This window comes from Petaurus breviceps, unplaced genomic scaffold, assembly GCF_028583685.1.
Source record: "Petaurus breviceps papuanus isolate PSGF00001 unplaced genomic scaffold, PetGlider_PUasm1.0 176, whole genome shotgun sequence".
Lineage (NCBI taxonomy): Eukaryota > Metazoa > Chordata > Mammalia > Diprotodontia > Petauridae > Petaurus > Petaurus breviceps.
The window spans coordinates 32,398,685-32,470,773 of NW_027185771.1; the positions used below are offsets into that span (position 1 = coordinate 32,398,685).

The 72,089-nt window shown below is 38.3% G+C and overlaps 1 non-coding gene and 1 pseudogene across 1 annotated transcript; one reads left to right on the forward strand and one right to left on the reverse strand.

Annotated features, from left to right (window-relative positions):
- Window positions 1-1,229: 1,229 nt before the first annotated feature.
- LOC138159658 (small nucleolar RNA ACA64) lies at window positions 1,230-1,358 on the reverse strand. Its single transcript, XR_011167941.1, has one exon. It is a non-coding gene; the product is annotated as a small nucleolar RNA ACA64 (small nucleolar RNA).
- Window positions 1,359-23,530: 22,172 nt separating this feature from the next.
- On the forward strand, window positions 23,531-46,652 carry LOC138159492 (zinc finger protein ZFP2-like; annotated as a pseudogene).
- Window positions 46,653-72,089: the final 25,437 nt, after the last annotated feature.

The window sequence follows — 72,089 nt, forward strand, 5'->3', positions numbered from 1 at the left end:
AATAGGAGATAAAACCAGATAATAACCCCTTGCCTCTCAGGGTTGTTGTGAGGATCAAATGAAATAATATCTGTAAAGTGCTTAGCACAGTGCAGACACTGTAATAGGCTCTATATAAATGCCCCCTTTTAAGAAATGAAAAACAAATCGCTGGAGAACTCTTAGTACTTATGAGTGGACAGTTCTATCTATGTTGTATGACTGGACGATATGGAATACTAGTCTCCAAAAAGTAAAAAATTACTATTAACCAGAGGCAGTGGAGAAATGTAATATAGATGTGAGCAGGCTGCAACATATAATCAATCAGGAGTTTTGAAAAAGAACTGGAGTAAAGGTTATGATTAGAGAAATATATGATTGAAAAAGAACATGGGCTGTTCACATGGCAAAAATGAGACATAACTGTTGAATAGTCCTAATAACCTCAAGATGTCAAGAGGAAGTTAGATATAGGTCCCCAAGTACTTTGGGTGGTCCCTATGTGATAAACTTATGGGAGGAGGTGAACAAGAGTCATACAGGATAGGTAAGAATGAATGGGTTGCAATCTGTTTAGTTGGAGGGAAGAACCTCTGATGAGATTAGAGATCCATTTAAATATTTGAGTATGAATCAATTCATCAATCTATCTAAAATTTTCTTGATCTCAATTCAGTTCTCATCAAAATTAGCTCTCAGGCATATGGCATTTTAAAAGTTAGCTACTTCGTATAAGAAAGTAGAATATCTTTTCATTTATACTCAAGAGACTGGGATGTATATGCAATAGCCAGGGGTTGAGATATTGCTGAAGTGCTCAGTGAGCAACTGGCCATAAAGAAGAGTAGAGCAGTTTTGAAAGGCATCCCTCCCATTCCACGGCAGTGTGAATTCTCCCCTCTGCAGCTTTAAACATTTATTTTTCGGTATATCTTTAGTATATGTATGAAAGGACGTGTCTCATTTGGGGCTTCATAAGTCTCCCAATAGAATGACACCTTTGAAAAGATCTCCATTCTCAAGTTGAGGTAGAACATTTTGTTCCCAAATAGATGAAGCAGACGTTGGGCAATTGGTAGTGGTGGAATATGCATATTGGGGGTAAGACCTTTTTCCTTCAGAGATGTTGGACAGGGACCAATGGTGAAACCTTCACCTACTCACAAAAGAAATCAAGAACATTTTAAAATTTATTTTTTATTGCCCTCCTTTCCTCCCTTACTCTCCTTCTTGAATAATGTCGTGATGTTTGTCAAGGTCTGGGTTTTATCCCCCATACTCAGTCTATGGGTGGTAAGCTTAAAGACTCCTGGTCACAGAAGGTACCATGATCTCACCTTAGCCACAGAGCAAGCCTTGAGTGATTTTTAGACAATTCTAGAAATGAAATTGAGAGGTATCCCGACTGGGTTTCAAGCCTACATTTAAATCTTAGTCTTTCTTCCTTACAAAGAAGGCTACCTAACTTAAGTTGCCATCTCTGTTGCTGGAAATTGGGGGCAAAGGACGTCTAAGCATCCCTATTCCAATGATGCTGTCAACAAAGCCTTTGAAATAGAAGGCATAATTTCTCAAGTGAGGCAGTAAAGGGCTATTGTTTTTTGTATCCATAATGCCTTGTGCCTAATAGCTGCTTGAGTAATATTTGTTGAACTACTGAATTGCTTACTCACTTGCTCTGCCCAGGTCTACTCATTGATGATGCATTGAAGACAGGACCCTTTAGTTATGAGAAAAATGATTATTTTCTTATTAATAACCAATTTTTTAAAAAATGCACCCATCTAGAAATTTAATATATCAGTCACAAGTAATTTAGATACCAGGGTCAGAATAATTTCTTTTGTGTTTAGGTGCTAAAGCATGGAGAAAGGGCCATTCTTGAAGCTAAGAAGTTGTTGTTCAGTTGTGTTTTCCTCTTTGTGATGCCGTTTGGGGTTTCCTTGGAAAAAATACATTTCCTTCTCCAGCTCATTTTATAGAGGAGGAACTTAGGCAAACAGGGTTGAGTGATTTGCCCAGGGTCACACAGCTAGTCTGTCTGAGACCAGATTTGAACTCAGGAAGATAAGTCTTCTTGACTCAAGGTCCAGCGCTGTATCTGCTGTGCCACCTATCTGCACCATTTTTCAAAGCCCAGTTCTTATGAAGGACAGGGCTGACCATGAAACATTTTCCTTAATCTTGGGCAAGATCCCACCCAACTGGGAGAACTTAGTTCTGATTAAAGAGTAAAGAGAATCTTATCTAGGTGGAATTCTTGCCACCACTGTTCTACTCTCATAATTTTGGTTGGAGAATAACGCCTTTTTTATAGATTGCCTGAGGCAGGAGTGGTCTGGCTTTTATTTTTTCAGTCCTTTGACTTTGGTTTAACTTTCTTCTTCTCTTATGGCATCATCATCTCAGGGAGTGTTTTCCTTGGGTAAGGTTTTGAACCTGTTATGCCAGGTAGCTATTGTCTTTCCAATTCTTTGTTCTATAGTTCTCATTTCTTTCCTTTTTTTTCTTTTGGTTAGCCCTCTTATTTAATTTTTCAAGTCTTTTTTAAACTAATGCCTTCAGACATGGCCAATGTATTTAATTGTTTTACTTGACTATACTCAAATTGTTATAAGGAAGTACTTTTATTTAGGGGTGGGGAGTGAGTTAGTGCATAATAATAGAGGTGTGAAAAGGAATATAAAAATAAAAATATTTTATATAATACACAAAATATAAGAACTTCAGAAAGTGATACAAACAGATACAAACAAAAATTTTATTTTTGCTATGTCAAATTTAATATACACTTAAAAACTTTACGTAACAGAACTTCATGGTTTCACATACAGTCCTATTTTTCTAATACTGAAATATTCATGTTTATTGATAATTACATTTATAATAATATCTAACTACATTTGTACTAATTACATTGATAATACTATTTATAAAAAATTACAAAATTTAAATTAAAAGGTCATCTTGTCCAACTCTCCATTTTACCAGTGAGGAAACCAAAGCCCAGATAATGCAATAAAAATACAAGCAAAAAAGAGTTTCTGCCCTCAAAGAGATTTCATTCTTATGGGGGAAGACAACATATAAAAGGATGCTGAAAGGGGTGGAAAAGGTGGATGGTGTTGAAGTCCAGAGAATCAGAAAGAAAGTTTTGGCACAAATTCAGCTACAATTCCTGGAAGCTTTAGTATAAAAAAGACCTTAAAAATGAAGTTAGAGGGCTAACAAAAGGAAAAGAAATAAGAGCTATAGAATGAAGAATTGGAAAGAGAAATAGCTACTTGACAATAGGTTCAAAACCTTACCCATGAGAAAAACTCCCTGAGATAATGATTCAATGACACAAGAAGAATGTTAAATCAAAGTCAAAGGACTGAAAAAATAGAAGAAAATGAAAAGGATCTCATAGCAAAAACAACTGATCTGGAAAATAGATCGAGGGATAGTTTAAGACTCATAGGACTACCTAAAAGCCAAGACTGAAAAACAGAGCCTAGCTATATTTCAAGAAATCAAAAAAAGAAAAATGTTCAGATCTCTCATAACCAAAGGTAAAGTAGAAACATAAAGTATCTACCTCCTAAAAAAAATTAAAACTCTCAGGGACATTATAGCTAAAATCCAGAGCTTCCAGGTCAAAGGTAATATTGCAAGCAACCAGAAAGGAAGAATTCAGGTACCAAGGAACCATGGTCAGGATTCCAGAAGATTTAGCAGCTACCACTAAAGCTTTGATTTTCAGAAGGCAAAGTATATAGGTTTGCAACAAAGAATAACTTGCCCACAAAAACTAAGTATAATCCTACAGGGGCAAAAATGGAATTTTAATGAAAAAGAGAACTCTGAAGCAATTCTTATGAAAATACTAGAACTGTACAGAGATTTTGAAGTACAAATATAAGAATCAAGAGAAACAAACAGGACCAAATAAAGATAATGTTTAATTTCTTTTTTTTTTGTTTTGTTTTTTTGTAGGTCAATTAGGGTTAAGTGAATTGCCCAAAATCACATGGCTAATAAGTGTGTCAAGTGTCTGAGGCCAAATTTGAACTCAGGTCCTCCTGACTCCAGGGCCGGTGATCTATTCACTGCACCACCTAGCCACCGCCCTAATTTCTTTTTTTTTTTTTTCTAAGTAATTGGGGTTAGGTAACTTGCTCAAGGTTACATGGCCAGTTATTTCTGGGTGTGGTGGTAAGTATCTGAGCCCAGATTTGATCCCAGATCATCCCGACTCTGGGGCCAGTGCTCTTACTCATTGAGCCACCTGGCCACCCCTCACCCCCCGAATTTCTAATATGGGGAGATGATGTGTATGTCATTTCATAACCCAATTCTTATCAGGGGCCATAAAGGAAGTCTAATTAGAGTGATTGTTTTGTTTTGATGATCTTAGGAGAATGGAAAGAGAGATGAAGAAGAATATATAGAGGACAGAGAAGAAGGAGGAGGAAAATTATCTAACATGATTGGTGTCCACAAGTAAGAGTTTATACACATAAGGAAGAAGGAGTGGTGGGAGTGGTTAATACTTGAACCTCCTTCTGATCTGAACTGGTCAAAGGAGGGAAAAATACACAGAGTTGAGTACAGATATACATGTCACTCAACAGGGAAATAGAAGGGGAAAAAGAGAAGGAAGAATAAGAAAAAAAATTAAAGGATGGATTAATCATAATCAAAACAAAGTCTAAATATGTATAAAAAGTCTTGTAACAGCTCTTTCTCAATGGTGGCAAATAACTGGAAACTCAGGGAATGCGCATTTATTGGGGAATTGTTGAATGAGTTATGATATATAAATCACTACTGTACTATGCAATGATGAAGGGGGTGGTTTTAGAGAAACTTGGGAAGTTTCAGCTATAGACATAGGTAAGCAGAAATAGGAGACCAGTTTATACAGTAACAACCTATTGTAAAGACAAACAATTTTGAAAGATGTAGGAGTCATCATTAACACAGTGACCAACTGTGATGCCAGAGGACTCATGATGAAACATTGCACCCATTTCCTGATAGAGAGGTGATGATTATTCATAAAACTATAAAAAGCTGATGCAATTTTAACTTTTTAAAAATTTCACCTGTGTGTTTTTATGGTATTCTTTACTGTAGATTCAAATATGCTAACATTGGGGTGGCTAGGTGGCACCGGCCCCGGAGTCAGAAAGACCCGAGTTCGGTTCCAGCCTCAGACACTTAACACCCACTCACCCACACACCCACACCCACACACACACCCACACACACCCACACACACACACACACACACACACACAAAACTAGCCATGCAACCTTGGGCAACTTATGTAACCCCAATTGCCCTCCAAAAGGCAAAAAAAAAAAATACTAACATTTTGTCTTATTTTAGAGTTACTCTGACCACATTGATGTCATTCAATTAACATCAAATTTTTGTTCTAATATAATAACAAGTTTATTTTTTGTGTGTATTGGCTTTGTTTCCATCTAAAGGATTTTGCTTTTTCTCCATTTGTTAAGAGCATAAAATAAATTAACACAACTGTTGGTAATATGGTATGTAGTAGCATATCAGATCTTTGTGCAGTGATAGGTAAGTGCAACATCCAGCAGTAATTGAATTTTGGCTTCCATTAAATGTGACCTGCTATCATTTTAATTAATACCGAATTGAATTTTTCATTATTTGAACTTGCATTAGTCAGAATGAAGCAGTAATAAAATTGAAAGAAAAGGACCATTGGATTGATAAATAAAATTAGAAACTTTTAAAAGGAGTTAATAAACACTGAGCATAATTTTTTTAAATGAGGTGAAAACTAAATTGTTTCTATCAAAAATTAAAAGGGAGAATTTACAATGAGTTTCTGATTACTTCCTTTATTTTTTCTTTGGTTATTGGGAATTCTCCCTTTTCATGCTGACAAAACTGAGGAAGCAGATGAATACTTACAAAAATATAAAATACCTAAATTAACAAAAGAAATAAATTATTTAAATCACCTAATATCAGAAAAAAATTTGCAAAAGCAATAAATGAGCTTCCAAAGGGAAAAAAAATCCAAGACCAGATGGATTCACAAGTGAATTCTATCAAACATTAATTTCAATTATAATTACAGGGGTGGCTAGGTGGCTCAGTGACTAGATCACCATCCCTGGAGTCAGGAGGACCTGGGTTCACATCCAGACACAGACACTTAACACTCACTAGCTGTGTGACCTTGGGCAAGTCACTTAACCCCAATTGCCCTGCCTTCTCCCCTCCAAAAAAAGTTATAATCGAAAACTATGTAAATTGTTTGTAATAAGAAAGGAATGACTCTTTCAATCTTTCTCTGTGATATAAATATGTTTTTAATATCCAAACTAAAGAGAGACAAAGCAGAGAAATAAAGCTACACACTACTATTCCTAATGAATACTCATACAAAAAAATTTTAAATAAAATACTGGCAAATAAGCTATAATAGTTTATTAGAAAGATTATATAATATGACCAGATTATGTTAATACCAGGAATACAGAGTTGGTTCAACATAAGGAAGATATAAATATGCTATAATAGACAATGTTAGAAATATGGATAAACACCATGAGATCATATAAATAGGTGTGGAAAAGTATAATAACAAAATTCACTTGTTTCTATGAAAATCTCTACAAACCATAGGAATAAATTGATCTTTGCTTATAATAAATGATATAATTCTAAATCTGTGAGCTAACACTATATATGTGGTATATATGTGTATGTGTGTATAGATATAGATAGATAATGGAGAAAAGTTAAAGAGTTTTCCAGTAAGATCAAGGGGAAAACAAGGATGACATTATCAATAGGACTACCTAATAATGTACCAGAAATTCTGCCTCCATCAATAATAGAAGAAAAAGAAATTTAAGGACTAAGCATAGGCAAAAAGGAAATAAAATGATCAATTTTTGCATATGATAGGATGGTATACCTAGAGAATCCTAGAAAGTCAACTAAAACTGAATTCCAACAGTTGATAAATTCAGCAAAGATGTGGGATATAAGATAGACACAAATCATCAGCATTCCTATATATAACCAACAAAACTTAAATAGAAGAGATAGAAAGGAATTCTATTCAAAATAACTACAGAAGCTATAAAACGTCTAGGAGTATGTCCATCAAGATTCATCCAGGGACTATATGAATTTAACTGTAAAACACTGCAGAAATAAAGACAGAACTAGATAACTGGAGAAATGTTAATTACTCATGGATAGTCAATGTAAATAATTATTATAATGCTACTTAAGTTGTTTTACTTATTTAGTGCTGTACCAATCTTATTTTGTGTTTTAACAAACAACCCAAAATATTTTAAGGAGCTATAAAAAATAATGATGAATTCATAGAGAGGAACAAAAGGTCAAGAATCTCAAGGGTGATAAAGGACAAAAAAAGGTGGAAAAGAAGTAAGTGTATCAGTATTAGAGCTCAAACTGTAGTATAAAACAGTAATTTTTTTTTTCTAATTGAGAAGCATTTACATTTGCCTAGTTCCAGTCCCCTTCTCCACAGTTCCTGAAAGATCTACAGAGTTGGGGCCAGCTAAGTGGCACAGTGAATAGAGCATTGGCCCTGGAGTCAGGAGGATCTGAGTCCAAATCCGGCCTCAGACACTTGACACACTTACTAGCTGTGTGACCTTGGGCAAGTCATTTAACCCCAATTGCCTTGCCTTCCAGTAAAAAAAAAAAGATTTACAGAGTTCCATAAGTACCAACTTGGATGGCTCTATGATCTTATCAAAGTGCATAGTACATTCAACAATACAGTACAATTAATAAAAGTCTGATCCCATCCATCTATATCATAGTAGGCAGTACTCATACCAGAAATATCAGAAATTATTTAAATGTTGAAATAGTATCTTTAGGATTATAGGATTTAGAACTAGAAGGGACACACAGGATAACACATTTAGAACTTTACAGATCATTTCTTCCAACTTTACAGATGAGTAACTGAGGCCCAGACAAATTGAACGATTTGTTCATGGTTAGGTGGTCATTTCTGACTTTTTTTTTTTCAAAAAAAGCAATCATTAAAACAATTTGGTACTGTTTTTTTTGAAATGGTTCATCAGTGAAGTTGATTAGACACTCAAAACATAAAAGCAAACTAATACAGTGGCATGGTGTTTGAAGACTTTTATTGGATGACAGCAATCTGGCAGAAATTAGGTTTAGACCAAAATTTTACACCATATGCCAAGATAAGCTCCAAATCACATTGTATGCAAATTTAGGAATGGAAGGAAGAAATTACTTTTTAGATTTATGGTTAGGGGAAGAGTTTATGACTAAAGAAATAATAGGATTACATGTGACCAATTTGACAGTTTTGATTTATAAAATGAAATTGCATAAATATATAAGTATAGTAAAAATTAAACAGGTAGCTGACGAAAAATTTTTTCCACACATTTTTCTGGTAAAAGTATCATTTCTAAGATATATATAAAGAATTGTTTTAAATTTATAAGACTAAGAGCCATTTCTCAACAGATAAATGGTCAAAGAATATGAACAAGCAGTTTTCATAGGAAGAAATACAAACTATCAACAAATATATGAAAAAATTCTCCATATAATTACTAATTAGAGAAATGTAAATTAAAGTAACTTTGAGATTCTATTTCACACCCATCATACTGGCAAAGATGACAAAAATGGAAAATGACACAGTGGAAGGGCTGTGGGAAGAGATATACTAGCACATTGTTGGTGAAACTGTGAATTAGTCCAGCCATTCTGGAAGACAATTTGGTACTTATGCTGAGAAAGTTACCAAAATGTATACACCCTTTGACTTACCTATACTATTACTAGGACTATATCTTGAAGAATCCAAAGAAATAAGAAAAAGATCTATCTGTACAAAATTATTTATAGAAGGCTTTTTTGGGGGGTGACAACCCCAAAGTAGAAATTTAAGATGTCCTGTTGGGGAATAGTTAAACAAACTGTGGTATATGAATGTAACAGAATATCATTGTGCCACAAGAAATGAAGAATTATACAGTTTTGGAGCAAACTAGGAACCCTGATAAAGACTGAAGTGAACAGGACTAGAACAATTTATAAAATTATAACAATATTAGAAGGAAATAGAACTTTGAAAGACCTTGAAACTCTGATCAATGCAATGACATACCACAAGTCCAAAAGAGTGAAGATGAAACATGCCATTCAACTGTCAGAGAAGTGATGAACTCAAAATGCAGAAATAGACTTTATCAGACATGGCTAATGTGGGAAATTTTTTTTTGGAAGGACTTGTTTTTTAGTGAAAAAGAAATTCCAAGTGAGGGATGGGTAATGAGAGAAACAGATTAATTAAAACATTATTTGAAAAATAAAAATATTTTATTATAAATGTTTTTTTAAAACAATAAGTCTATAGGGGCAGCTAGGTGGCACAGTGACTAGAGCACTGTCCCTGAAATCAGGAGGACCTCAGTTCAAATCTGGCCTCAGACACCTAACACTTACTAGCCGTGTGACCTTGGGCAAGTCACTTAACCCCAATTGCCCAACCTTCCCCCCTCCAAAAAAAATAAGTCTATGGATCCCACGGTATGATGTTTTTAAATGCATAAAATATATAAGATTATAAAGGAAACCAATTATATTGGATGCAATTATCAAAATATTTTTAAAAATCAAGTTCATAGTTCCTAGATTAAACCTTTGAACTAGACAAGCCTTAAGGTACCTTTCAGCTCCAAGACTATGAAGTTCTCCCTCCATCTTCTTGCTAATTCACCTCTAGCTACCCCCTCTTCATTGGACCTTCTTTCTTCTACCAGTCCTGGAACCATGAACCAAGATCAAATCAGCTCTGCAGTTATTCCTAGCTGGCATGTATTAACTCCCACACATCACTATTATAATCCTAGTAATTTTCTGAACACTACCAGATAATATGTGTTATTTTCTTCATCAGAATGAAAGCTACTGGAGGCAGAGACTGCTTTTGCTTTGGTTTTTAAATTTTTTTATTCCTAGCTTTTAGCGTTATGTTTAGTATGTAGTAAAAGTTTAATAGAATCTTTCCTATTCATTAATTCATTTGTTCATCTATCCATCCATCTTAAAACTATATCTATTTCAGGATCTAGATTGTTTATAAGAATTAAGTAGACAGTTTAATTTAACTGGATCAAACCTCTCCAAGACAGATTTATCTGGAGATACTATGCTCCCTAAAGTTTCCACATGCTTGGAGAACTAGTTGCCATTGGGCATGAAAAAAGCCAGAAGCATTGGAGAGAGGTTCCTGAAGTGAGTATGCCTACTCTCAACTGGATTCTTCTGCTCTAGATCTTCCAGGTCAACTTAGGTAACACAATTACAAGAGAATTTTCCTCATCTCTCAAGTTGTTAACCTTCCACCCCCCAAAACATTCTTTGTGTGAGAAGAGTTAGGGTAGAATAGTGTTCTATTACTCCATTTATCTTCATAATTCCCTTAAGGCAACTCAGGGCTATGTTTGGATACTTACTAATTTCTAGAATTAATTTCTAAAATGGAATAAGTCATCTAAATAATCAATTAGCTCTGAGTTAACTCCACCTGGGGTTAGTAAATATTTATTTAATAAACTGGAGAAACTTCTTTTCTCATAATAAGTTGTTTATTTCTGTGTCAAAACCTTAAATCTGCTTGGTTGTTGTCCTTCATTCCTGAAGAAGACCAAAATGACATCACTATGTTGGGGTCAAAGTACAGAGTGTCTCATTGTGGCTGGCTAGACCAGTACAAACTCAGAAGGCTCTACTGAAGGTTGGCCACAAATAGTCTGTATGAATATTTGGATAGGAGATGTCTCTACATTTGTGCATCTCACATTTTCTTTGAGCTACAGCAATTCTGCTTTGCTCATAGAGCACAGTGCCTTTTTTAATGCAGGCATGCCACGCTGGGCAGTCCTGTGCCAATGCCTTTCATACCTCACAACTGATTCCAAAGTTCTCCAGAGATGCTTTGAGAATGTCCTTATATCACTTCTTCTGACCTTCATGTGAGTGCTTGCCTTGAGTTCTCCATAAAATAGTCTTTTAAGCAAATATTCATTTGGCATTTGAACTATGTGACCAGCACATCAGAGTTGTACTCTCTGCATTAGAGTTTGAATGCTTGGCAGTTCAGCTTGAGAAATGATCTCAGTTCTGGTACCTCATCTTACTAGATAATCTTCAGAATCTTACAATTCAAATGAAAACATTTCAGTTTCCTGGCATAGTGCTGGTAGACTGTCCATGTAACATCACAGGCATATAACAATGAAGTCAATACAATGACTTTATAGACTGTCAGTTTGGTAGGCAGCCTAATACCTCTTCTTTTCCACACTTTCCTTTGGAGCCTCCCAAACACTGAGCTAGCTCTGGCAATGTGTGCATCAACCTCATCATCTATGTGCATATCCCTGGAAAACATATTGCCAAGGTGTAATGCCAGTCATGGCAGCACACCTGAAGGTTGCTCCTATGAATAATTTCAAGGGTCTTATTGCATAGTATAATGAACTCTCTATTCATTCAGCAATAAACTAGAGCATAACATTCACAACAACATAACCTAACAACATATTACTAAGGTGTCCACATAGTCTTAAACAAAACATATCATTCAGTATATCTTACAGCATTCCTTAAAATCCCCACATATTGTTGCATTTAGCAGCATTCCCCAAAGTACTTATTTACACAGTTAGGGAGTGCCGGGCTAGGGTCTTCCCTAGCACAACACATTATGCAGTATATATCATTGCATTCCCCAAATCAGGGGGTCCAAGGTCCTAGGGCTTTCCTAGAGGTCCCATTTGAGAAGTCAGTTCTTTAGCTGGCATCCGGAGCTTGGTGGACAGCAGGTCCAGGGGTGACACATCACAGTTGTGGACAGGGGGTGACATCTGGTTTAAGTGATCAGGTATCTGCAGGTGGATGGTACTAAGCCTACAGGAAACAAATCTCACAAACAAGTTTAACAGACAAAAAGCCAAAAGGAAACAGATATAGGGTCAGCCATCACATTCTGGAGTTCATGAACCCGCTATCATAGTCTCATTTATGGTAGAATATATGAGTTAGGGGTACAATTTGGTAATCATCTTCTCCAGAATAAACAACAATTAATGTATTATCTTCCCCATGTGCTATAATTTCCGCATCCTTTGGAACATCATCTGGTTTCTGCTTTACTCATACTCCCAATTTTATTCTATTAGTAGAACCAAACCCTTCAGTTCCTCTAAGAGTTATTTCAGAAGAATGCCCAGTTTTCACAAAGGGTATTGTTTCACAAGGAATAATAATCACTTGAACTATTCTATCATTTTTTCAAAACTGTATAGGTTCTTCACCCAAATATTGGGATGTCATAATAATTTCTCCTTGATAATTAGAACCTATTAATTACTCCAGCCAATACATGTATTCCTTGAACTGCTAATCCCTATTTAGGTAATATCTGTTCAAAATTATTTTTAGGGATTCTCATATATATTCCAGTGCAGATATTTCTTATTTCTTCTCTATCCAACCAAAAATCCTCTAAACCTACCCTTCTGGACTAGGTATTCCTGGATACAGTGTTGGGACATCTGGTCTCATAGTCCAGTACTCAATATTTGGAATTTTATGTGTTTGTTTTCTAATTTGCAGATTTGGAGTCATCATTCTGGCTAGAGGTGTACTTCCTCCCAATTGTCTGTTTTTCAAATTACATAAAGCAGTGACAGATTATCCTTCCAATGTTGATACAAATCATTAGAACTTAACTTCCTTAACTGTTTTTTTCAGTAATCCATTAATTCTTTCAATTAACCCAGGTGCTTGTGGATAATATGTAATATGATATATCCATTCTATATTGTTTAATATACAATGTCTCTTCATTTCATTACCTTTGAAATGTGACCCATTATCACTTTGAATCTGCATTGGGGTTCCATGATGTACACTTATAAGATCTAGAGTTTTACAGGTGTTTTTCTGGGTTACATTCTTATAAGGAAAAGCCAGTAGTATATCTGAATAGGTGTCAACACAAGTACATATAAAGTTGAATCCTTTATCTTGGAGTAGGGGACCAATATAATATATTTGCCAAATTTGGGCTGAAACTTTCCCCCTTGCTATCTCTCCAGTTACTACCTGAGGAACAATTCATTCCTTTTTCAGTTGACATATATGACATTCCTCTCTGCCACTTGTTTTAACAATGAATATAAAATACTAATACGTTGATCTTATGCCCACTGGTGTGTGGACTGGATGCCTAAATGATTGGCTGTTTGATGGACCCATTTTGCTAGTACAGGATCATCAGTTGGTGTCGGAGTAGGGACAATATGTTGAGTAGCAATCTTTGCTAGTTGATCTGCATGTTCATTGTACTCATTTTCTGGCTTGGTGAGGGCCATGTGAGCATCTACATGTAAAACTGACAAATTAATAACCAAAGACATGTCCCATATATCTTCCCATAATTCTTTGTCCTAGGCTTGTTTACCATGAATTTCCCAATTTTGATTTTTCCACATAGGTATCCATGTAGCTAACCCATTAGCTACTGCTCATGAATCAGTGAATATATGATGTCTTCCTTGTTCTGTTTTAATGGCTTGATGTACTTCCATAAGTTCAGGATATTGACTACTTCCACCTGTCCCAGTATTTTCTAAAGTTCACCTAGTACATGGGTTATAGGCTACTGCTTTCCAATGTCTTTTGTGACTCTATATTTTGCTGTCCCATCAGTATACCATGAATGTTTCTTCTCTTCTTCAGTTAATCCATCATATCCTTCATTTCATTTCACCAAGGACTGTACCAACTGTTGCTTTGGTTCAGGGGGTATATCATTTCCCTCAGTATTGATGTTTGCTATAGATTCATGTAGAGCAGAGACTCCACTTTTGCCTGCTTTAGCTCTATTTTGAATATACCATTTTCATTTAAGTATGCTGGCCTTTTGTGCATGTCCAATTCTGTGAGAAGCTGGGGGTACTCATTACCCAGGTCATAATCGGGATTCTAGGCCTTAATATCACTTCATGACCTAGAGTCAGTTGTTCAGTCTCTACCAAAACCCAATATGCAGCTAAGAACTGCTTTTCAAAAGGTGTATATTGAATTCCAGATGAAGGAAGTTTCCTAGACCAAAATCCTAAGGGTACATTTCAACTTTGTTGTTTCTGCCATAAACTCTAGTTTGCATATTCATCCTGTACAGTCATTTGTAATTCCACTGGGCCATTTTTCATAAGCCATAAATCTAGGGCAAATTGTATAGCAGCCTTGGCTTCTTCAAAAGCTTTACCCTGCTCAAGTCCCCAATCAAATTCATATTTCTTCTGAGTAACTTTACTTAAGGGTTTTAAAATCTGTTCTAGATGCAGTATGTGGTGCTGCCAATATACAAGCAATCCTAATAACTTTTGGGCCTCTTTCTTATTGGTAGGGATAGGAAAATCCTGAATTTTTTGTCAGGTTTGCAGAAGAATCTCTTGCAGCCCCTTATTCCATTGTATACCCCAAAATTTTATAGTTTGAGCTGGCACTTGAATCTTTGCAGGGTTAATTTCCCACCCTTTGCTTTTCATATGCTCAATTAAAAGTGTCAAACTGTTCTCCACTTCTTTTACATTTTTCCTTGTATCATAATATCATCTATGTAGTTGGTAAGCTGTACACCAGGTAGCTCTAATTCATCCAGATGTTCAGCCACAATCCTATGACAAATAGTGGGGCTATTCAGATATCCTTGTGGCAAGTGGGTAAAAGTATATTGTCTTCCTTGCCAACTGAAAGCAAACTGGTCCCATTGTTTAGAATCTATTGGGATGGTAAAGAAAGCATTGGCTAAATCAGTAACTGTGTACCAAGTCCCACCATATTTCTGGATCCTTTCTATTAAGGTGATGGTATCTGGAACAGCAGCATACAAGGGAGGAGTTAGCGTATTCAATTGTCTATAATCCACTGTCATTCTCCATGTCTCATCTGACTTTCATATTGGTCAGGATTATTCCATTGAGTGGTTGTACGGACTAACACTTCTGCTTCAACATATTCCTTTATAGTATTGGTAATTTCATCTTGCCCACCTGGCACAAGATACTGCTTTAAAGTAATTACTTCAGAAGTTTCAGGTAAAGTGATTGGGTTTATTTTTATTTTTCCCCACTAAAACTGTTTTGATTCTTCTCTTCCTTACTGCAAATTGGTATCTTCTTTTAGGTAAATTCAGGGTCATACCTCTCAATATATCTATTCCAATGATGTATTTGGGAATGGTTACCACAGTATATTCTTTCTTAGGTAATCGTCCAGTTTTCATCATCAGTTTGACTTGTCTGGCTGACATTTCAGCCCATCCCAGTCTTGTGATGGTAATAGGAGTTCCATGTTTGAAGTTGTCAGGGCTCCCATAAATAAGGGAAACCTCCACCCCAGTATCTATCAATGCCCTGGTTACCGTATTTGATCCATTTTTCCAACATATAGTCAGATAGATATGGAGTCTGTAATCTCGTCTATATATTTCTTTAATCTGAGTTAGGGCTTGGTCAATTTCTATTCTCCCTGAAGGTATGACGAACTTAGATACATGCAATGGTTCAGGAGCATCTATAGGGGCAGCCCTTACTTCTCTCTTCCATCTGACATTAAGCCCCTTATCTTGATACATTTTATATAGTTCTTTAGTTGAAATATCATCAATTTTTCTAAATATCCAAATTTTTTTCTGTTCTCAGTGGAGAAGTAAACAGTTCTTTTTTGTCAGTCCATCCTGACTTTGAATCCTCTGGCCATTTACTTTTCTCTCTCAAGGAAATTTATATTTTTCACATTCTCCCAAATCATTTAGCTGTGAAATCTTATCCAATATCTTTGAAAGAGGGTGCCCTATTTCACCAATTAGTGGAGTCAGAATTAGGTGCTTATAAGCAGGAGGAGTTGTCTTCACTATGATATTTCTATATGGAACTGCTAAGGGGATATCATGATATGCATTTGCATCTCCAACCATGATAGAAGTTTTTATTGCCTCCTCCCTTAACTTTCTCATACAGCCTCTAAGCAGGTACCCAGGGCCTCTTTCCACTAGACCACATACAATCAATATGATACATTTTATCGCATCCATTGGCAGCCAAAGCTAACAGATTGGTCATATTGTTACCTCCTTGAATACAGTAATCTCTAAAAGCCTTCTGGACAAAAGGATTCTGATAAATACCTAGAAATTTCAAGCAGTCCACACTACCGTGTTTCCCTGATAATAAGACACTGTCTTATTGATTTTTTTTTGAAAGAAAAACACCAGAAGGCTTATTTTCAGGGGAGGGCTTATGTTGTCCTGCCTCAGCTCTCCTCCGCAGCACTGCTCTCAATGGTGCCAGCAAGCAAATCACTGGGGAAGAACAGGATGACGCGCTCACTGCTGCAGCTCTGATTGGATGCAGCTCGGAGTGCGGCGTGCGTTTCACTGGGGGGGGGGAGGACGGTGCATACAGAGGGTAGGTACTGTAATGTAGCGTGTAGCGCAGGGGATCACCTTCACTACAGTAGCAATCTCAATAGGGCTTATTTTCGGGGGAGGGCTTATTTTAGAGGAGTCTTACACAGTAAGGGGAGGGCTTATTTTTGGGATAGGTCTTATTATCAGGGAAACACGGTATGTACCCATACTCCTCTGGCCCCATCATCACTGATTCTCAGCATCCAAGATACTAATGGTTTTCCCATCCTTTGGGTGAATCTCCTTAGTATAACAGTAACCTTTTGCTGAGTGAAATCCTCAATTATTTCCCTGAACTGTTTGGTCTCCCTGATTCTCCTGTTTTCTTCTTAGTATGGGGTGAGCTTCTGCCCTCATAAAAGCCTGGTCATGTAACATTTTATAATTTTCCACCCACACACTCTCCTGGCAGCTGTTGCCAGTGCAACTAGGTTCAACCTCTGCCAAAACTGTATGAGCCTTCCTCCTGTACTTTTCTACTTCTTTTTGAGAGCTAAATTCACATTTTTTTTCTTCTACCACCTGAGACCCTCCAGATTGCTCCTCTAAAGGAGAACCTAAGTGCTGTAATACAGAAAATTTCTCATGTAAATCAATTAACTTCATTTCCATCAGAAGCCTTATGATCAGTAGACCCCTTGCCTTGTAAATCTCAGCTGAATAGAATCATTACCAGGCCCTTGGCCACATGAGAGGACCCTAAAGGCATTCAAAACTTCTTCAGTTGGAACTTCAGCTAGAGAGGGATTGACTTCAACATGAGGTATGTTGTATATTGACTATTGTATATATGAAGTATATTGACTTCAACCAGTCAGTGGCTTCAGCATTGATTAATTATGGTCTGTTGAGAGTGATATGGAAGTGTTCATCTCATCTCTCCAGGATCATTTCTTAATCATTAATCAATGTGGTTTCACTAGCACTGAGTAGTTGAGATGTACCACAGGTCTTTAGCCCATCAATAGCCTTCAGTGCATCATAAAAGTGCTTTGGATTGTTATTATCAGCAGAAAACTAAATTTCATCGTCCTTCTTACTGAGTCAAGAATCTTGTGTCTCTCTAAGCTTTACTTGCACTTTACTTTTGATAGAGTCAGATACTACCTTCTTAGTGATAGATGAACTCTCTCTCCTATTGCTAAACTCTGGGGAGTTCTTATTTTTCATTTATTAACTTTTGAATTTCCCCATCATTTTTGTCAAACCAGTCTTGATATTTGTGAGTATTCTGGACCAGATGAGTAAATGTCATGGTGTACACCAAATCTCTGAAAGCTACCTATTCTTTTCCTGCTCCACTGTTGCCAACCATGTGTTGGCTCAGCTTTCCCTCAAAGTTAGCAAAGAACTGTTCACACTTGGAGAAGTGTTGTAATCTGTTTACATCAAGTCTTCTTGTAGTCATCTTGCCATAGGGCCTCTGCTTTTGTTGAATGTGAATGTTTAGCTTGGAGTAGATAAGTCTGTGATTAGTCTAGCACTCTACAATGCACATTGCGTTTGTCATTCCTACATTCTGTCTCTTCTCCTTACAAAGACATAGTCTATTAAATGCCAATGTTTGCTTTGAGGGTGCATCTGTGAAGTTTTATTGTGTTTAGGTAAATGGAAGATAGCATGGGTGATGAGGTCATGAGATGTATAAGTCTTTAGTAATAAGCGACCATTGCTATTGCTGTTTCTGACTCCATTTCTCCCAAGGACTCTCTGCTATGTTTGATAGTCTGTCTCTACTCTGGAATTAAAGTCACCCAGAATTAAAAGCTTGTCCTCATTTGGCACATTGAGATTGAGGGTCTCCAGGTCTTCATAAATTTTTCTTTGATTTTATCAGAGTTATTCATGGTGGGAGCATACTCATTGATGATGGTGGCATAGTGCTTTCCTGAAAATGGCAATTGCATTGTCATGAGCCTGTCATTCACTCCTTTTAGGAAGCATACAAACTTGTTGACTAGATTAATTTTGATTGCAAAATCTAAGCCAACTTCATGACGTTCTCCATCACTGTGGGCACTCCAGAAAAAAATGTGTATATAGCTCTGTCTTTGGTAAGCTAGCATTCATTTGCCAGCTTTTTTTTCCACTCAGGGCTGCTATTTAGATGCTATACCTGCTGAATTCTCTCACAACAGGAGTTTTTCATCTTTCAGGTCTACTGGATTTCATATGGTCCACAAATGTATGTACATTCCTTGTACTGATGGTGAATGGAATCATCTTTATAAAAGTTTTTGTACTTTTTTGTGTTTTAACCATAAGGATCCCTGCCTGCTATCATAAGCAGGCCAGGATTTGGTGAAGCAGACAATTTTTAGGGCACATTTTCTAGCCCTTTCCTCATACCAGGAGGCAAGTAGTTTGGTCCTTTAAAAAGGCTGCTCAGGCACCCAGAGGGCTGCTGAATTCCACTGTTGCTTCAGTCCACTGAGAAGATGACCCTATGGCCTGGGTCACCTGATTGCAGAGCTGTTACAACAGCTTCTGGTGTATCCGTACCTGCTGTTTTATCATTTGCCTATTGCTACAGGACTTTGAGGTAGGTAAAAATGGTAAAATAGTCTGAGTGACATCTTTTGACTCCCACATAAATTGTATTTAAGTGAGGTAAAGTTGGATGAAGTCATCAGCCTTACTCCCTTTCAAAGTCATTGGAGTTCAGTGACAAGACAAAAGTCAAGATGACTGGCGATGGCTTGGAATGCAGTGGATGACCTTGGCATCCTTGATGTCTATCTAACCTTTAAGCACTTCACAGTGCCTGCTTCAGCTGTCTTCATGGCCATTGGAACAAATTGTTCCCATCTGCCCATTCTGCCATGGGAAGTCTTTACATTCTTGGGGTAGACATGCCCTTAGCTCAATGATGGGTTTTGAGACCTCTCAGTTACCCTCAATCTGGTTTAACTCATCTGCTGAAACAGTTTACTGGACCATGGCCTCTGTGACAAAAGAGGACCATGGCTACATCTTCTTAGAACCCAAGTGAGAGTTGGGTGGCTCAGGAGAATACCAGAAGTGAAAAGGAGTCCTCACACCAGAGGGTACTATTCTTCCCTGAACAACCCTACAACCCTCCGTGAATGTAATGAGTGTGAGAAAACCTTCAGTGAGGGATCATCTCTTGCTAAACATTAAATAATTCATAATAGAAATTCTGTAAATTTAATAAATATGAAAAGCCCTTCAACTATAGGACAGACTTTATTTAACATATAGTATTCATGCAGGAGAGTAGGCCATATGACTGTGGTAAAAACCTTCAGTTGGGTTTCATCCCTTAATCAACATCAGAGAATGCATACTGGAGAAAAACTATGTATGTAATGAAGGTGGAAAAGTCTTCAGGTGAAAAACTTAGCATCTTGTAATTCATACTGGGGGAAAAAATCTCATGAATGCTACAAATGAAGGAAAACCTTCAGACAGTATACACTTCACTCGACTACAGAAAATCCATCCTGGAGAGAAGCCCTACAAATGTAATTAATGTAGGAGGGCCTTTATTCAGAACCTTTATTCAAACCTTACTGAACATTAGAGAATTCATACTGGAGGAAAAAATATATATATAATGAATATGGGAAACCTCTCAGGAGAATTTCATCTCTTTTTCAACATCATACAGTTCATACTGGAGTAAAACCTTATGAATGTAATGAAGGTGGGACAGCCTTTAATGACAGGTCATTCCTTACTAAACATCAGAGAAACCATATAAATGTAATGGATATGGAAAGGCCCTTTATTTGAATACAGACCTCACTCATCATGAGAGAGTCCATGCTGGTGACAAACCCTAAGAAGATAATGAAAGTGAGAAATCCTTCAGGTATAGTACAGTATCTTATTCAAAATAAGAGAATTCACATTAGGGGAAAAACCTCCTATAAGTGTAATGACTGTGGGAGATCCTTTAACCAAGGAATACACCTTATTCAGTATCACAGAATTCACACTGGAGAGAAGTCATACATATGTAATGAATATGGATAGACTTCTGGTCAGATTTCATACCTTACTCAACATTAGAGAGTTTATACTGGAATGAAACCCTATGAATTTAAGGAATATAGTAAAGCCTTCAGTCATAGATCTTTCCTAACTAAACATCAGATAGTTCTTATGAGAAGAAAGTGAATAATGTGAGAAATACAGGAAAGTCTATAGCTCTACACTTCAAGCTTTGCTAGACAAAATATACTTCACAATGGAGATATGAACCCTAGGGATGTGGTGATGAAAGAAAAGTGTCATACTTAACCATTAGTTAAATACCTGAATATCAACATAGACTCTACTTTATTTTTAGCTATGATTTTGTTTGAGGTGGTTAAAGGAGAACTATATCCACACCTCTACCCCTCCCCCAATCTTATTTCTATTTTTATCACATAAGCTGAATACTACTAAGTAACCAAATAGAGTTGTTTAAGTATGAATTGTGACTGGATAGTGACATAGTTCTTGAACCTCCACTGAACTTCAATCTTCCCCCCCAAAAATTGTGTGTGTGTGTGTGTGTGTGTGTGTGTGTGTGTGTATGTGATGTTTGGAAAGGTGGCAGAATAAAAGCTTACAAGGAAGCCATAGTCCCATTCAATAATTGGAATGGAAACACTGAAAAAAGTTGCTAGTAGTTTTTACAGGGAAATTAAATTTTCAAATGATCAAAACAAAATCTTGGCTATAATTAATTTTAAGTCATGGATTAATGAGAATGAGGAGAGAACAAATATACATGCTGAAATAATATCAGAATGTATATCAGAAAAGAGTCCTAAGACATATGTATAAATGAACTATAAACACATTCAAAGAATTAGGGGGCTAAATTAAATCTTGAGAAGAATAAAAAGACAAACTGAATACAGATAGATACTGGGAAGAATTAAAGGAAGAATTGTGCAGAGCTAAGGAATCATAGAAGACCCTGAGGGGGATGATGTATAAATATATAAACTGACATAGAAAACTTAAAATTTTTATTGATCATAGTCAAAAGCAAGTTAATACAATGAAGCAAAGCATGACACATCAAGTTGAAAGCCAAAAAAAAAAAGATCAGGAAATACCATTACTGGAAAATGAGCTGAAAGTATTCATTCAGTACAAATTCAGAGAGTAAGTTAAGGAGATAGAATTTTAGAATTATTGGTTTCCCAGAACATATTAAAAAAGAAAAGAATATGATCACTATGTTTCAGAATTTAAGAAAACTCTTGAGAAATTTCAAAACCCAGTTACATTCTGTAATTAAACCCTATGGAACTCCAATGTAAAATTAATCACACTCTCAATGATCATAATTCAACACTATAATGATAAAGGGAATGAAAATTTAAGGTATCACAAAAGAATTACACCCCCAACAGCAAGATTTCACCAGATTTTCCACAAAAACCCCAGAAATGACCAAAGATGTAAATACATGTAAAATAAAAGAAAAATGTGCCTCAATTCCTAGCAAAATCAAACATGTTTGAAGATAAATGATGAATATTTAATAACCCAATGAACTTCAAAGAATTCTCGGAAAAAGAGCTAGAAAGATAGGAGGTAAATGCACAGAAGAATTGATTCTCAGCAATGGGTTAATTATGATTGAAATTTTAACATAAAGATGGTACTTTGAGACAGCAATCATAGTATTGTATTGGATAAATTATTTCATGTGAAAATATTGTTTGATGAGTTCAGGTCCGGCCTCAGACACTTAACACAAAAACTAGCCGTGTCACCCTGGGCAAGTCACCTAACCCCAACTGCCCTCGAAAAAAACAAAAAAAAAGGGAGGGGGAGAGAAATCATTAGAAAGGAAAAAGGAAATGTAAGTAATTAAAAGGACATTTTAGATAAAGAGAATGGCAGAAAAAATAGAATAGAGAGGGAACTATTGAGTATTGATAAGCTTAAGATAAATCTAATTCAATTAATCAAACAAATGTTTTTAAATTCTTAAAGGCAGGCACTGAGTGGTGGGTTACCTGGTAACTACTCATAAGCTCCTTGAGAGTTGGAATTATTGCATTTTTTTTGGCATTTGTATTCCTAGCATCTAACACAGTGCCTCTGACATTAAATGTTTACCTTCATGTTTATGAATTATTGTTATTTCACTACAGTCCAGATTCAAGAATTTTGGGATGGGTTTTCCAAGAATTCAGGGCCATGGGAGAAGGAGACCTCAATGGGATAGGTAGCAGTCAGGAGGGTGCATGTGTCCTGAATTCAAGGGTGCCTAGAACTTTCAGGGCCCTGGAGCTTAGGAGGATTTGTGACGCTCAAAGGTACAAGAAATTTAGGAGAATGAGGGGCATTTTATGACATTGGTCAGGGATGATAGTGTCTCTTGGGAACAATCAGGAAGGCCTGGGTGCCTCAGCAGGAGTGGCAGTAGCTCTTCAAAGTACCTAGGGGCTGCTAAAGACTCAGGGAGTCCTGGGGGAAGCTCAGTGTTTAGGAGGGGTTTGGGGTAGTAGTATGGAGCAACCAGGTGATGCAGTAGATAGATTGAAAGCCTGGAGTAAAGAAGATTCACCTTTGTGAGTTCAAATCAGACCTGAGACACTTAGTAGATGTGTGACCCTGGGCAAGTCACTTAACCCTGTTGGCCTCAGTTTCCTAACCTGCAAAATGAGCGGAAGAAGGAAATGGCAAACAGCCCTAAGTATCTTTGCCAAGAAAACTCCAAATGCACTAGCAAGTGGAACACGACTGAACAAGAAATAATTCAGAAATCAGAAATAAGGAGGACTCGAACTCCACCCCAGCAAGTTAGAGATTCAAACACCCCCTCCCCTGGCCTTCCAGGAGGTGAACATTTTCTATTCTTTACCTTTAGGCTTCACCCACAGAAGGGAGGAAATTGTACTACATTTCCCAGAGGCCTTTTCGGTAAGACACCCCTTTCCCTCCCCCCCCCCAATCTCTGAAGTTTCCCAGAAGCCTTAAAAGATTAAAAAATAAAAGATAATAGAACATTTCCATTGCGAGCAGCGGTCTTTGAGAAATGAAGTCGAGGTAACCCTGGTGTCTTCTGGGAAGTGTAGTTTGGCAGGGGCAAGACTGCAGGAACAGCTTAGTCTGGGCAGCTGTTTTCGTTCCTGGGTTCTGATGTGGCCAAGTAGCGGTGAGTGGGAGGGTGGAGGGATTAGGGAGGCAGGAACCTAAGCCACCAGAGACACAGAGAGAGGGAGAGAGAGAGACAGAGAGACAGAGACAGAAAGTGTGTGTGTGTAGTCCTGTATCATTGTGGGTGTTTGTTGTGAATAATGTGCCTGTTTGTGTCATGCCTTTTTCTATCCCACCAAAGGGTTGTGAGTGGTGAGTCTGTGTGCATGTCAGAAAAGACCTACAGATCTGTGTGCTTGTGTGTCAAAGGAGAAGTCTGTTCCATGTCTTTGGGGAAGTCAGAGAATGTGTTTTGGATGTCCATTTCAGAGACATACTTTGTCCATTTGGGGGGCACCAGAGAAACCTTTGTCTTCCTAAGGAGATAGGAGCCTAAGTTTAGAGCTACAAGGGGCAGTACAAAGCTGTCTAGTGATCTATGTGTGTCAGAAAAGACAGTATCTATGTGTGTAAGAAAGATGAACAGTGTGTTGGTGTGTGAGAGAATGGGAAGCATGTTGCAGTAGAAAAATTGCAGGATTTAGAGTCAGAGGGCCTGAATTTGAGTCCTAACCCTGTATGACCACTAAACTTCTCTTGACCTCCATTTTCCCATCTGTAAAATGAAAGACTAGGATTAGATAAACTTTGAAGTTTCTTCCAACATTCTGGGTGATTTTAAGTTAGTGGGAGAGGGTGAGAAGAAGGTGATGGTATTGAGTAAACATCTTATTCTTTCCTCAGTCCTAAATCTGTAATTGAACATTTAAGAACAGTTTTAAATAGAGTGACACACTCACTTAAAGAAATACCCTGATTCTTTTTCCAGGCTTCTCTCCATCATGGAGTATTACAGCATGGTGGATGCAGTGGAGATAGTCCTGGGTTTGGAGTTCATATCCTAGCCCTGATGTTTAAGAGCTACGTATTAACCTCTCTTCAATTTAGTTTCCTCTTCTGTGAAATGATGCACAAGCAATTAGGTGATCTTCAATTCCTTCCTAAGTCTAAATCCTATACACCTTTGAGGCTTTTGTTCATATGTCTAGGTCACAGTCATGTGTCTGTATATCAGAGCAGAGCCCTGTGTATAGATTCCTGTCTGAGAATAAGCCAAGTGTATCAGAAAGGAGCCTCTTGTCTGTGCATGTAAGAGAGTTCTTTGTAAAGTATGTATATAGAAAAGCCCTTTGTTCTTATCACTGAATCAAAGGAAGACTATATTAAGGATTAAATATTTAAATGATGTGTGTGAATATCACTTTATGCCTGGTATGTGTCACTGTGCTAGAGAAAAACCCCACATAAATGTTTCTGTGCTTTTCACTGAGGAACCCTCTGAAGCTATGTGTGTGTCAGGAGATCTGAGTTTGTGTGTATCAGGGAAGGACCTTGTGTTTGTATGTTATGCAAGAGCCCTGTGTTCCTGCTCTTCTGTGTGTCAGAGAATAGTCCAGTGTACATGTGGCTTTGGATATTTGATAACTGTATATAAATGTTTGTGACCCAGAAAAGTGTCCTACGTTCTTTTCTGTGACAGAGAAGAGCCCCATGTCATCTGTGTTTTAGGAAAGACCTCTCTCTCTCTCTCTCTTTCTCTATGTATATATATATATCTGTATGTCCAGAAAATTCCTTTATACACATATCTTTTTCAGAGAAGAGGTCTTTGTGTGTGTGTGTGTGTGTGTGTGTATGTCTGTATGTTAGGGAAGAGTTGCATGTCCATGATTCTGAGTCTCTGATTATATCAGAACCTATAACATGTGTTTCCTTATTCAGTGGAATCAGGGAACCTTGCCTTAATTCTACATATCATATCTATATCTATCATATATAAAAACATCATATATATGTATATATATATATATAGCTTATATATCTTAAGTATTTTCTGACTGAATAAAACTTGTCATGTACCTATTTATATGTTTGGGGGGGAGTCTGGCCATTTCTGTGGGGCACTGACGTTAGACAGTATTACTGAGTTTGCTATTTTATTGACCCAATCCTGTTTCTGTCTTGACTGGCATTGGGTTGAGTCTACCAGTAGTTTATCCTGGGGAATAAGAGGGAGAATTCTGAGCTCTTAGTACATTGCAGTGCATGGCATATAGTAAGTGCCTAATAAATGATCATTCATTCATTCATTTTTTCTTGTGAAAGTGCCAGCAGAAGTGATCTTGTTTGTAATTCCTCTATCCTCAGTTCATCAGGAACTCTCTCTCAGAGTACTTAAGGAACTGGCAGGTGTGATTGCTGAGCTACTGCTACTGTCTGTTTTTTTTTTTTTTAATGTGGTGAACAGGCAAGGTTGTGGAGTATTGGAGATGAATAAATAATCCCAACTTTCTAAAAGAAAAAGGTAGTGAGTTTTGCTCCAATTCTTGGAAAATTCTATAACACTTCATTGAGGGATAGTTTGTGAATATTTATAAAGGGAATTTGTGGTTACCAGGATCCAGCATGGGTTTGTTGAGAACAAGTTGTACCAGACAAGTTGTACCTCACTGCTTTTTTGACTGAATTCCTAGTCAATTTGTCAAATTCTGCAGATGTAGTATATTTAGATTTCATCAGGGCTTTTCACAAAGTCTTGTGTCTCATTGAATGATGAAATTCATTTCATAGATGTGAAGTCCACAAATGATAGTGCACTTAGGTGGATTTGTAGCTGGCTGGACAATCAGATATGAGGATTATGTGGTGCAGTAGAAGAAAGGCTGGATCTGGACGATTTAGGTTCAGAACCAGGCTCTGCTCCTGATTACCTTTGTGACCTTGGTAAATCACTTGGCCTCTCTGGGTTTTAGTTGCCTCAGCTGTAAAATGAAACATTGAACTAGATGTCCCTGAAAGTCCCTTCTCTCTGAATCTATGATTCTACTAGCATACTGTAAAAAAAAAATAACTTGGAAAGAGTTTCAAATGGAATATTCTAGGTTTCTTTTCATCCCTATTTTTAAAAACACTTTTTTATTTGCTTGGGTGAAACTTTGATGAAGGCATAAATGGCATGTTTATCCAAGTTTTTGGTGACATAAAGGTGGTGGGAATAGCTAAGGCAGGGATTATCTTTGTATCACCTCCCTTAGCTCTGTGCCTGGCACATAATAAATATTTAATAAATACTTGACTGACTAAGATGTCATGAAAGAATTGAGAACTAAAACTAGTTCAACAACCTGGAAATATAGGCCAAATCTAGTAAGATAAACTTTTATAGATATAATAAAGTGTCAAGTCCCAGCTGGTATTCATTTGTTTCAGTCGTACCCAATTCTTTGTGACCCCATTTGGAGTTTTCTTGGCAAAGATACTGGAGTGGTTTGTCATGTCCTTCTCCAGCTCATTTTACAGATGAGAAAACTGAGACAAATTGGATTAAGTGACTTGCCCAGAGTCACACAGCTATTAGGTGTCTGAGGCTGGATTTGAACTGAAGCCTTCCTGACTCCAGGCCTGGTGCTCTGTGCCACCTAGCTTCTCCATCAAGTCGAGACTTGGATTAAAAAAAATGGTACATGAGTTAGGATGGAAGAGATATGCCTGGATACTAGTTCATATGAAGAAGGCATTGGTTTTATACTGGCCTCTAAGGTTCATCAGTGTGCATTAGAGTTGTGATGTGGTTGGAAAAAAAGCCATTATAATTTTTTTTTATTAATAGAAGAATGGTATTCACAGCAAAGAGATAACAGTGCTATTATATTCACTCCTTGACAGAACACTTCTGGAGTTCTGCATTTAGTGCTGGGCTCCAACTTAAGAAGCTACAGCATCCACCCAGAGATATGACCAAAATGATAAGGGGTCTTACCATTAATCAGTCATTCAGTTGATAAATAGTTTTCTCTACAAGCAAGGAGCTTACCTTCTACTTAGGAAGCAACAAGTATATAAAAATTATAAAGTGAATAAATACAAATATATACAAAGTTGCTAAATATAAGGTAGCAATTTGGATGATCAGGAAAGGCTTCATATGGTGGTAATGCTTTAGTTGTGTCTTAAAGGAAGAAAGGGAGTGTAATAAGAATGTAAATTTTAAAGATCTTCCCTGCCCCTAGGCTAAAGTGCACCTGGAGCCTGGGGTGGGAGGCTTGTTTTTCAGTAGATACTTTTTGATTGGCCAGTGGGTCCAGAAGGTTTTTACATTCTCTGAGCCAGGAGAAGGCTATGCTAAGCCCTGATGTGTAGCTTTGTTTTGGGGCTCACTTTGAGAAATGTACTGTGATTTGATCTGTATTCTGGGAAGCCATTGTTGAGAGCCCCCCGGCTTTGAAAAACCCAGATGTTGATTTGGTATGGATGTAATTTTCTCTGTCTTGATAATTCTGTCTGTATATTCTGAAGTTGGGGGTGCTGACCTTTTTCCCCTGAACTAGGTAAACGATACATATTTGACTGATTAAAGTGAGCTTGTTAACCCATTTTGAGTTACTTTCCTTTAACAAAGCAGATCCAAGAACCTGCATTGGCAGCCACCCTAGGGACGCTGGGGTGCTTGCCTCTACAGGGAGGTAAGAAAGGAGTGCTGTATAGGCAAGGAGGATAGGCAGTAGAAAGGCACCAAGATGAAATGGAGTGTTGTGTCTGAGGAACACAGAGAAGGTCAATTTGACTGGAGTGTGAGAGGAGGATGGCAATGTCCATTGAGGCTGGAAAGATAAGTCAGACAGTATGAATTTATTAAGTGCTTCCTATATTCCAGGCATTGTGCTAAGTGCTAGGGATATAAAAAGAGGTAAAAGACAGTCCTTGCCCTTTAGGAGGTCACGATTTAATTTGAGAGACTTTGATAAGTAAATACACACAAACAAGAAATACACAGGTTAAGTATAGGAAATAATTAAAAGAGGAAAGACACTAAAATTAAGAGGGATTGGGAAAAGCTTCCTGTAAAATATAGGATTTTGTTTAGGACTTAAAGGAAGCCTGTAGTCAGTTATAAGGAGGAAGAGAATTTCAGGACCATGCCAGAGAAAATGCCTGGAGATGAGAGATTGAGTGTTTTGTTTGTGGAACCTCCAGGAGGTCAGCATCACTGAACTGAAGAGTATGTGGCAGGAAGTAAAGTATAAAAAAGCCTGATATGGTAGGAGAGGGCTAGGTTAAAAAAATGTTTTGAATGCCAGAGTATTTTGTATTTATCTTGGAGGCAAAAGGAAGTCACTGGATTTTTATTGAGTAGAGGGGAGACATGGTCAGACCTGAACTTTAGTCAAATCACTTCAGTGGTTGAATGAAAGATGTTTTGGAGTGGGGAGAGACTTGAGACAGGTAGACCCACCATCTGTAGGTTATTTCAATAGTCCAGGAGTGAAGTGGCTGTCAGAGGATAGAAGGGGTCATATTCTAGAGATATTGCAAAGGTAAAATCGACAGGTCTTGGCAACAGATTGGGTATGGTGGTGGTGGTGGTAAGAGACAGTGAGGCATTGAGGATGACACCTAGGCTGTAAACCTGGGGGACTGGGAAGATGTTGTACCTTCTACCATTATAGGGAGCTTTGGAGTTGGGAAAGTTTAAAGGGAAAGATAATGAGTTCAGTTTTAGAAATGTTGAGTTTAATATGTCTATTGAATATCTAGTTTGAGATATCTGAAAAGCACTTGGAGATGAGATACGGGAAGTCAGCAAAGTAGTTATGGCAGGATAGGCAGATTTAAAAATAATCAGCTTAGAGATAATAATTAAAATATAGGAACTGATGAGATAAGCAAATGAAGTAGTATGGAGGGAGAAAAGGGCCCAGGACAGAGCCTACACCTACAGTTAGGGATTGATTAGGACTAGGCTGAATAGGGCTTCAAAAGCTAAATAGAAGAGTTTCCTAGAGGAAATAGGAAGCCACTGGAGTTAATTGAGTAGGGGAGTCACTTGGTCATTTTAGAAAAATCACTTTAGCATCAGTATGTAGAATGAACTGGAGTAGGGGAAAAGTTAAGGTAGGGAAACTAATTAAGAAGATGTTTCAATAATCTAGGTAAAAAGTGTTGAGGAACTGAACTGAGGCAGTAGCTGTATGAGTGGAGATGTAACAAGTATTTTGAAGGTTAAAACAGCAGAATTTAGGATTTAGAAAGTATTTGAACATGTGTGGTGAGGGAGAATGAGGAATCCATTATAAATAATGCCTGAGTTACAGACCTGAGAGATTGTAATCATGAAAGTACCTGGGACAGAAAGAGGGATTATGGGGAAAGATGACGAGTTCTGTTTTGAGTTTGAGATATCTATAGGATGTCCATTTTGAGATATCTAGTAGGCAACTGGTGATGTATGACTGATGCTCAGGGTAAGGATGGGAACTGGACATAGAGATATGTGATGATAGTTAAATCAATGGGAGCTGATGAGGTTACTAAGAAAGTGGAGTGGGAGAAGAGAAAAAGCCCTAGGATAGAATTTGGTGAATACCCACAGTTAGAGGGAGTGATATAGATGGTAAGCAAGCAAAAAACACCGAGGAAAGAGAAGTTCAGACAGACAGGAGGTAAACCAGGTGAGGACGGCACTACAAAAATCCAGAAAGGAGAGAGTATCCAGGAGCAGAGTGGTCATTGAAGTCAAACGAAGTAGACGTGTCAGGAAGAATTAGGAAGGAGAAAAACCCCTTCAGATTTAGTTAGTCATTCAATCAGTAAACATTTATTAAGTACCTACTGTGTGTCAGACCCTGCTATAAGCACTGGGTTTACAAAGAAAGGCAAAAAGACAATCCCTGCTCTCAAAGAGATCACAGATTTATGGGGGAGATGCCATGTGAGCAACTGTGTTCAAACATACGACATACAGGCTGCACTGGGAATAATCAGCAGAGAAGAGGCACTAGACTTAAGGGGGATAAGAAGGACTTCCTATAGAAGGTAAAATTTTAGCTTGAACTTTAAGGAAGCCAGGGAAGATGAGAGGTAGAGTTGAGGAGGGAGAAAATTCCAGGTCTGGGAGCAGCCAGGGAAAATGCCTGGTTGAAAGAGTTTTTTGGTTCAAGGTAGCAAGTAGGCCAGTGTCACTGGATCATAGGGCATATGGACAAATATAAGTTGTAATAAGATTACAAAATAGAGAATGGGGTGTTTGTGTGTGTATAAGTGGAACTGGCTATGAAGGACTTTGAATAACAGACAATTTTTTTTTTGCTTTTTGGAGGGCAATTGGGGTTAAGTGACTTGCCCAAAGTCACACGGCTTGTAAGCATGTTAAGTGTCTGAGGCTGGATTTGAACTCAGGTCCTCCTGATTCCAGGGCTGGTGCTCTATTCACTATGCCACCTAACCACCCCAAAACAGAGGATTTTATATTCAATCCTGGAGGGAATAGAGAACCATTGACCTTTATCAAATAGAGGGTGATATGGTCAGATGTGTGCCTTAGGAAGATTTCACAATGGAGTAGAAGATAGACAGGAGTAGAGAGAGATCTGTGACAGGGAGACCAACCAATAGGCTGTTGTCTATATAACCTGGGGTGAAATGATGAAGGATTGCAACTGTGTGGTGGCAGTGTCAGAGGACAGGTAAAATCTAGAGGCCTTGGCAACAGATTGGATATGGGAAGGTGGAGGTGAGAGAAGGTGAGGAGCTGAGGAAAATGGCTTGGTTGTGAGCCTAACTGATGGAGATGGTGGTACCTTCAATGGTAATAGAGAAATTAGGAAGATGGGAGGGTTTGGGGGTGGTGGTGGAAATAATGAATTTAGCTTTGGACATGTTTGGTTTGAGATGTCAATGGGACACACATTTTGAAGTGACCAGTAGGCATGGAGATATAAGACTGGAGGACAGCAGAAAGGTTAGAGTTGGATAAGTAGATTTGAGAATCATCAGCAGAGAGATGATGTTGAATCTAGGAGAGCTGATGAGATCACCAAGTAAAATAGTATAGAAGGAAAAGAGAAGAGGGCCCAGGACAGAGCCCTGTGGGATACCCATGGTTAGTGTGCACGACCTAGATGAAGATCTTGCAAAGAAAACCAAGAAGGAGCTACTAGTTGGTGAGAGGAGAACCTGAAGAGAGTAGCATCATGAAAACCTAGAGAGAAAATGCTATCAAGGAGAAGAGGGTGATGAACAGTGTCAAATATTGCACAGAGGTCAAGATGGATGAGGCTTGATCAAAGGCCGTTAGAATTGGCCATTAGGAGAGCCTAAATACATTTGGAGAGAGCAGTTTCTGAGGTTGGAAGTAATCCTATAAAGTCATTCTATTCGCTAATTAATGAGATTACTAAGAAGTTGATAATTTTGGAGAGAGCAATTTCAGTTATGATGAGATGAGAAGCCAGATTACAAAGGATCAAGAAATTAGTCCAAAGAGAGGCAGTGGAGGGATTGAATGTAGGTAGCTTTTTATAATTGAGAAAGAGAAAGCTGAGAAAGGGAGGAAAAATAAGGACAGTTTGGGGGAGTGATAGAGTCTAGTGAAAGTTTTCTAAACATAGAAGGAGACCATGTCATAACGCTGCTGGGTTAAGGAGCTTGTATGTTTTGATCTGAGAAGACAATGCCTAGTGACAACAGGAAGGCCATCTTAAAATATTTGAAGGATTGTCAGGTGGAAGAGGGATTAAACTTTTTCTTCTTGGCCCTAAAGTGCAGAAGTAATGAGTAGAAATGGCAAAGATGACATTGGATAATAAGGAAAATCATCTTGACAGTTAATGGAGTGCTAGTAATTGACATTGACGGACAGACGGTGAACTAAAGAGAACTGGGCTAGGTGAGTATAGTTGGATACCAATGGAGTGATGTAGTTGATTATAGATCTTTCTTGTTTATGCATGGAAAGTTTCACAGTGAACTTAGGATCACCACTTTCTCACGGATGCACTCAGCTAAACAGAGATATCGGCAACGGCCTTGACTACCAAGCCTACTCCCTGCATGCTATAGCAGCAAGCACCCCAAGCGTGCTCAGGGTGGCTGCCCATACAGGTTCTTGGATCTGCTTTGTTAAAGGAAAGCAACTCAAAATGGGTCAACAAGCTTACTTTAATCAGTCAGACATATATCGTTTACCTTGTTCAGGAGAAAAGGTCAGCACCCCGAACTTCAAAGTATACAGGCAGAATTATCAAGACAGAAACAGATCAAGTAGACAGATTTCCAAACTGTCCAACCATTACATCCATACCCAGTCAACATCTGGGTTTCCACATCTGGGTTTTTCAAAGCCGGGGGGGCCCTGGACAACGGCTTCCCAGAATACAGATCAAATCACAGAACACTTCTCAAAGTGAGCCCCCAAAACAAAGCTACACATCAGGGCTTATATAGCCTTCTCCTGGCTCAGAGAATGTAACAACCTTATTGACTCACTGGCCAATCAAGAAGTATCTACTGAAAAACAAACCTCCCACCCCAGGCTAAAGGTGCACTTTAGCCTAGGGGCAGGGAAGATCTTCCAAATTTGCATTCCCATTACACATGCCCAGACTGTTTGTAGCATACACAGCAATATTTCTTGATACTGGTTGCCAAATATTCTTCTTTGGGAAAGATATGGCACACCTGTCCAGAGGGGACTTTGCACCCTCCCAGATCTGAACAAGACAACAAGTCCAGGCTCAGACGTAGCTCAACAAGTCCTTAAACTTGGAGCAAGTCACAAGCCTCTGGACTCAGTAGCTCAAGAATCCGTTAGACTTGGCCCCCCACAATGGAGTATACTACCTTGGACAATAGGGAGCTCTCCATCATTGAAAGCCTTAAAATGGAGGTTGTACAGTCAGTTGTCCCAGTTGTTGTAGTAGAGGGTATTTGTGCTCAGGGGTGGGTTAGGCTGCACTCTGGAAAACCTCTGTGGTCTCTTAACAAATCTGAGAGTCTATGATTTTCTAAGGTGAAGGCAGGAGAGGATGTCACGGGGAGTAGGAATCCTTATTAGTAGGAGAAACACTAGACGTGGAACCTTTAGCTTAAGCTTTGACTTAGAGATTAAAAATTTGAAGGAGAAGTTCTTGGGGTTGCTGGTGCTGGAGCAATTCCTGATCATCCTGCCTAGGGACAGTCTTTGAGGAAGTCACAACATAGAGAGGTTAGTGAAGAGGGGTGAGCCTGGAAGGTTTGAATCAAATGCCTCAGGACAGAGGTAGCAATTATAGACTGGGGGAATATGGAGGTACTGGGAGAGAAACTCCCGCTTCAGTTCTGTGGGCTGGTCTAGTCCTACTATCCTCACTATACTGATCTCTAGAGACACAGCGACCTCTTCCCTTCTCTTGTCTCTCCCTCATGCACCTTTACCACCTGGGTTGTGGAAAAATTCCTTCCTCTTTTTTCACATAGAATTATTCGTTTAATTAATCAAGCATTTATTAAACACCTTCTATATTCAAGATATTGTTGTCATTTTCATTGGATATACAAAGATGAACAACAGTCCCTCCCTTAAAATAGGTTATGGTCTAATAGAGAAGAAATCACATTTATGCAAATAAATATGATACAAGGTAGAACATAACAGTGGCAAAGGAGAGATATGGACATAGGGCTATCAGTAAATTTTAAGGAAGAAAAAAACCAGCACTTTGAGCTCAGGGGCTGTTTTCTTGGAGGAAGGATGAAGAAAGAGAGCCTGGTGTAGTGGAAAGAACATTGGACATTTAGCAATAGGATCTAGGGAGCACTTTCAGGCCTGCTACTTCTAGTTACATGATTTTAAACAAGTCACTTAACCTCTTGAGGACTTAGGTGCTTCCTGTCCAAAAAGAAGGATTTGGACTAGATGATCTTCGAGGTTGTTTCTAGCTCTTAAATCCCACAACCCTATTAGCTTATACATGAGTTGGGCCTTGAAGGAAGAAAAGTATTTCAGTAGGCAGTTGGGGAGAGTCCTGGCTCCTTACTGCTCTGAAGCAGGAAGGTGGGAGAAGGCAAGAAATTGGACAATATCTAGCAGTCCAGTTTACCTGGAGTATAGAATGTGTGAAAGCAAGGAGTATGAAATAAGGTTGAAGAGGACCTTTTAGAAACTTAAAGAAAGTGGGAGAAGCAGGAAATAGAGGGTACTTTGATTTAAGAGTACAGGAATAAATGAGTTTCCAAAGTATAATCTTATGTTTGGAACTGAACTTAGTTATGTCTTAAGAGGGAGCATCCTGCCTGACTTATCTTACAGCGGTACCTGTTCTTGGTCTTGTTTCTTCACCTTAGATCTGCCTAGGAAATCCTACCCTAATGTTTCCCTTTTTACTTTATTTTTTGGAGGCAATGGGGATTAAGTGATTTGCCCAGCATCTCACAACTAGTAAGTGTCTGAGGTTGGATTTGAACTTAGGTTCTCCTGACTCCAGGGTTGGTGCTCTATCAACTGTGCCACCTTGATACCCTGTATTTCCCCTTTTTAGACTTTTGGTGGTTCCCCTTCTCAGAAGAAAGCGGTACTCATGGACCTTCCTTCTGATTGTGGAGGGGCCAGGGATGATTCTGGGCTCTCTTCCACCTGCCTCTCTCCTATCCAGCTGGTTTGTAAGTTCTAACTTTGTGAGCCAAGCCTTTATGGCAAGATTTGTGATACATTGGAAAGGTCAATGGACATAGAGTTTCTCCTGCCTGTCTGACTACTTCTTCTGAATTTTATTTGTTAATTCCTCATCCATGTCCCACATTTTAACCTTAGATGTCCTTCAGGGCTTTGTCTCATCTCTTCTCTTTTTTTCTACACACGTTTTCTTGGTCATCTCATTTACTACTATGGATTTAATTGTCATCTCCATGCAGATGATTCTCAAATCTACTTATCCAGATACATTTTCTATTTTGAGCTCTAGACTCACATTTTCTCATCTGGCTGTCCTGTAGGCCTCTGTAACTTAGAAGGCCCAAAATAATTAATTATATTTTCTGTTAAACTCACCCTGTTCTCCTGACTCCTTATTTCTGTCTGGAGGACTCGACTTTCCACCTCAGGGTCACCTACATGCCACATAATAAGACATTGAAGTAGGACTTTAGTGGAAATCTCCTTTTCATAAATCAGATAAGTATTCCATTTCCAGACTTTTTATGTTTCATTTTTATTATTTAACTCAGGCGATTTTAAACCTTTTTTTTGTGTCATATGCCTACTCCTTTTTCAGTCTGGTAGGAATCTATGGCCATTTTTACACAGTTAGGTTTTCAAATACATAAAATAAAACACATAGGATTACAAAGGAAACCAATGGCATTAAAATACAATTGCCAAAATATTTTTTAAAATACCACATTTTTGATATTTGTACTTTTTATGAATACACTGAATAATTAGACAATTCATTTAATATTTCTGAAAGTTGAAGTTAAATTTTATTTTTCAAAGACATCAGTGTGAGGACTGTTGCTGCTTAACTTGAATAAGAACAATAAATTGTGGGGTAGGCCTTGATAAGGCAACACATATCATGTTGGACATTCAAGCAATTTTTTTGTTTTGTTTTGATGGTTATAAGTTTTGGATTTCAGTTTGCAAACATATGTTGTTACAAATGGAATTAAAATTTTCATAGCTTGCTTTACAAGGAAAGGATAAACTTTTCTCAAGGAACATAAGAATTTTACCAAGACTCTTTCAGTTGAGCTTTCTTTGGAGTAAGTTTTTTTGTTCTAATATCAATGAGTTTATCTTTGGTCAGGCCCACACCTTTGATGTAGTTTACATCAGAAAGTAATAAAAATCTTTGATTCAACTTTAATGTCATGAAGATGGAAATAACTTTTGGCAAAGAATTTTGTATGTCAGTTTCGTCTTGGTAAAGCATTTCCTTCAGCATTCGAAAGTTTTTAAGGATGTTGGCTTTTATTCTCTCCCTCCATATTGGCAAGCTTAGCTAAGAAAGCTTATAAAATTTCAGTAGTATCCATAATGATCACATTAGAACCTTGAATTGAAAGGTTTCAGGGGTGGAGAACCCACAGCTTCAAGGCCACATGTGTCCCTTTAGGTCCTCAAGTACCGCCCTTTGATTGACTCCAAACTTCACAGAACAAATCCCCCTAATAAAAGAATTTGTTCTATAAAACTTGGACTTAGTCAAAAGGCCACACCCAAGGACCTAGATAGCCACGTGTGGCCTCTAGGCTGCAGGTTCCCCACCCCTGGTTTAGGTAAACTAAGCAATGGATAAAGCTTTTTCTTTCAAAATGTCCCAAGATGGATTCTTTTCTCTTTCAGAAAAGGTGAAACTTCTACAACTGAGATTCAGACAGGTGCTTTAAGACTTGTCCTTTTGAAAGCCAATGAACTTCTGCGTGTAAGAGAAATACTTTATATTCAGTTCCCATTTCTTAACAAAATTTTTTATTGAGATGTTTCAGAGACTTGCTTCTAATAAAGTTTTGTGACTATTATGGCTGTTGACTTCTTTGAGAGTGTTGGAATAGTCATTGTTGCCAGTGCATGTATATAAAAAGCAATAAGTGATGACAATGTAAGAAGCTTCCTTTTTCACTAAAGTAGCAAGACTAAATGTATTACCACACATTGAAAGAGCACCATCTGTACAAATAGTATGGATCTTGTTTTTCTAGTTAAAGTATTTTTTTTCAAATTAGGCCCCAAACAAACAACTTTTATCATTTCCAAAATTTTAATTTTATAGCTTTCAAAAAGGAGGAATTCTTTTTGGTGGCATTAGCATGCACACAGTGAACAAAAATAAGAAGCTGGTTATATTGAGAAATGAATGTAGTTTCATCCATTTGCATACTGAAGGAGAGTGGCAAGGCTACCAATTACTCCATGACCTGCTTCAAAATGTTAAAAACATCAAATTATTTGAGAAGGTATCACACCACTTGACAATGGAACTGCTTTCAGTTTTTTTCCTCTATTGTAGTTCACCAGCTAATTTATTTCCAGTGTATATGTCTGCTAAAATCACTCCAATGATATAGGATTTTTTGCAGGGGGGTTGGCAATCTAGTAAGTAACTTTATAGGATGCCTCAAGAAGAGATTTTTGTGGAATGGCAAGTCCAAGTTTTTGACATTTCCCAGTTTTTTTTGGAATCAAGATTTCTTCCCATGGAAAGAGCTCACATCTTTGAATTTATTTTCAGGATGGATAGGTGTGAGGTGCTCTCTCCAGTTTTGCTAGCTTCATACTTCTATTCATAAGAATGTTTCTGTACAAAAAAACTGTCTTTTGTGACACATCATGTTAATTAATACAAGTGAAATAATATAAAACATAGTCCCTGGTATGGTGATTATGTATCTATTACTTTGTTTAGACAGTTGGAGCCCTGTCTATTGGATTCTTTCTTGGATATTCACTTTTTTCTACTTATCTGTCTGTATTGTTTAATGAAAGTAAGATTGTTGACTCCTTTGAAGCTGTCTTTCCTTTAGAAAAGCTGATCAAAGAACCTGTGCTAGCAGACCTTCTGTGTGCTGATGTTATTGGTCTTACACCTCCACAGCAGCTGCAAGTATCATTAACACTACAAAGGGGCACTGGGGTCTTGGAAATTTATTTTAGAATAGGAAACACACAAACATATTAGTAGGGAGGGGGAAAGATAGAGAGACGGAGAAGGAAGGAGAGACAGAGACAGAGAGAGATAATAGTGGGGGAAGCATGGTAGTTGAACTGTGGAAGCAGGAAAGCAGTTGCTGATGCTATAAGTGTTAAAGAGTGCTTCAGTTTCCCTATCTGGGTTTGCCGGTGGACAGCTGATAAAATTAGGGTATACCCTCAGATATTTCTAACTTGACTCATATTGTGGCTGTGGAATGATTGTGTTGAGAGGGGGAAAAACAAGAGAACAAGGTAAGACCTCTGTGTGGTGTGGCAGAATCATGCAGATTTGGAGAATACAGTTGTGGTTTTGTCTGTATATTTCTGATTTTGTTCCCCAATGCTGTGTGCATCCCTGGGGAAAGCCTTGTACAGCACCTGATGCTAAAGACTACCCAAGGTCTTAGAAAAAGAGTATAATAAAAGTCTGGGTGTTGATAACTTTGTCACAAGGTCAGTGGCACTTTCTTTTTTGTCTTTTTGGAGGGGAGAAGGCAGGGCAATTGGTGTTAAGTGACTTTCCCAAGGTCACATAGCTAGTAAGTGTTAAGTGTCTGAGGCCAAATTTGAACTCAGGTCCTCCTGACTCCAGAACCAGTACTCTATTTACTGAGCCACCTAGCTACCCCATCAGTGGCACTTTTACCCTTGACAATACCATCTATGTCCTTTTCTGTCCTCCTAGGCATATCTGTGTCAGAAGTCATGGGACCTGAATAGGAGGGGCATGTTAACTGTTAGAAGAAGAGTGTTGAATAGGCAGAATTAAATAATGAAGGAGCTTATCCCTGAATATGATGATCCTAATGCCACTAAAATTAACATGATCAGTGCTAGAGTGTCTTGTGTAATAAAGAATAAAAGAAAAAAGAGAAAGAGGAAAAAGATAGTTCAGCAAAACTAATCAATGTTTCAGTGAGGATGTTGGTATAGGTACTGGTACACCATTGGTATCAATGCCTGATGGCTTCATTTACAAGAAGGTGAATTTATTATTTAGGCCATCTTTTTCTGTTTATTAAATACAGTATCATGGACAGAAATGGAGTTGTTGATAGGAGAGCCTGGTTTGTGGAGGATACAGAGTCTGGCTTTGGAGGTATTCAGCATTTCATGGTAGAAACCACAGTAGACCTTCAGTATACCTTATTCATATGTTACATTGAGGTGTCAACAGACTATGAAGTGGTTGACTCGTTGTTAGTTCAGAGCTTTACTGGTCACTTGCATGCCTTTCTCAGTGATTACTAAAATTCTTCTTTAATCATCCTCTTTCTATGATGAATATAGACATCATCTCTTCCAAGCTCTTTCATTGTCCTTAACTCACCAGTTCTTTCCTCAGTAGGAGTCCTACCTGGCCCCTGATATAATGGAGTTATTACTGATACTCTTCAGCTATCTCTAGGTGTGAGTTTCTCCTCCTAACTCTTACATAATTTATTTATCTTCTAGCTGTTAGAATAAATCTTATATTTTCAAATGATTTTGCAAGGTTTCATCTATGTCAATAAAGTTTAGCATCCTTCCTTCTTTTTTTGACTATCCTTTGCATTCTTTGGCATTTTAATTATATTCTACATTTGGTACCGTGTAACCTAAGGCAGTGATAAGGCCTAGTTGGCAGAGATTCCATTATGCTAATTTTGAGGTAAAAACAGGAATTCCTGGGGGAGATGCCCAGGACAGGTATAGGGGGCTGCAGAGTGAGTGAAACATCACGGTCTAGGGATCTAGATTTGGGAGTCATTAGCTTAATGAGTAAGAGTTTCAGCTGTGCAGATGAGTGAGCTCTCCAAGGGAGAGAATTTAGAAAAGAGCAAAAGGGTAAGTAAGGACTGAGTCTTGTGGAATATGGACATTTTGCAATAAGAGGAATAAGAGGAATCAGAGAATTTCAGAGTTTTAAGGAACTTGAAAGACCATCTATTCCAACACATACTTGAAAAAAGTTCCTCTTCTATAATACCTAGCAATTGGTTATCCAGTCTTTGCTAGAAGAGCTCCGGTGACAAAGAGCCTATTGCCTTCTGAAGCAGGTCATTCCACTTTTGGATAGCTACAGTTGTGAAGAATTTTTTCCTTTACAGCAAGCTAAGTATACTACTTTGCAATTTCAGCCACCTGTTCCTAGTTTTGCCTTTTCGGGTCAAGTGGAATAAATCTAATTCCTCTTCCACATGAGAGCCCTCCAAATTCTTAAAAACAGTAGTCACATCTCCCTGAAATCTTCCTTTTTGACATAATGGGTCATTAAGGTAAAAAATAATATTGGTTGCTATAACGGCGAGCACCCCAGCATCCCCAGGGTGGCTGCCAACACAGGTTCTTAGATCTGCTTTGCTAAAGGAAAGCAACTCAAAATGAGTTAACAAGCTTACTTTAATCAATTAAACATATATCGTTTATCAGCACCCCGAACTTCAGAATATACAGAGGTTACAAGCATAAGTTACAAGAACATTTCAACAGACAGGCTTTCAAACTGTCCAACCATTACGTATATCCATACCTAATCAGTTACCAGAGAGGAAAGAATCAACATCTGGGTTTTCAAAGCCGGGGGCTCTCAACAGCTGTCCAGAGTCTCATCTGGTCAAATCACACAACACTTCTCAAAGTGAGCCCCAAAGCAAAGCCTCACATAGGGCTTATATAACCTTCTCCTGGCTCAGAGACTGTAACAACCTTCTTGACCCACTGCCCAATCACAAAGTATCTTCTGAGAAACAAGCCTCCCACCACAGGCTCCAGGTGCATTTAAGCCTAGGGGAAGGGAAGACCTAAAAAATTTACATTCCCATTACATTTGCTCTCGCCTAGACACTCACCAGTTTATCAAAATCCTTCCTAAACTGTAATGGCTAGAACTGAATATACTAGATATTGACTGAGCAGTGCAGAGTGCAATGGAATTGCCCTTATTCCTGGAAGCTGTTTTTCTTTTCATGTAGCGTCAACTCACATTAGTTTTTTGAACTGCTCCATCATACTATTGAAACATATTGAGTTCATAGTCCATAGAAATCCTAGAGCTTTTTCAGATAAACTATTTTAATTTTGTGAAGTTTCTTTTTTAACCCAGCTTTAAGACTTTAAATATATCCCAATTAAATTTCTATTAGATTTAGCCTAATATTCTAATTTGTCAAAAGCTTTTTTGATCCTAACTCTTTCATCCATTATATTAGTTATTCAGTCTAACAAGCATTTTTAAAGTACCTGTCAGGCTGTCTTTCCCAGCTATCCTACATTTGTGTTCTCTAAAAATTTTATAAAAATACCCTCTATGCCTTTTTCCAAGTAATTTAAAAAATATTTTAGATATCAAAGGATCAATTAAAGTATTGGTGGAACTGTGAAATGTTTCTGGAAAATAATTTTAAACTATACTCCAAAAATCACTAAACTGTATCTTTTGATGCAGTGATACTCTTAGGCAAATTCCATGAAGAGATCAAAGAAAGAGAAAAAGGACCTATATGAGTAAAAATAAGTGTAACTACCCTTTTTGTTATAGCAAAAAAAAAAAAAAAAGGAAACAGAGTTGGTGTTCATAAATTGGGGAATGACTGAACAAATTATGGTATATAAATGTAATGTAATATTCCATTTATTCCATAAGAGATGATGAAAAGGACAAATTCAGAGAAACCTGGAAAGAATTACATAAATGAATTCAGAGTTAAGTGTATATAATCAGGAGAACAAATTATATAACAACTAGCATATTGTAAAGGAAATCTTGTAAAGACTTAAAAACTCTAAACAATAAATTTTCTGTGGTACAATATATTTCATTATATACTTATGCTGCTGTTTTTCAGTCATTCTTCAGTTAATGAGCAACTACATTTTCCCCTAGTCTTTGCTACCACAAAAAGTGCTTCTGAGAACAATAAGATTTTAAAAAGGTTGATCATAGTGTTAGGCACATAAGAGTAATTTGATTTGGAACATTCAAAGCCCTAAGCATTATCAGGACATTATTAGAATCCTGTTCACATTCTTTAAGCTGCCAACTCTTCGCGAGGCCATGGGATGGCCTTGAGTTAAAGAGGAATGTATTTGATGTTTTAGGAATCAGTGATGTTCAATGATGTGGCTGTGGACTTCACCCAGGAGGAATGGAAGTAACTGGATCCTTCTCAGAGGAATCTTTACAGGGATGTGATGTTGGAGAACTATAGCGACTTTATCTCATTGGGTAAATTTTACATGTGAGGTAGAATTTCACTACTGAAATATCCTTGTTTTCTCATTTGTGAAGTTTTATAGATCTATCAGATGTTTCATTTAACTTGTTCTAAGGGATAAGACTTTCTTCATCCTGTTTGTTCCAAAAGACAGCATGCTTTTTTTTTGGAGAGGCCAAGGTAGGGCGATTGGGGTTAAGTGACTTGCCCAAGGACATAGGGCTAATTATGTATTAAGAGTCTGAGGCCAGATTTGAACTCAGGTCCTCCTGACTTCAGGGCCAGCGCTCTATTCACTGTACCACCTAGCCACCCCAACAGCACGCCTCTGTTTCTTCCCAGGGGAAGGGTCTGTACTTTTTTGTCAAAAATAATCAGCTTCCTTTTACTCATTGTGATGCTGCTGTGCCTTCTCTTTAGAGGTGCTGGTGATTAAGGGACTGGGACTGCATGGTTTTAAATACAAAGCACAAAACCTAGGCCCTGTGTCTTTCCTTATAAACAGGTCATCAAATTTCCAAACCACATACGATATCCCAGTTGGAGCAAGGAGAAGAACCTTGGATGGTAAAAAGCAAAATCCCAAAAGGTGTCTGCCCAGGTAAGTGAGTGGAGACCAAACAAATGGTCATGAAGAGGTAGGATAATAGAAATATTGGTTAAATAACTATTGTCAAATCCCTTAAGTCCTGTAGTGGAAACCAAAGGCATAAACTTTTTCTGATACCTTGACCAATAGAATTCACAGGAAGAAGAGATTGGTGAAGGCCATAGCAATTAAGGTAAGTTCTTTTGAGGGAGATAGTATGGTACAGTAGAAAGAGCATTGATTCAGGAACAAGACGCAGGTTCAGATAATGCCTCTGACATCCACTACCTATGGACTTCTTGAGCAAATCACTTAATATCCCTCAATTTCAGCTTCTTCATCTGTAAATAAGAGGGTTGGATTAGATAGCCTCTGAGGTTCCTTCCAACTCTAAATTTATGATTGTAAGAATTGCTCTGAGTCTTACTTGGTCCCTGAAAGATGTTTAGCAATTGAACTGGGGAACAGTTGGGAAATTAACCTAACCAGAAAGGGTCAGAGATTTCGGGAGAGTCATAGAATGTAGGGCTTTGATTGTCAGACTGAAGACTAAATGTCACCCTTTAATTTTTAGTGGTCATTGAATGGTTCATGACAGGAAAATGGCATTGAAACATTGGAGAATAGATAGCAGCAGGACAGTGATGATCACATGAGTGTCAGAACTAGGAGAGAGCTGGTCAAGAGCCAAGGGTTTAAGCCCTCCTTGTTAACCAAGTGGCTAGAAACCAAGAAACTGAAGTAGTTTTTGGAAGTCTTGTATTAGGGGTCAGACAAAGTGGATCTCACTAGCCTAGGAAAGGTTTAGGAAAGATTCCTAAAACAAGATTTGTAGAAAATGATCATAGCACAAGACATTAGCTTATATGCTTGAACCTTATCGTGGGATAAGGATGTCTTCTCATTATTTCCTATCAAATTTCCAACCTAGGAAAGCCCAGGTCCTACAAGCATATTCAGCAATTCAATAAACATTTATTGACTGCCTGCTATGTTCCAGATACTGTGCTAGGTACTAGTAATATAAAGATGAAAATATATATCACCCTTGTTTATGAACAATTACTTTGGTAATGTATAGGATCGATTGGGAATGTGACATACTCAGATAAGTATAATACAAGATAGAATGTTATATAAGAAAGTAGAGAAACAAGGAAACTTTGAGGAGGGAGAGAATACTTTCATTTAGGCTGGGACAGTTCAGGGCAACAGGTGAAGGGGAGGAAAGAGTAAGTTCTAAGGTCTTTCCAGATGCTTAGACATAGGAGGTAGTAGTTCAAAATAAGGAAAGAGAAGTCCAGGTATATGCAAGAAACATCTAGTTAGAAGCAGACTGATTGCTTATGGTTTTTGATTGTGGGTTGAATGGACATTGGAGAGCCAAGGTTACAGCTTCAAAACTATGATTTCATTAGTTTGGGTACTTCTTTCACTAATACAGTTCATAATGCCACCATGCTTTAGTAAATTGCCTTATTGAGTTGCTCTGTTTAAAAAAACATACAGAGACACAAATAAAAATGATCACTTTGTGGCTAATCCTTTAAGGATCTTCATCATTGCCTAGATTGGTCCTTATTAATAGAATCTCCCAGAACTTGTGCTTCAACTGCATTAGCTTTGAGAACCAAGGCCACCATTATGCCATAATGAGACTTTAGAGAAGGTTTTTGGGAAAGAAGTGCTACTCTTAGAGACATGAAATTGTTATTGAAAATGACTTTAGTGGTGGTTAAAATCCCTTGGGGGGTTAACTTCATGAGACTAGAGTCAAGAATAATCAGGGTTCTTTTATAAAAAAACCAGCCTCTCATTCCAGAGTATTTCCCCAAATTATGACTCATCTTGTAATATTTCCTCCTAGCCATAGCCACTCTATTTTAACTTATTCTTCTAATTTTTCTGTTCATCTGCCAATTTGCCTGGAATAGGCTTTCCTTACTCTCTATGCATACTGGACCAGTTCCCTTTCCCCATTACAATCACTCATGAGCCCTTCTTATTGCTTCTTTACTCCTTTTCTATTATATCTTCAAATTGAAAGGTTATATATAAGAATTGTCAAAGCCAATATGATCTCATTGTTATCTGTTTCATTCTACTATTCCCACTATAGAATTTCCTTTTTCCCTTCATGTGGAACAGAAGATTTTTGCATTTTCAATTTCTTTCAGATGGGGAAGCTGACCCTGAAACTAGAGAGTCAATTCCTCAACAGGATATTTCCAAAAAACCATCACAGGGGATGATAGTGGAAAAACTCACAAGTAGTGATGTCTGGTACTCCAAATTAGATCAAACTTGGGAATATGATGGACGATTATGGATGCAATTAGCAATCCAAGAGAGATATTTAAGACAAGTGAATGTCACAGATAAGAAGAATGTCCTTGGGAAGAGAGATACTGAATATAATGACTTTGGAATAAATTTTAAATGGGCTCAATCTTTGTTATGCAACACAGAGTTCTTGTAGGACAGAGACACAGTGAAAGTGATACAGGTGGTGAGAACTTTGACCATATTTTGTCATAATTAAGCATCAAAGAATCTGTACAAGGAAGGAATCCCATGAATATAATGATTATAAGAAATCCTCCAATGATAAATCATCCCCTATTAAGCATCAAAGAATTCATACTGGAGAAAAACCCCATGAATGTAATACATGTGGGAAAGTATTCAGCTGGATTTCATCTCTTACTTGACATCAAAGAATTCATACTGGAGAGAACCCCTATGAATGTATTGAATGTGGGAAAGCCTTCAGTTGGAGGACTCACCTTAATCAACATTGGAAAATTCATACTGAAAAAAAACTTTATGAATGTAATGAATGCAGAAAAGCCTTTAGGGACAAGTCGTCTCTTTCTTGATATTGGAGAATTCATACTGGGGAGAAACCTTACACATGTAATGATTGTGAAAAAACTTTTAGGTGGAGTACAGAGCTTACTCAGCATCATAGAATTCATACTGGAGAGGAACCCTATGAATGTAATGAATGTGGGAAAGCTTTCTGGTGGAGTACGCATCTTATTAAACATCAGAGAATACACACTGGAGTTAAACCCTATGAATGTAAAGAATGTGGGACAACTTTTAGTAGGAATACTTACCTTACTGAACATCAAAGAATACATACTGGAGAAAACCATATGAATGCAGTGAATGTGGAAAAGCCTTCAGTCGTATTTCATCCCTTAATCAACACCAGAGAATTCATACTGGAGTAAAACCCTATGAATGTAATGAATGTGGAACAACCTTCAGTGACAGATCACCCCTTACTAAACACCAGAGAATCCATACTGGAGAGAAACCCTATGAATGTAATGAATGTGGGAAAGCTTTTTGTAGGAATACAGATTTTACACAACACCAGAGAATTCATTCTGCCATAAAACCTTATGAATGTAATTAATGTGGAACAACTTTCAGCAACAGGTCGTCCCTTACTAAACATCAAAGAATACATACTGGAGAGAAACCTTATGAATGTCAAGAATGTGGGACAGCCTTTAGTGACAGATCATCCCTTACCAAACATCAGAGAATTCATACTGGAGAGAAACCCTATGAATGTGGTCAGTGTGGGAAAGCCTTTAAGGTATAGTTCCAACCTTGTCAGACATCAGAGAATTCATAGTGGAGAGTAATGTTTTGAATGTAAATAAAATAAAAGCTTTATATTTTTATACTGAGTGTCAAGTTAAATATTTCAGAGTTAAGATGTTTGTTACCAGCTCTGAATTTGTTTGGAGTGGTTGTTGGAAATATTTACTCCTTTATTTCTTTCTCTCCTGTGATACATGCTGGATACTACCAGGTAGCACTAGAGTCATGCCATTCTGACTTCTGTACATCTGAGTTCTCAAAAAAACAGTTTGTCAAAAAAAACCAGTAACAATTTTAAAAATAATATGGAAATCTATTTATTAAAACAACTAATCTTTTTATTTATTTTTAAAGAAATTGGGGTTAAGTAACTTGCTCAAGGTTACACAGCCAGTTATATTTTGTGTGGGTGTTAAGTATCTGAGGCCAGAACCGATCCCGATCCCCGGTCTCCTGACTCCAGGGCCGGCACTCTTACTAACTGCACCACCTGGCCGTCCCTGTTAATCCTTTTATTAAAGAAAACAATATGACTTAATGAAAACCTTTTAGAAGGAAGGAATCAAATAAATATAGGCAGTCTTTCTGTTTATGGCAAGATATACTGGAAAAGTGCTGTGAAAAATCTAATTTTCATTTAGTCAACAAGCATTTATTAAGTGCTTAATATGTGTTAAACACTGTGCTAAGCACTGGAGATACAAAATTAAAAACAAAACAAAACACCAAACCCCTTGTTCCTGTCCCAAAGAGGCTCACATTCTAACGGGAGAGATACCATGCAAATAACTATGTACATACATGATATCTACAGTATAAATGAATAGTAATCTTAGAGGAAAGGCACTAGCAGGGTATGGGCTAGAGGGAGGGATTCCAAGAGAGACTTCTATTAAGAGGTAAGATGTGAGTTTAGTCTTGAAGGAGTCCAGGAGATTCAGGAACAATGATATTGTAGGAGATTACATATATGACTAAAGGGCTAATGTAAGGGTGGGGAACCTGTGGTCTCAAGGCCACATGTGGCCCTATAGGCCCTCCAGTGTGGCCCTTTGACTAAATCCAGACTTCACAGAACAAATCTCCTTAATAAAAGTATTTGTTCTGTAAAACTTGGACTCAGTTGAAAAGCCACACCCAAGAACCTAGAAGGCCACATGTGGCCTCAGGGCCTATTTAGGGTTCCTTACCCCCGGGCTTATGGCTTATTATAGAAATGTCAAATTTCTTATTTTAGCACTTATAACTTGAATGATACCAACCTTTTAAAATCATATGTGAATGGATTAAACACAGCAACATAGTAACAAATCATCTAAAATTGTATATATTATCTAGTATACTGTACAAATTTCTTTGTAATTCCTGCTTATAATTACTCTAACAATGTGGAAGGTAAAGGAGCACCTTTATCAGTCTGATGGAATTTACAAGTGTTTCTTTGATAAGATTTTGATAAGGTACCTTTCAAGAAAGAAAATTTTTGGTGAGACTTAAGACCATTTGAAATAACTTTTTGAGAAACTAAAATGTGGATTCCTATTTTCTTGCAGTTTTCTCACTGTAAATTTCCCAAGCATAGGTTAGAGAGCAAAGTTGTTGGGTTTACTGCTTTCTAGAGCTGCCATCCCATCAGCCTTTACAGGTTCACTAACAGATGTAAAAACTAATGTTTTTCAGGGCAGACCCCTTTAAATTATATTAATCAGTTCTTACTGGCACTGAAATTTTGCAGTCTTTGATCCATCTCTGTGTTGTGATTTTGTAATTCCAAAAACCCTCAAAGCATTGGCTGGATTAATGGCCAGATTCAGAACCTTGAGTTTGATTCCAAATATTTAAAATAAATAATTGTATATTTAACTCCTTTATTTTGCCTTTTTGTCTTGTATTGCAATTAGAGCACTGTTTTCTACCTTTTTTCAGCCATCATTAAGGTTTGAATATAAGGACTATATGAGACAGTATACTATAGTGGATAGAGAAAATGGTCATGAAACTAGGAAGATCTGGGTTCAAGTTCTGTGTCTGATCTACTAGTTTTGTGATCCTAGGTAAGTAATGTAACTTCTCAGTGCTCTACGCAACCTTCTAAGACTTAAATTTACAAAGAAGGTGCTGACCTGCAATAGTAAAGGGGATTTTTTCACCCAGAGCTCCCTGTATCACTAAAATCTCAGATCCAGTTCCTGCCTCTTATGAAGACTATAAAGCTTGGTTTTACAACAAACATGACAGACCTTATACATTCAAGTGAAGGCAATCCTTTAAAATAGTCACCTTGGAGAGAAATACATTTATTCCAATGATGCTGCCATTGCTTAAAATATTTGTGGAATTGTCTTCAAAGCTAGTCCACCAGTTAGCTAATAAAATGTGACTCATCATTCTACCTAATTATCTATTTCTCCTTTTTTTTTTTGCCAGTCTGACTCTTTATTTTTAAATTTTGTTTTTTCCTGAAATAGAGACAATTTGGATTTAAAATGCAATGTGGCTTAGTGAATAAACAGAGCCTCAGAATCAGGAAGGGTTCAAGTTCCATTTCTGACACATACTTATTTGGTATCTCTAGATAAGTCCCACAAAACACTTTTCCATGGTCAACTCCCTAATACTACAGGTTACCAAAAAACCCCAAAATTCGTTTTCTTCTGTATATCGATTTTCTTTTTCCTGATCCTTAATTTTTGCTGTGTCAAGTTCCAGTTTGAACATAGCACCTGCATCCTGTAGGGTTTGATTTTTATGCAGCAATTATTTTTCTTTTTCATGACTATCAGGAGCCTCAGAACTCTGAATCATTTTGGAAGCAGTTGCTTCTATTTTTGCTTCCAAAGAGGATTATTCAACTCTGTCTTGCAAAGCTCTGGCATTCTGCTCCTGAGAAAGTTGTCTGTGAGTATCGTTTCACTCTTCTTCAACCTCTTTCAAATTATTTCTTACTTTTCTCAGTTCAAGGTCCAGAGTTCTAAGAGTGAGTTCAAGTTGCTGCTTTAGCTCCACTCCTTTACTATATTGTTCTTGTTTTCTTCTTAACTGTTCTTTAATTTGTTTTTCAAATAGCATTGTTGCACTCACTCATTTTTCTTCCTCTTGCTTCAGTGTAAACCTGAGGCTCCAGAGTTCTCTGTCCCATTCTAATTCAGCTTTTTAAGGCATTCTTCTCCTCATTGCCTTTTTGAGCCTCTTTTGCCATTTGAGTTAGTCTGTTTTTTTAAGGTATTATTTTCTTCAGTCAGGCTGTTGACTCTCATTTTGTAATTTTCTTGCATCATTCTCATTTCCTTCCCAGTTTTTCCTCCACTTCTCTTATTTGGTTTTCAAAATCCTTTTTAAGCTGCTCTATGGCCTGTAACCAGCTTATATTTTTCTTGGAAGCTTTTGGTGCAAGAGTTCTGACTTCACTGTCTTCCTCCTGTTCCATGCTTTGATCCTTTTTGTCCCCAAAATAGGAGTGGAAAGTTGGATTGCTCTGCTTGCTTTGCTTCCTTTGCTTGCTTATGTTGCCACTCAATTACTTGACTTTTGCGCTTTTTACCACAGTAGAACTCTGCTACCAGAGAGGGGAGCTTTGTTCCAAATCACTGGGGTTTTCTCAGCTGCCAGAGCTATTAGTTGGGTACCCTCTCTGAAGCCTCCACACACTCTGGCAAACTAGTCACATACCCCAGGACCTCCACCCTAGACAGTGATCCAGATCCAAGCAGGTTAAAGCAAGAGTGATTACCCCTCAGACTGGTTGCTTGGTCCCCCTACAATTTTTAGGCCAGGAGCTCTGAAGTAGCCATGTGGAGGCAACTGCACGGCTGTGCCTCAGCACCTCAGCTGCTTCTCCCTCCAGGTGGTAAAGGCTGGACTGCACTCCCAAACTCCTGGTTCCCAAAGTCCACACTGCACTGACCTCTCACTTTGTCCTTAGCATCTATGGGTTGATTATTCAGAAACCACCGCAGTTGCTGGTGATCTGAAGTCCCTCCAGCTGGCAGCTGGTTGTGGCTGCCCTGAGGCTAAAACTGCGGGCTCACATGGGGCTGGGTTTGGCTCCCTCCTTCCTGCTGGCCTGCCGGGCTGTCCTCGGTGGGAGGTTAGCTTCTCTCTGTCATTTTGTGGGTTCTGTAGCTCCAAAGTTTTTTTAGAGTCATTTTTTACCATGAACTGGAGGAGGTGGAAGCGGAATCCCTGAGGAAGTCCTATTTCTATTCCTCCCTGAATCAAGCCAATCTTGGCCAGTCTAGTCACCCAAACAAATATGAGTTTAGTCTAACACTATTTATTTTTCTTTTTAAGGTTAATTTAAATTTTTACACTTCGTTCATTTCACAGCAATCCTCTCATGTGCTCTTACTTTAGTATAAGTATAGAAAACCATTTATGCCAGATTAACAGAGTGCATAACATTCACACCCATGATTCACTTCTCCTCCAAGGAAGGAATTATGTCATCAGTCATTAGTTTTTGATGATTTCTGCTTTATTTATAGTTTGACATTTCATAATGTTAGGTCGAGGCAGATAGATGGAACAGTGGCTAGAGTTCTGGGTCTGGAGTAAGGAAGAACTAAGTTCAAATGTGGCCTCAGATACCAGTCACGTGATCCTAAGCATGTCACTTAACTCTGTTTGCCTCAGTTTCCTCATCTGTAAAATGAGAAGGGAATGGTAAACCACTCCATTATCTTTGCCAAGAAAACCCCAAATGAGGCATGAAAAATTGGACACAACTGAAACAACTGAACAGCAACACTGTTTGGTCTCCTACATATCTACTTCTTGTCACTGTTTCCCTTGGCTTTCTGGACCTTTTGTTCCTGCAAATATATTTTAGTACTATTTTATCTAGCTTTGTAAAGTGACCTCTTGCTAACAAATTCATGTGCCATCTTTGCGTGGAACTATGCTAATCTCTTTATCATTCTAAATTATTAAATGTGTTGCTGAAGTGAACACTGCTTTGATTTGTTTTTAGTGAATCCATACTCTTGCCTAGTGATCTTTGCTTCCCTAAATGGTCACAAATGAATAATACATTTTAGAAATATGTCAAGAATGAATATCAAACTCATTCATGTGTAGTTTAATGAGTCACTTCTTCCCCTTTTGGAAAACCAGGAAACCAGTCTTGGGGGACTCTTGTGGGACTCTTGTGGGACTCTTCTCATTCTCTATGACTTAAAACAATTTTATTCTTATTTTTACTGTTACATCAATTCATGTTTAATATATCCCCTCCCCTCTGCTAACAAGCCATTCCTAGCAACAAAGATTTAAAAAGAAGGAGACAATAAGCAGTTCACTAACCAAAACATCACCGATATTTTACAATACATGTAGGATGTGCTGGGAAATGCTTAACAATCAGCTTTTAAAAATGTAGTGACAGCATACTGTGTAATTAATATTTCCTCCATTATTTTCTTAAGTCTAGAGGCTAGACAATCAACAAAACAATAAATTGTGGCATGATTTGCAGCATTTGCTGATTTCTAAGGTATAAATGCTCACACTGAAAATTCAACAATTGGCTCTCTAAAGCCATTAAAAACTGGGCCCCGATCCCTACAAATATGTTATATTCTTCACCCATATTCTCCCACCTCCATGATGGAGGTAACAAAGTGCATTTTCCACTGTTTTCTGGAGGTAAGCTTGAAGCTATGTAGCATTGTTGTTGTTGTTTTCTTTTGATTTACATTGTTGCAGTTCTTTAAGACTTTTCAAAGAATGTTGACCATTGTTTAGCAGCCCCATCATCCAGGTCTGTATCTTTCAGTTGGTGATCCCATTAGTTTTCATGGGTTTGTTGTTGCTATGCAGATATATACATGTATGCATGTGTGTGTATGTATGTGTGTGTTTGTGTATCCAGCCCCAGTCTCGTTGCCCAAGTTCACACACTAACTATTAAACATTTCAGATTGAAGGGGCAGGCAGCCACCTTGCCCCTGAATATAATATTAGGTCATATAATAATATAAAGCATTAAGGTTTTGATCCTTTCAGACTTGGAGTACCTATATTCATAACTTGCAAAATGTGTGAAACCTTCAGTGTCTCATACCCTTAGGGACCAATTCATAGATTGTAAAAGGTATAAAATTGAGAGTGATTCAGTCACACCATGTGATGCTAAACAGAATTGTAAGGAGTTATGCAACCTGCTTATTTAGTCCACTACAAATTTATACCATTTAATCTCAATTTTGTCTGCATTGAAGTAGGGTAATTCTTTTTTTCCTCTTTAATTTATTCTCTGTTGCACTTACCACAGGGGCTGTTGTAAATCTTCTCTTCTTTCTTCATGCTTCCCCCTTCCTTCTCTTTACTTGCTCAGCTGAGAACCTCATTTCATAATTTATGAAGAAAATGATGGTAGGAATGAAAATAGAATAATATTTATGTTACAGAGCAGTAATTATCCAAGTCACTTGATACTGTTTTAAAAAACAGAAATGATAGAACTCAATAACCTGGTGTTTGGTAGACTGGAAACATAAATGACTTAGGAAAGAAATGTCTATTTGATAAGAGATTTTGAGAACACTGGAAAGGATTTCTGTAGAAATAAGCTTTAAGTTCATCTTTTAGACAATTTTCCAGAGGAAATTAAAAACAGATAAATGATCTGAACATTAAAGATGCTACCATTAAAAATCAGGAGCGAAGCAAATCTTGTTGTCAACATCTACAGACAGTGGGTGAATTTATAACCAAAGAATAGAGGTAATTACAAAAGGTAACATAGATAATTTTATTGCATTCAACTGGAAAGTTTTTTAATTAATTAATTTTTAGTTTTCAACATTCGTTTTCACAAGATTTTGAGTTCCAAATTTTCTCCCTATCTCTCCCCTCCCCCCACCCCAAGATGGTATATACTCTGATTACCCCTTCCCCCACTCTGTCCTCCTTTCTATCATGCCCTTCTTATCTCCTTCTACCTTACTTTCTTGTAGGGTAAGATAGATTTCTATACCCCATTACCTGTGTACCTTATTTCCCAGTTTCATGTAAAAACAATTTTTAACATTTGTTTTTAAAAATTTAAGTTCCAAATTCTCTCCATTCTTCCCTCCCCACCCACCCTCATTGAGAAGGCAAACAATTCAATATAGATTATGCAAAATACTTCCAGAATAGTCAAGTTGTGAAAGACTAACTATATTTCTCTCCATCCTATCCCACCCCTTACTTATTCTATTTTCTCCCCTTCTATTATCCCCACCCCCCTTATGTCCTCTTCTCCCTTACTTTCTTGTAGGGTGAGATACCCAATTGAGTATATATGTGATTCCCTCCTTAAGCCAAATCTGATGAGAGTAAGGTTCACTCATTCCCTCTCATCTCCCCCCTTTTCCCCTCCATTGTGAAACCTATCTATCTATATGTGTATATATACATATATGTGTATATGTGTATATATACAGACACACATACACATATATATGTATGTGTATGTATACACAAACACATTTCCTCCAACTATCCTAATGCTGCAAAGGGTCTCATCTCATGAGTTACAAATGTCATCTTTCCATGTAGGAATGTAAACAATTCAACTTTAATAAGTCCCTTATGATTTCTCTTTTCTGTTTGCCTTTTCATGCTTCCCTTGATTCTTGTACTTGAAAGTCAAATTTTCTATTCAGTTATGGTCTTTTCATGAAGAATTCCTGAAAGTCCTCTATTTCATTGAATATCCATTTTCCCCCCTGAAGTATTATACTCAGTTTTGCTGGGTATGGAAAGCTTTTGCACACATAAATTTAAATCACCTAAGATAAGAAGGAAAACAGTCAATTGGGAAATATCTTTGTATTTAATATCTACCAAAGGTTTCTATATTCAAGATATATAGACAACTTATCAAAATATATGACCAAAACCTATTCCCCAATAGTTGTCAAAGGAAATGAAGAAAGTTCTCAAAAGAATTGCAAATTATTAACATCCATCCATATAACAGAATATTCCAAAACACTAATAATAAGAGAAATATGAATTAAAACCTATCTCATTTTGAATTAAAACATATCTCAAATTAAAATTGTATCCATCAATTTGGTAAAGATCAAAAAAGATGGGAATAGTCACTGTTGGAGGGGCTGTGGAAAGACAGGCACACTCATGCATTGTTGGTGAAGATGTGAACTGGTATAACAATATTGGAAAGCAATTTGGAATTATACAAACAAAGGGACTAAAATGTCCAGACCTTTTGGCTCACCACTAGGCATATACCCCAGAGAGGTCACTGACAAAAGGAAAGACTCCATATAAACCAATATTTATAACAGCAATTTTTGTGGTAGTCAAGAATTAGAAATAAAATAGATATCCATTGATTGGAGAATGGCTAAAATAATTGTGGTATGTAAATATAATAGAATATTACTGTGCTCTAAGAAATGTTGACTAAGAAAGACATGGGAAGTTTCATATAAACTAATTTAAAGTGAAGTAAGCAGGGTCAGTAAAACAATATACATAATGAAAACAACAATGTAAATGGAAAGAACAACAGTCACAAAACAATTAAAAATGATTGCTTTGAAATTATATTAACCAAGCTCAGTTTCAAAAGAAGAGATAGGAGAAGGCACTTTCCTGTACTCCTTTGTAGAGGTAGAGGTCCACAAGTTTAGAACATTGCATATGATGTTGGATTTTTTTCAAGATGCTGATTGATTTGCCAAATTTTATTTTCTTCCTCTTTTTTTTTTAAATAATTTCTTTGTTCTAAGGGATGGCCCTTTGGAAGAAAGGAATGGGGAAATGAAAGTAATATAAAGCAAAAGATATCAAGAAAATTTCTTTAATAAAAAAGTCAAGAGTAATGTCTATGAGGAATCTTCTCTGGAAATTGAGGAGAACCAATTATGGAGGAAAAGCCTATCTTTTGAGGTAATCTTGCTTTGCTTTTTTTCTTGTGTCCCTTTGCACAGAGGCAGCTAGGTGGCACAGTAGATAGAGAACTGGACTTGGAGTCAGGCAGATTTAATTCAAATCTAGCCTCAGTCACTTAGTAGCTGTGTGATCCTGGGCAAGTCATTTAACTTATGTGTAGCTCAGCTTCCTCAGCTATAAAATGGAGACAATAACAGCATCTAGTTCACAAGATTGTGCCTGGTACATACATGCTTAATGAATATTTGTTTCTTTTCTGTTTTCCCAGCCCTTTCTCTCCATTGACAAATGACATCTTAGTGTGGAGCAACTTGCCCAGAAGGAGAGAGACATCATGACAAGCTGAGAGCAAACATGGAGTCCATTTTCAGAGTCAGTTTGAACTATGGAAAAGAATAGTCTTGGGGAAGCTCAGTAAGTCAACCTGTCCAGCAGAGATATTTTTAATTTGTTTATTTAATGTTATGCTTTTAAAAAATATACAACTATTATGGCAAAACCATGATTCCCATCATACATTTCCTTCTAGATAAATGAATAAAAAGGTAATAGTGATAATACATGATAGCTTACAGAGATACAAAATCTGTATACATCTATAAAGTTGATATCTGTCTCTAGGGGTGTATAGGTATCAGGGAAGACTAGCACCTCTGGTGTGAAGGTTGCCTAGCCCTTTTCAGAACTGCTTTCCACCTTTGGTATCCACCTGATTCACCCAACTCTCACCTGTGGCTCTAAGAAGCTGTAGCATTGCAGTGACCATGCTTCAGTCAGGAGTGGGGTGGGAGGTAGAATTTTGGCTTCCTACAGTGTGCCATGTGCAGGAAAAACAAAAAAAGAACTCTTCACCTTCAACTGGAATGAAGTACAGGATGGTGGGGGCAGGGGGAAGGATATATGAGAGATGAGAAGAAGTAGTGGAGAAGAAGCTCTCAGAAAATGGTGCTAATTTTTTATGTGTGTCTGTGAAGTGTTTATGAATTAGATCCTCAGTTGAGAGGATAGGGGGAGGAGGTGTAAAAAATTTGGAATGACCACTAGGGAAAGTGGGATAGTGAATTGGTTAGGGAGGAGTATAATGACTGCCTTGTTTCAGTGAGGAGTCTTTTTGAGATTAGATAACAAATTTGTAGTGGACCCAATCACTATGGTTTCATGATTTCTTCCATTCTGTTATGTGGCATGTGAGTAGGAGTGGAGAAAGATGGTACAAGTAATCCAGGTTGTGGTTTCACAAAGCATGATATTAACAGGAAAAGGCGATGATGGATTCAATAATAGAGGACGGTGTAGGCTTTAATGGATTCGAGAAGGAGTTGAAATAGAGCAGAAAAAAGTGTAGCCAGTGCAGGAGAGATGAAGTGGGAAAGAAATGAGTGGTGGAGACAATAGAAATTGTAGTGAGGATGAAGAACAGGACTGTGGTGCTCGCCAAAGAAATAGGGAAGTTTAGAAGAGAGATGGGTTTTGGGGTAAAGATAATCAGTGTTATTTTGTACACATTGAGTCGATATGTTTATGAGACAGTTGTCCAATAGATTTTCCATTCTCCTCTCTACCAAACTCAGCAACCACTCTCACCCTTAGGAAAATTCTTTGTAGCTCTCATATTTATCATGTAATGTATATTATAGTTACATGTGCTCTATTATCCTCCTACTAGACTTTGAGCTCCAAGATGATGGAGATAGTTTTTTTTTTTTTTTAAAGCTGAATCTTACATCTCCCCTAAGGCTGAGCACAGTTCTCTGAACTCAGCAGGTACTTAATGTGAGATCAATGAAAGAATAAATGAATGGTAACAGAATTGTCTTCCTTTGATCTCTTCCAGGACATAATGGCCCGCTCCTTTTCCTCAGACTTAGCAGTATGGCTATGGCAGTCAATCCTCTCACTTCACTTGGGAAGGCTAAAAGGTTAAGATTTAAGAAAAGCTGTGCACAAAATAATCCCTTTGTTTCTTGGTCTCCCATGAAATATAAAGTATAGCCACTAGGTGGCAGTCTATGCTCAGATATCCTCAATGCATTGACGGGTCTTTTTAAAATATTTTTTTCTTCAATGCCAAGCAAAATACTTAGGGAACACTTACAATTGAATGGAATCTTGGAGGTCATGCAGTCCATACCTTTCATTTTGTAGATCAGAAAACTGAGGTCAAGAAATAGGAAGGGAGTCGCCCCAAGATCACCCAGGTAGTAAATATGAAAGAAATAGATATGTCAAGTGCTCTATAAACATGAGATTCTACTCTAGTTCAGAAAAGATTCAGGATGTGTAGGCAGGCCTAGTTTTCCTGGTAGATGAATGGATGGGATGTGAAGCTTAGTTTGAGGCAAGCCAGGTGTAATGGGGTTATAGGCAGAGTTTGCTCTCACTCATCCACCAATCAGGACAGCTCAGCACCAGAGGGAAGTTCCAAAAGTGAGTGGATTAACTCCTCCAGGGAAGGTAACCATGATCACTGGAGGTCCTGTCCAGAGCATCATTGTTCCAGGTGAGGAGAAGGGGTGCAACAGTGGGGCGGATGGCAAAATGCTTGGGTAAGTGCTGGTTTCTACCTAGTTTCCAGGTGGATGATATACAGGAAACAAAAACTACTCCCCCCATTTTATAAATGAGGAAAGTGAGGCTGGTCAAGTGGCTTGCCCAGAGCCACACAGTGAGGGAACCAATGCCCGTTCTTCTGATTTCAGGACTGTATGATTTATAAGTGTGGTTCTGTAATTCCGGCAGAATGCCAGGTAGTGGTTCGGCAGTTCCTTCTACCTTCTTCTACCGCTCTTACACTTTTGGCATCCTGTGTGCTAACAGTCCTTCTAATCCATTCTATGTTGTAAGTTACTTTCCATTTCTGACATTTTATATTCTGCATTAATAGCTGTCATTTGCATAATTCTTTAATGTTTGTAAAGTGAGTCATAAAGCAACATTATAAAATGGCTATTATAGATATAGTATTATACTTATTTACACATGAGGAAACTGAGGCTCAGGCAGATTAACTGTCTTACTTAGCTTTCATCTACTAAGTATTGGGTACATTATTGAAATTCAAGACTTTCTTTGTATAAGAGTGGCACATTGGCCTTGTTACTTCATCTATATTTTCTGTTCTACATTCCAAAGTCCCTTTAAGTTTTGACATCCTATATTCCATTCTAATGTTCTTTGCAGCTCTGATACTCTAGCTTTGATTTTCAACACTTTATAATCTAAGGTCTTTTCCAGCACTGATATCCTATGCTCTATCACTGGTTCTGGAACTTTCTGAGTATAAATATTCTTTTCTATTGTCAAAAAATGTCTTAGATTCCCATGTGATAAGAGTTGTAACTATTATTATTCACTTTTGAAGAAATTTTAAAAAGTTGTTATGAATTCAGTAATCATGTTTAATTTCTGTTTTGTTTATCACAATTGTATCTATGTATTTGAAAAATAGTAATGTATATATATATATCAGACATTCTATTTAGAGTAGGTATACTTGCCTATTTATGGATTTGAATATGGATTTATGGATCTCTGATGAAAACTTTATGGCTTCCCAGGGGTCCATTGGTCCACAGACAGGGACTTGTTGCTTAAGGTTCAAAGGTGTCTTCTAGGTCCAATATTCTATGTTCTTTATTCTAAGGTTCCTTCTAGATGTAACATTTTGTCATTCTTCTTCCTAGGGTTTTTCTCTGCTAACTTTCTGCCATAATTACTTGTCTTCTTCCTGATCCTAGCTATGGTTTTATCCATGGGTACCCTTTCAGTAACTGATTCCTGTCCCCTTTCCTATCCTGGATTACAGGATCATATACCCAGGTTCAGGACTCTTTCCTCATCTTACCTCCTTTATCAGGTTTCTTGGAATTGGATTTTATCCTTCCAGTAGAATTGCAAAAATCCATATATCTGATTTTTATCTAGGACAAAAAAGCTTCAGGGCGGTCAGGTGGCTCAGTGAGTAAGAGAGCCGGCTCCAGTGTCGGGAGGACCTGGGGATCAAATCCGGGCTCAGATACTTAGCACCACACCCAGAAATAACTGGCCGTGTAACCTTGAGCAAGTTACTTAACCCTGAATGCTTAAAAAAAAAAAAGCTTCGCATGTTTTTTTCTTTGTACATGAAATAATTTTGAGCAAACTTGGAAGATCACATATATGACTTGATTTTCAAACTTTCAGGTGACCCAAAGTTGGAATGGACAAACTAACACACTGCATAAGTGAAATATTTCTTTCTTTTTTTTTTAAGCAATCGCGGTTAAGTAACTTGCTCAAGGTTACATGACCAGTTATTTCTGGGTGTGGTGCTAAGTATCTGAGCCTGGATTCGATCCCAGGTCTCCTGACTCTGGGGCCCGCGCTCTTACTCACTGCGCCACCTGGCCACCCCTAAACAAAATATTTCAAAAGGTTGGATCAACTTCACATGGCCAACCACAAAGTATGGTATTTGGGCTTAATAAAGATCAACTGAAAAAGTACAAAACAGAGGAGATGAGGATAGATAATAGTTCATGTGAAAAAGATGTGAAGATTTTAGTAGACTTGTTCATTTGTTGTCAGTTGTGTCTGACTCTTCATGACCCCATTTGGGATTTTCTTGGCAAAGATGCTGAAGAGGTTTGTCATTTCCTTCTTAAGCCCATTCTACAGATAAGGAAACTGAGGTAGACAGGGTTAAGGGACTTGCCCAGAGTTACATAGCTAGTAAGTGTCTGAGACCAGATTTGAACTCAGACCTTTCTCACTTCAGGCCTGGTGCTCTATCTACTGCATCACCTAGCTGGACTGTAAAATACCAAAGGTCTGTCTTTCTTTATATAGGTAAAAGAGGAATTAGAATTGCTTTTCCTGGTCCCAGAATATCAGACTGAGATTCAGTAGACATTGCAGTCAAAAAATTTAGTGCCATTTTAGGCTGTATTAAGAGACAATGAGGTTTTAGTCCTGATGTCCTCTGTTCTGATAAGATCATACATGGCATAGTTTTGTCTTTAGTTCCCTGGATTATATTGGAATGCAGGATAAAAAATTGCAATGTTGCTAGTGGAGAGCATTTAGGATGGTGAGAACTTTTCCCCCTGACATTTACATAATGCTTTAAGATTTACAAAACACCTTGCATATGTTATCTCATTTAATCTTCACAAATACTCTGTGAAGAAGGTACTGTTATTATCCCCATGCTGAGGGTCACACAGCTGCTAAGGGTCTGAGACAGTATTTGAATTTAGGTTTTCCTTACTTCTATCTCTTGCTGAATCGACCTGATCTCCAGCCTTCAGAGGGAAGAGGGGAGGAGAAACATTTCATCTGACCCTGACCTTTCACTTTGTGCTATGCCTGCATCTGCCTGATAACCAGCTTCCTCTGGGAATAGGAAAGGTATCTACTCTTTTTCTATTATCACAAACTCCAATTCCTTGACCCTTTGATTCTCTCCTAGGCTTTCACCCCTACACTTGCTATTCTCCCCTTCTCCTTTTACCATCTTGACCACTTGGTGAACCAACCAATTCCATCCTCCATTGTCCTTTTGTCTTTCTGATCCCCTAATCATATTGCTGATTATGCCTTCCCAAACCTCAATCTTTTAAAAATATTTTATTAGTAATAATTAATATATTTGTACCTAATCACACCTTAACTGTCCTAAAGATTCCAAACCTCATTCCCTATTCCCTATTCCCTGATTTCTTATTCTCATCCCCCCTCAACCTCTGAAGTCCCAACCAAATGCTACCCACATCTCCTATTCTTTCTACTGTGCTCTCTGGAATGCCTGTTCTATAGGCAACAAACCTGCCTTCATCTAAAATCTTTTCCTCTCCCATTCCTTCTGTCTTTTGGCAGTCACTGAGACCTAGCTTCCCTCTGATGACACAGCCTACTTGGCCACCTTTTCCAGTACTGACTCCATCTTCACTTATTCCCCTCAGCTCACTATTCAAGGCAGGGGAGCTGGAATATTCCTTGCTCCCCATTGCCACTTCCAGGTTCTCTATGCACTCCATTATTCAGGAACTTCTTTTTTGAAGCTTAGACTATCCACATTTTCCACCCAATTAAACTCTTGCTAACTGCTGTCTACAGATCTCCAGGACACTCCCCTTCTTTCCTCAATAAGTTTGGTACCTAACTCATAATCTTTCTCTCCTCCCCAACTCTTGCTCTCACACTAGGAGACTTCAACATACATATTGATATTCTCTCAAACATTCTAATTGCCAAGTTCCTCAACCTACTCACTTCCTATGACCAATTCCTCTAACCCACCTTAACCACACATAAAGAGATCATACTCTTGATCTTGCCATTAATCACAAAAATGCCACCATAATGTTCAAGAACTCTCAAATTCCCTTACCTGATCACAGTCTTTTGGCTTTCCACTTTTTTCTCTGCTTTGTTATACCAAACCCTACTCTTTTCTATATCAAGACCTTTACCTTCTGGTTCATGGTGAGGTGGCTCTACCCCTTGCCAACAAACCCTTCTACCTGCACAAATCACCCCATTCTATCTTGTTTCTTCCAACAGATTTCCCTTTCTGTCATTCCCACTCTCTCACTTATCTTCAATCTCTCTCTCTCTACTGACTCCTTTCCTATTGCCTACAAACATGTTTATGTCTTTTCCATCTTCACTAACTCTACTTCATCCTTCCATCCTCTGAAGAGGATGATATAACTATAGTCCTATATTTCTTCTGTTCTCTATGGCCAAGCTTCTTGAGGTCTTCTATAATAGGTGCCTTCAATTCCTCTCCTCTCATTCTGTTCTTAACTTTCTAGTGTGTAGGGTGTGTTCAAGGAAGACTAGTACCTCTAGTGTGAGGACCAATGTGCCACTTTCAGAGCTGCTTTCCGCCTTTGGTGTCTGTCTGATTCATCAAACTTCCATCTCTGTCTCCAAGAAGACGTAGCATGTGCAGTGACCAAACCCAGTAAAACATTTGGCAGATAGGCAAAACTAGGTTGAGTGTATCTGAGGGGTCTCAAACCCTTCAGTGAGTTAAGGGGGTGTCTTCCCCAAGCATGTAAACACTTCCCCTGGAATAGGAGGATGAAAGCAATTTGTCCCAATAGCCACGAAGGCAGCTGAAGCGGGTGCTGTGGAGCACATGTTTTCAGACACCCACAATGAGGATGAAAATGGCATCAAGGTCAGCTACCACATTAATGGTGTATTACTTAATTTGAAAAGGCTGCAAGCTGGGACTACAGTGGAAGGAGAGTTGGTGTATGATTTTTTTTTGTTTGTCGATGATTGTGCACCCATTGCAACTTCTGAGACTGAGATGCAGCACAGTATGGATCACTTCTCTGCTGCTTGTGCTCATTTTGGCCTAACAGTTAACACCAAGAAAACAGAGCCAGAACCACACCATCTATACATGGAACCAATGGTTATAGCAAATGGAGAAATTTTGAATGCTGTGGATAAGTTCATTTACCTTGACAGGGATGCATGCTTAGATGATGAGGTTGACACCTATATCGCCAGAGGCAGCTCATTGTTTAGGAGACTCTGAAGGAAAGTGGAAAAGCAAAGAGGTATTAGACTACTTATCAAACTGAAAGTCTACAGAGCTATTTTACTGGTCTCCTTGTTGTATGTCTGTGAAACATGGACAGTCTACCAGCACCATGCCAGGAAACTGAATCACTTCCATTTGAATTGTCTTAGAAAGATGCTGTAGATCACCTGGCAAGGTAAGGTACTAGACACCGAGGTCTTTTCTTGAGCTAAACTGCCAAGCATTCAAACTCTAGTGCAGAGAGTACAATTCTCATGGGTTGGCCAGGTTGTTTGAATGCCAAATATAAGTTTGCTTAAAGGACTATTTTACAGAGAATTCACACAAGACAAGTGCTCACATGAAGGTCAGAAGAAGTGATACAAGGACACTCTCAGGGTCTCTCTTAAGAACTTTGGAATTGATTGTGTGACATAGGAGACACTGGAAATGACCACCTAGCATGCTGTGCCTACATCAAAGAAAGCACTGTATTCTATAAACAAAGCAGAATTGCAGTAGCTCAAAAGAAACACAAGATGCACAAATTTAGAGCCATCTCCCTCCCAAGTCATCATACAAACTATTTGTGCCCAACCTGTGGTAGAACCTTCTCATTGCCTGCTGATGGATCAGCCTGCCATAAGTTTCTTCCCACTTCAGTCTATCCTCCCTTCAGTTGCCAAAGTGATTTTCCTAGAGTACTGATCTAACTATGTCACCTCCTATGCTCAATTAACTCCATTGTCTCCGATCACCTCCAGGATCAAATACAAAGTCTTCTGTTTGACATTAGAAGCCCTTCATGACCTCTCCTCCTCCCTTGCCCTTTATGCTCCTTACAACTTATTCCCCAATATGTACTCTTCAATCTAGTGATAGTGACCTTCTCGTTATTCCACAAACAAGACATTTCATCTCTGGACTCCAGGCATTTTCTTTGCCTATCCTCCATTCCTGGGGTGCTCTTCTTCCTCGTCTCTGCATCCTGCCTTCCTTCAAATGCCAGGTAAAACACCACCTTCTATGTGAAGCCTTTCTCAACTCCTCTTAATTTTAATGCCTTTCTTTCTGTTATTTAGTATTTATCCTGTATATTGTTTGTACATATGTGTTTACTTGTTGTCTTCTCCCTTAGACTGAGAGCTCCTCAAGGGTAGAGACTGTCTTTTTTTAAATTTATTTTTTAAATTAAATTTTATGTTTATTTTTAGTTTACATCATTCATTTCCACAAGATTTTGAGTTACAAATTTTCTCCCTGTCTTTCCCCTACCCACCACCCCAAAACAGTGATGTCACTGTATACCCCTTCCCCCAATTTGCTCACTCCTATAATCCTCTCCTATCCCCACCTCCAACTTTCCAGTAGGGCAAGATGGATCTCTATACCCCAGTGCCTGTATATCTTATTTCCCACTTGCATGCAAAAAAAGTATTTTTTTAAACATTTGATTTTAAAATTTTGAATTGCGTAGGTGGTACAGTGAATAGACCACCAGCCCTGGAGTCAGGAGGACCTGAGTTCAAATCCAGCCTCAGACACTTAACGCAAAACTAGCTGTGTGACCTTGAACAAGTTACTTAATCCCAATTGCCCTACCTTCCCCCCTCCAAAAAGAAAAACAAAAACAAAAAAAACTTTGAATTCCAGATTCTTTCCCTTCCTCCCTCGTCATCCACCGTTACAGAAGATAAGCAATTCAATATAGGTTGTACATGTGTAGCTACACAAAATATTTCCATAGTGGAAATATTGTGGAAGACTGCCTATATTTCCCTCCAACCTAACAACCCCTCCCCCAGCCCTGCCACTTGTTCTATTCGGTAGAGACTGTCTTTTACATTTCTCTGTATCCCCAGTGCTTAGCAGAGTGCCTGCCACATAGAAAATATTTAATAAGTGCTCATTGACTGACTTACTCCAAGTACAACACCATCCACTGCATCTTCTAAGCTTCCTGTCTAGTGAGAAGACTAGAAACTATGCCATAAATAGATAAATGGAAGGAATTTGAAATATTTAGCTTGAAAAAGGCTGCCGAGTGATGGTCTGAACATAAATTCAATCCATCAACTGATAGTCATTTATTGATGTTCCTATGTTAAAACAATCTCTATTCTCAAAAAGTGTACATCCCACCATATAAATATATACATACATACTTATATAGAGGGGAGAAAACACGTGCATATAGAAGTATATGCTAATTAAATACGAGGTAATTTAGGGAGGGAGGGTGTTAGCATTTAGGGGAACTGGAAAAGGCTTTGTGTAGAAGGTAGAGCTTGAGTTGTAATTTGAAGGTATAGAGTGATTCTGTGAGGTGGAATTTAGGGGCAGTGCATTCCAGATATTTCAGAAGGCCAGCACAAAGGCACTGAGATAGGAGACAGAGTCCTATGTGTGAGGAATGCAGTTTGGATGGGTTGGAGGGTACAGGACTACTTTTAAGTATTCAAATATTATATCATTTTCTAGGATGCAAAAAAGGGATTAAAATCATTCCCCATGACTAAAGGGCTAAGCTAGGAATAAAGAAAGAGGGGATGTTACAGAGAGGCAGATTTTGGTTCCATGTAAGGAAAAATTTCCTAACAGTCAGTTGTCCAAAAGTAGGATGGGTTTCCTTTTATAGTAACAGATTCCCCATCCCTGAGGGTTTACAAGTGCAGCCTTTATGACTTCTTGTCAGAGGTGATAGCTATACACAAGTATAGCTAGATTAGATGAACTCTGTAGTCCTCCCCCCACTCAGAGATTCTGATTTTCATTTGCAATGAAAGAGGGCCTTGGAATCTAGATAGCCTCATTCTCCTCATCACTCTCATACATTTCAGAACAATAGTCTGACCTGTCAGATTTTCATTTTGCTTTTACCAAAGCTAGGCCTCCATTTGAACATTAATCTTCTATTTCAAATGGACTTTGTCACCCATCATGTCTTGGAGTGTTGCATGACTAGAAGAAGACCCTTTGAAGGATTTCAAATCAGTAGGATAGGCAAAAAGTTGCTGGTGTTGAAAGAGGTTGACTTTGGTTGACTTCAGGGCCAAGACTGAGCCAAAATAAACACATGGCTCAGGTTTTAGAGCATGAATACTTTTCTGTCTGCATCTGCTGCAGCAGCTTAAAGAACTAAGCTCTTGCCATTTATTTTATTAGTAGTAATAATTTATGAGTCTTATACTATTAATATTTTAAATTATAGACTACATATTTATTTTTACATACCCATTCATAATTATTAACGTAATCAATAGATGAATGATAGCCCCGGTATTTGACTGGTACCCCAGAGAGAGGACAAAGACCTCTAGTAAGGTGAAAGTACTTAGGGAAATAGATGGACAAGAATCCTACAGGATGAGAGGGATCATAGAATTGAAATGGCATCTTAGAAGCCATTGACTCCAACTTTTTTATCTTACCCAGGCTAATAAGGAAACTGAGGCCCACAGTGTGAAGTGATTTATCCAGGATTATATAGGTAATAATTGTCTGAGGTGAGATTAAACCCAGGTCTTCCTGACCCCAAATCTCATATCATTTTGCCTTTCAGGCAAGGTCTTTCTGGAGGTAGAACACACACTGGCAAGAACAGAAATCTTCTGAAGTAACTCCAAAGCAACAATAGACCCATGTTCCATTGCCTCCTTATGGTTGGTATTGCAGTGACTTTGGGCCCTCAAAGGATTGAAAGAGGCTCAAGGGGCTTGCTCATCCCAGCTCTGTAGCGAGATGCAATAGGTCCATGTACAAATGAGGTTCCATGCTCTGGGTATTCCTGACTTCTCGATAGGGTTCATTCCAGCCTTTGGGTTCCTGAGGAACAGATTCACCTTTGGCTCCAGTCTAGGAAGCCCTTATGCTGCCCCCAATCCCAAACAAGAAAGTAAAAGAAGTACCCTATATAAACACAAGTCAGGTACATGTCCTTTTATTCCCACACAGAAAAAGTGATAACCATAGAAACAGAGATGATTGGAACTTAATTTAGCAACCTTACTTATCCCTACTGGTTCAGTCAGTGGGAAACCAATGTTTAGGTCTTATAAGATCTCACAAGGTCCTCTGCAAAGGAAAGAAGAGACAAGGTGGGTAGCCCCATCTCAGGTAGGGTATATGCTCAAGGCTTGGGGTCAAGTGGGGAAGTAAGGAAACAAACACTTATTAAGAACTTACTATGTTAACACCCACACAAAATAGCTGGCCGTGTAACCTTGAGCAAGTTACTTAACCCCAATTGCTTAGGTGTGGCCAGGTGGTGTAGTGAGTAAGAGTGTAGGCCCTGGCCCCAGCCTTGGGAGACCTGAGATTGGTTCTGTCCTCAGATACTTAACACCCATACAAAATGACTGGCTGTGTAACCTTCAGCAAGTTCCTTAACCCTGATTGCCTAAAAAAAAAAAAAAAAGAGAGAACCCACTATGTAGGGGCGTGTAGGTGGCTCAGTGAATAAAGCACCAGCCCTGGAGTTAGGAAGACCTCAGTTCAAACCCAGGCTCAGACACTCAACACACACACACAAAACTAGGTGTGTGACCTTGGGCAAGTTACTTAATCCCAATTGCCCTACCTTCCCCTCTCCAAAAAAAAAAAAAAAAGAACCTGCTATGTGCCAGGCACTGTGTTAAGTGCTTTAGAAATATCTTATTTGATCCCTGCAACAATTTGGGAGGCAGGTTTTGTTATTATCCTTATTTTATAATTGAGGAAACCAAGGCAAACAGAAGCTAAGTGACTTGCTCAAGGTGGTAAGTGGCTGAGTCCAAATTTAAACTTGGGTCTTTTTCCTGACTCCAGACCTGGCACTGGATTCACTGTACCACCTAGCTGCCTCTACTTCTGCCATCAGCAGATAAGGCTCCTTTCTTACCCCAGCTTACTCTCCCAACATGAAGCTCTGAATAGTCCTTGTGCTTATGTAAGGAAGACTGACACAGGGACAGAGTACCTCTGACAGGGTCTCACTATGTGGGAGAGACTAGAGAGCTGGCTTCTGGAAAAGCCACAGTGATTTGTAATGGAAATGCTGGAGGAGATGGGGGAGCTCACCCAAGCATGCTGTAGATGCTTCTGGTCAGCTAACCACATTGTAAATGCATAGGAGGCTGTTTGGCCATGCAGGTGTACAAAAAGCACTGGGACCAGAGCCCAGGTCACTCTGTTCAGCTGCTGGATCTGGGCGATTCTCTTTGACTCCTTCACAGAGGACATCTGGTGAGAGACAGTGCAACAGGGCAGGAGGCCTTGGGCCTTATCCCTCTCTCTTCCCTCCCGATCCCCAATCATGTGGGTATATGAAAACAAGCTTTGGTTCATTGCCTGCTTTGGTGTTTGTTCATTTCTGTTTTAGGTGAGTAAGATTAATCTCGAGGCTCTAACCTTATGAGTTTCAAAAGGTCAGGAGAGGAAACCTCTAGGAATCCTGGAGTCAGAGGCTATGCTGGGTTTTGCAGCCAGCTAAGCATTGATACCCTGAGGATCAAGGCATGACCTTTGGGGTCCAGGCCAGGGGTAGCTGAGACACTTGATTCATTTAGCTGCAATTTCACCTCTGGATGCACAAGGATCAAGGCTATATAGAAATAGCAAAATTTAATCCACTCTTCCTAGAGGCCAGGGTAGATTAGGGGAAAATATGGTCCTGAGCTATCGAGGGGAAATATTTGCTTCTTTGTTTTTGCTATATCTTTGAATAAATATTCCTTTGTAAAAGCCAATTAATGTAATGTGGTTAATGAAACTAGGGTAATGGCTACTCACTGGCACCCAGCACAGGGAGAACACAGCCAATACGGGCTGGAGCATGATGGAAGTAGAGAAAAGGTATCCCAGCTCTCAAATTGGTAATCCCTGTAACCCTGAAGGAAACTGTGACCCCAGTTCCTAGATAATGGGCCAGACTCTGGTTCTTTTATTAAGGGGATTCGTTCTGTGAAGTTTGGATTCAGTCAAACAGCTGCACTTGAGGACCCAGAGGGCCACATGTGCCCTCGAGGTCACAAGTTCCCCACTCCTGGCCCAGAGCACACTCATTACATGTGTGGACTCATGTGGGATAAATCTGTGCTCTCTCACACAAGCAGAGTGGGTGAGTGGGGACAATGACTGAGGCACTAGGGTACGTGACTTGTTCGTCTCAGTCAGGTAGGACTAAAAACTACACTAGCTTCCTAGGACCTGCCAGAATTTACGTTTTGTATACATAATCTTTGAGAATCCAAGGTCACCTCTGCTCAGGAGGACTTAAGTGAAGGACAAAAATAATTAGAATACAAGATATATCAGGATAATAGATCATGCCATCAGAGAGGTATAAACAGAGAGCTATCTCAGAGTTCAAGAGGGAAACTTATTTTTGACCTGGGGGCCTGATTCTCCAGGTGTTAGTTAACACCCTCCCCAGATTAATTTGTATTTGTTTCAGAAACATTTGTATTTACATATCTAGGTTCATGTTGTATTGTTCATTTTTGTGGAGGACCAATGATATCATGAGGTGACATCTTGACTTGCAAGTGGATTGGATTTAAGTGAGTCAGAGTTGCACAGTCATCCACCCCAGGTAAGTCCATGTTGTATTCACCCAATAGAAAGTAAGCTCAAAAAGGGGAAGGACCGTTTCATTTCTGTCTTTGTGTCTCCAGTGAAATAAGCACAATGTCTGGTGTCTAGTAGATGCATTGATTCTATTTCACCTTAACTGTCACTTAGCTACACCTCTCCCCAAACTGTTCTTGTACAATTTTTTTTTTGAGGGGGAGACCCTTGGTGTGAAGATCTAATGGATTTAGCTCATTGGTCTAGTAGGTTGAGACACTGTGTTTGTGAGACTGAATTTTTTTTTCTTTTTGAGTTTCCCCAGAGGCAAAATGGGGAAAATGACAGCTCTCCTTTTCTAAGCATAAAATTCTAACAGAAATGTGAGCTTTTGCTACTAAAGAAACAGATGCCATTCACTTGGAAGCCAGGTGCTGAGACAGCTTCTCATTATCCCAATGATATTTCCTCTCTATTCCGCTGGAATTCATGTAGTCGGGCACAGTTTGGGAACCTCCATACCAAGGCCACATTGTTAGGAGAGTCCAGGCCCTTCCAGATATGCATTTCAACTAGTTAATGCAAAGTCAGCAGCTTGCAATCAGCAGTGTTTTTAAATTGCAACACCCAAGCCCCTTTTGTAGGCTTTGTGGTGAAAAGCTCATTCTTGGAAATGCTGCTGGTTTTCCCCAGCTGTTTACATCTCCTTAGTGTCTGCAGTACACAGCCTAACAATAACAATAAGACAATACCAATAAAGCAGCAGAGAAACCCTTTTGCTGTATTATTGGTTTGTCATAAAAGCTCAAGTATTTAAATATCAAATGTTTCCTTTGTTTGAAATTGGAGCCCATGATCACAGAGTCCAATTTTTTTCACAAGAATTATTGAATAAAATTTTACTCCTCCCTCAAATAAATGTTGGATTTAATAAGACACTTTACAAATGAATCATATGTAAGGTATATGTTGCCTATATAGGTTATATGTGTCCACATGGGTTTGTCTAGATGTAGATTACAGAGAAATGTAAATAGATATTACTATATTCTCCTCTGCCCTTCTCTATGGGAGATATTCCATTCCTATCTGGAATGGAACAGAAGATTGGGGCTAAGAGGCTATCCCATTCTGGTCCCATCAGAACAGGATACTGGGCTAGAATTATATCTACATGCCCCCCTAAATATTGTTACTCTAGGGTAAATAATTTTTAGGTTCAAGCTACTCTTCTAGTTGCTAACCCTTATAAGCGAAAGAGTACTCCAAGCTATATCTGAAGACTTGTCTCCCTTACCATCAAATACCAGTTACGCAAAGACCATAACACATAGTGAGTAGCAAGTAAACCCAGTTATCTAAGCAGAGAAGTCTATGCAAATTAGAATCTCCCAGATAATATTCAGAGTGAACTCTCCTATAATAATAATAATAAGTAATCTCAGCTCAACCAAGAGAGAAAGGACCTAATCACATGAAAAACATCCCTGAAGTCTGTAGTGTAGCAAAATGGGAATAGGAACATGCTTAATGTGCTGGCTCCTCTAAATGTTGGCTTCTTCCTGGAGTTTTTCTCTTCCTCCAGGCATCTCTCCCTGAAGAGAACCCATATGTGTCTTCTTTCATAGTCAGAGGTGAGCATTATACAACTTTACCTTTGATTCGCCTTAACTCCCACCAGCATTTTTCTTCCAAAAGTCTTTGCAAAGCAATTCTAGAAATCTTCACAAAGCCCTTCCCAGGAATCTGAGTTCTGGGATTCTAGGGTTACATTCTATCGTGTAAGAGGGGACTGGACACTGAGCCCAGGCCTTATGGACATGCATAGAGTTCTATCAGTGAATTCCCCTTGTAGAAGAGTCTGGGAGTTTGTTTCCAGGAGAGTTGTGATGACACAATGCGAGTGTGTTGGACAGAATTGGAGCATGTTGATAATTTGTAACTTGTTCTGGCCTTCTAACTATGTGATGCATAGGAATCTCTTTGACAGGCTGTGGCTTGTCCACAAGGCCAGACTTGAGGGTGTATTACAAAAAAAAAAAAAGGCAAGCAGAAGACGGCCACATTCAGCCTTTCTCATCATATGACTTATCTGGTGAGAGAAAAGAGATAGTACTATAAAGGAAGAGGGCTTGGGTTCTCCTCATCCAAGGCCTGTATGGTCTAAGAACACAAGCCTTGCTCTTTAAGGCTTGACTCAGCATTTGTTCTTTCATTTTAGGTGAAGGAGAGTGGAGGTGCCTATGACCTCATGATCCCAGAGAGATACTCTCTATAATAGCAATGCAGGTTAGATATGAAAAGCACTTTGTCGATCTTAAAGGGCTATATAAACGTCTATGATTATTATTGTTATTAATCAAACATAGCCTCTATGAGCTCTGAGGATCATCATCTTAACCCCGTTTCATAGATTAATCTTAGTTCCCACAGAAAGGCTGCATGTTCCTTTTAGGATTTTAGTGATATCCCTGAGGAGTCAGGGTGATGCTCTAAGGCCATCAGGAGGTGAGCCCCTGCTGGCTTGAGATCCCTCAAGATA